Below are 72,089 nucleotides of genomic sequence, written 5' to 3'. Positions count from 1 at the left end.
AGAATTATGTCTTTGATGCACTGCTAGGTGACGGACCTATTGCAGGAGCAGATGCAGACGTTATGAACGTTTAGCTAGCTCAATATGATGACTACTTGATAGTTTAGTGCACCATGCTTAACAGCTTAGAATCGGGATTTCAAAGACGTTTTGAACGTCATGGACCATATGAGATGTTCCAGGAGTTGAAGTTAATATTTCAAGCAAATACCCGAGTTGAGAGATATGAAGTCTCCAACAAGTTCTATAGCTAAAAGATGGAGGAGAATAGCTCAAGCAGTGAGCATGTGCTCAGATTGTCTGGGTACTACAATCACTTGAATCAAGTGGGAGTTAATCTTCCAGATAAGATAGTGATTGACAAAATTCTCTAGTCACAATCACCAAGTTAGTAGAACTTCGCGATGAACTATAGTATGCAAGGGATGACGAAAACGATTCCTGAGCTTTTCATTATGATGAAATCGATGAAGGTAGAAGTCAATAAAGAGCATCAAGTGTTGATGGTAGACAAGACCACTAGTTTCAAGAAAAGGACAAAGGGAAGAAGTGGAACTTCAAGTAGAACGGCAAGCAAGTTGCTTCTCAAGTGAAGAAGCCCAAGTCTGGTCCTAAGCCTGAGACTAAGTGCTTCTACTGCAAAGGGATTGGTCATTGGAAGCGGAACTGCCCCAAGTTTTGGAGGATAAGAAGGATGGCAAAGTGAACAAAGGTATATTTGATATACAGATTATTGATGTGTATTTTACTAGTGTTCGTAGCAACCCCTCGGTATTTGATACTGGTTCAGTTGCTATGAGTAGTAACTCGAAACGGGAGTTGCAGAATGAACAAAGACTAGTTAAGGGTGAAGTGATGATGTGTGTTGGAAGTGTTTCCAAGATTGATATGATCATCATCGCACACTCCCTATACTTTCGGGATTAGTGTTGAACCTAAATAAGTGTTATTTAGTGTTTGCATTGAGCATGAATATGATTTGATCATGTTTATTGCAATACGGTTATTCATTTAAGAGAATAAATTGTTGTTCTGTTTACATATATGGTTACACACCCATATGAAAATGGTTCATTGGATCTCGATCGTAGTGATACACATATTCATAATATTGATGCAAAGTTAATAATGATAGTGCAACTTATTTGTGGCACTGCTGTTTAGGTCATATTGGTGTAAAGCGCATGAAGAAACTCCATGCTGATGGACTTTTGGAATCACTTGATTATGAATCAGTTGATGCTTGCGAACCATGCCTCATGGGCAAGATGACTAAGACTCCATTCTCCGGAACAATGCAGCAAGCAACAGATTTGTTAGAAATCATGCATATTGGTGTATGTGGTCCGATGAATATTGAAGCTCGCGGCAGGTATCATTATTTTATGATCTTCACGGATGATTTGAGCAGATATGAGTATATCTACTTGATGAAACACAAGTCTAAAACATTTGAAAAGTTCAAAGAATTTTAGAGTGAAGTGGAGAATCATCATAACAAAATAAAAGTTTCTACGATATGATCGCAGAAGTAAAATATTTGAGTTACGAGTTTGGCCTTCAGTTAAAACAATGTGAAATAGTTTCACTACTCACGCCACCTGGAACACCACAGTGTAATGGTGTGTCCGAACGTCGTAACCATGCTTTATTAGATATGGTGCGATCTATGACGTCTCTTACTGATTTACCGCTATTGTTTTGGGGTTATGCATTAGAGACAGCTACATTCACGTTAAATAGGGCACCATCTAAATCCGTTGAGACGACACCGTATGAACTATGGTTTGGCAAGAAACATAAGCTGTCGTTTCTTAAAGTTTGAGGTTGCAATGCTTATGTGAAAAAGTTTCAACCTGATAAGCTCAAACCCAAATCGGAGAAGTGCATCTTCATAGGATACCCAAAAAGAAAATGTTTGGTACACCTTCTATCACAGATCCGAAGGCAAGATATTCGTTGCTGAGAATAGATCCTTTCTAGAGAAGGAGTTTCTCTCGAAAGAAGTGAGTGGGAGGAAAGTAGAACTTGATGAGGTAACTGTACCTGCTACCTTATTGGAAAGTAGTTCATCACAGAAATATGTTCCTGTGACTACTACACCAATTAGTGAGGAAGCTAATGATGATGATCATGTAACTTCAGATCAAGTTGCTACCGAACCTCGTAGGTAAACCAGAATGAGATCTGCACCAGAGTGGTACGGTAATCCTGTTCTGGAAGTCATGTTACTTGACCATGACGAACTTACGAACTATGAGGAAGCGATGATGAGCCTAGATTCCGCGAAATGGCTTGAGGACATGAAATCTGAGATGAGATCCATGTATGAGAACAAAGTATGGACTTTGATTGACTTGCCCATTGATTGGTGAGCCATTGAGATTAAATAGATCTTCAAGAGGAAGACGGACGCTGATAGTAGTGTTACTATCTACAAAGCTAGAATTGTCGCAAAAAGGTTTTTGACAAGTTCAAGGTGTTGACTACGATGAGAGTTTCTCACTCGTATCTATGCTTAAGTCTGTCTGAATCATGTTAGCAATTGCCTCATTTTATGAAATCTGGCAAATGGATAAACAAAACTACATTCCTTAATGGATTTATTAAAGAAGAGTTGTATATGATGCAACCAGAAGTTTTTGTCAATCCTAAAGGTACTAACAAAATATGCAAGCTCCAGTGATCCATCTATGGACTGGTGCAAGCATCTCGGAGTTGGAATATATGCTTTGAAAAGTTGATCAAAGCATATAGTTTTATACAGACTTGCGGTGAAGCTTGTATTTACAAGAAAGTGAGTGGGAGCACTACAGCATTTCTGATAAGTATATGTATGACATATTGTTGATCGGAGATGATGTAGAATTATTCTGCAAAGCATAAAGGAATGTTTGAAAGGAGTTTTTTCAAAGAAAGACCTCTGTGAAGCTGCTTACATATTGAGCATCAAGATCTATAGAGATAGATCAAGACGCTTGATAAGTTTTTCAATGAGTACATACCTTGACAAGATTTTGAAGTAGTTCAAAATGGAACAATCAAAGAAGGAGTTCTTGCCTATGTTACAAGGTGTGAAGTTGAGTAAGACTCAAAACCCGACCACGGCAGAAGATAGAGAGAGAATGAAAGTCATTCCCTATGCCTTAGCCATAGGTTCTATAAAGTATGCCATGTTGTGTACCAGACCTATTATATACCCTGCCCTGAGTTTCGCAAAGGAGTACAATAATGATCTAGGAGTAGATCACTGGACATTGGTCAAAATTATCCTTAGTGGAATAAGGATATGTTTCTCGATTATGGAAGTGACAAAAGGTTCGTCGTAAAAGGTTACGTCGATGCAAATTTTGACACTGATCCAGATGACTCTAAATCTCAATATGGATACATATTGAAAGTGGGAGCAATTAGCTAGAGTAGCTCTGTGCAGAGCATTGTTGACATAGAAATTTGCAAAATACTTACGGATCTGAATGTGGAAGACCCGTTGACTAAACTTCTCTCACAAGCAAAACATGATCACGCCTTAGTACTCTTTGGGTGTTAATCACATAGCGATGTGAACTAGATTATTGACTCTAGTAAACCCTTTGGGTGTTGGTCACATGTCGATGTGACCTATGGGTGTTAATCACATGGTGATGTGAACTATTGATGTTAAATCACATGGCGATGTGAACTAGATTATTGACTCTAGTGCAAGTGGGAGACTGAAGGAAATATGCCCTAGAGGCAATAATAAAGTTATTATTTATTTCCTTATATCATGATAAATGTTTATTATTCATGCTAGAATTGTATTAACCAGAAACATAATACATGTGTGAATACATAGACAAACAGTATGTCACTAGTATGCCTCTACTTGACTAGCTCGTTGAATCAAAGATGGTTAAGTTTCCTAGCCATAGACATGAATTGTCATTTGATTAACGGGATCACATCATTAGGAGAATGATGTGATTGACTTGACCCATTCCGTTAGCATAGCACTTGATCGTTTAGTTTGTTGCTATTGCTTTCTTCATTACTTATACATGTTCCTGTGACAATGAGATTATGCAACTCCCGTTTACTAGAGGAACACTTTGTGTGCTACCAAACATCACAACGTAACTGGGTGATTATAAAGGTGCTCTACAGGTGTCTCCGAAGGTACTTGTTGGGTTGGCGTATTTCGAGATTAGGATTTGTCACTCCGATTATCGGAGAGGTATCTCTAGGCCCTCTCGGTAATGCACCTCCCTTAAGCCTTGCAAGCATTGCAACTAATGAGTTAGTTGTGGGATGATGTATTACGGAACGAGTAAAGAGACTTGCCGGTAACGATATTGAACTAGGTATTGAGATACCGACGATTGAATCTCGGGCAAGTAACATACCGATGACAAAGGGAACAACGTATGTTGTTATGCGGTTTGACCGATAAAGATCTTCGTAGAATATGTAGGAGCCAATATGAGCATCCAGGTTCCGCTATTGGTTATTGACCGGAGACGTGTCTCGGTCATGTCTACATAGTTCTCGAACCCGTAGGGTCCGCCCGCTTAAAGTTCGATGACGGTTATATTATGAGTTTATGTGTTTTGATGTACTGAAGGAGTTCGGAGTCCCGGATGAGATCGGGGACATGACGAGGAGTCTTGAAATGGTCGAGACGTAAAAATCGATATATTGGATGACTATATCCGGACATCGTAAAGGTTCCGAGTGATTCGGGTATTTTCGGGAGTACCGGGGAGTTACGGGAATTCGTATTGGGCCTTAATGGGCCATACGGGAAAGGAGAGAAAGGCCTCCAAGGGTGGCCGCACCCCTCCCCATGGGCTGGTCCTAATTGGACTAAGGAGGGGGGGCTCCCCCATCCCTCCTTCCTTCTCTTTTTCCCTTCCCTTTCCTTCCCTCCTACTCCTACTACTTGGAAGGGCTCCTAGTTCTACTATGAAAGGGGGAATCCTACTCCTGGTGGGAGTAGGACTCCCCTAAGGCGCTCCATAGAGAGGGCCAGCCCCTCCCCTCCTCCACTCCTTTATATATGTGGCCAGGGGGCACCCCATAGACAGAAGTTGATCAGTTGATCTCTCCCAGCCGTGTGCGGTGCCCCCCTCCACCATATTCCACCTCGGTCATATCGTAGCGGTGCTTAGGCGAAGCCCTGCATCGGTAGCAACATCATCACCGTCACCACGTCGTCGTGCTGACGGAACTCTCCCATGAAGCTCTGCTGGATCGGAGTTCGCGCGACGTCATCGAGCTGAACGTGTGCTGAACTCGGAGGTGCCGTGCGTTCGGTACTTGGATCGGTCGGATCATGAAGACGTATGACTACATCAACCGCGTTGTGCTAACGCTTCCGCTTTCGGTCTACGAGGGTATGTGGACAACACTCTCCCCTCTCGTTGCTATGCATCAACATGATCTTGCGTGTGCGTAGGAAAATTTTGAAATTACTACGTTCCCCAACAGTCTGTACTCAGATATTGTTGCTTCCGCTGACTCGTTTATGATCGAGCACTTGTATTCGAGCCCTTGAGGCCCCTGGCTTGTGTTATGATGCTTGTATGACTTATTTGTGTTTTTAGAGTTGTATTGTGATATCTTCCTGTGAGTCCCTGATCTTGATCGTACATGTTTGCGTGCATGATTAGTGTACGATTGAATCGGAGGCGTCACAAGTTGGTATCAGAGCCGACTGCCTGTAGGAATCCCCTTCCACACTATACTGCCGAAGTCGAGTCTAGTCATTGCAAAACTTTTACTAACATGGCTGTGTGGCTTACGGGCCCACGTCGCCATTGGGTGGCATTAGGATATTTTATTCCTCGTCTATACTATGGGACTCTGAGCTCTGTTCTATTCGGGTTAAATGATTTTGCTAAAATCTAAACTAACTTTAGGTTCTCGAAAATACTTTCTCCCGGAGAGCCCCTCACTTTAGATGATCGCCTGCTGCACTAGAAGATTCCGAAGTTACTCTATGATGTTCTCTCGAGTCTTTGTGCCATCGCATTTGTGATTTCCTTCCACCGTCAATCTCTATGAAAACTGCATACACTTGCCATTCATACAATCATTCCCCATTGATCTTGTTATTACAAGATGCCCCAAAATACTCTCTGTTGTGCCGAGAATCCTTTGAGCTTACTGCCTTGCATTTCTTTACCACATGAATACCCCTACAGATAATTCCTCACACATATCGAGTATCCGTTCATCAACAGTTGATTCCTATATTTCACAAAAGTCTTTGAAATACCATTCGTTCTTCTAAAAATCCTTGACATCCTAATGCTCTTGAAATTCTTGCTTACTAGCATTATGATTAATCCCATAAGTCTGGTAGCCTTATTGTCATCCTTTGTCATTATCATTTTTAGTCCATTGATTCAATATGTTGCGAATGCTCGCAATCCTCAATCAGATCCTAGAATTCATCCTTCCGGCTCAGACGTCATTTTTAACATGAGCTGGATCTCCACCAATCAAATTGCTGTCATTTGTACCACTAAGCTTACTCAAGTTATCCATCCTTAATCAGAGTGTTTGCTTCTGATCCCTTGATTTGGAAATCATAAATTCCTTTGCGTCTCAACTTTGAATTAGTCGGTTGTTTCTATAATCCAGTGCCTTTGCATTGTTTCTTCCTTTGATTGTGTCGTTACTCACATTAACACCGTTATGGACCGTCAGATACTTTGTTGGATTTTATCTGACAGCGTCCTTCATATTCAATAATCTTCTGAGTCGTCCTTGGATACATAATGCCTTGGGTAAATTGTATCCCCTGTTTTCTCAACCATGTGATGCTTTCGAGCTTGTATGAATTACTCCCGGAGTTGTGGTATATGTTTCTAAGATGCCCCAATGGGTTGAACATATACCTTCCTTAATTTGTGTGAACCCAAAAGTCTTCATGGGTCATAACCTTCTGGTATTCCGCCAGTTAAAAATGTCAAACTCTAAACATTCTTAACTAAGAGCAGTAAAAGAGAAGTTGTGTATTGGAGAAGTGGGAGTCGACCTTGAACCTTGCGTTCATGCCCAATGACACGATGTTGATCTTATCATGGATGCTTCTCTTAAACCCTATTTGGTATAATTTCATCTTATATGTGGGAATTGGTCTTTTGCAACCATGGTTCCGACCATATTTTCTTCTTGATTCCATTTCTCGGACAAGTTAGAGTACTTGCCTTCTGCGGATCAACACGCCTGCCCAACCTCTATTTTGATATGCCTTCTTGCATTACCCCCATGGTATCTCGAGGATATATCTTATGAATTTCTGATGAAGTAGTACCTTCCCTATCATAGTGACTCCACGGGTTCTGGGTTGTCGTCAACCGAGAACATCGATAAGTTAATTGATTCCGTGCTCCGATACAGTAACTCTAAGTAATTTTCATTGCTTATGAGTTTAATAATCCTTCAAGTCATTCCTAGCCTAATTGGCTATATCCTTATCGTGCTAAATTTTAAATGTGCTACCTGGTCCTTCTTCCCAGAGCATAATTTTCGATGATGAGCTAAGCTTATGTCTATCTTCCTCATCATATCATTTCGCCTTGAACCGCAAGCTTGGTCTTGAGTCTGTGTCGTACCCGTGGTTCCAATAACCTTTCGCTTCATCATTTGTTTGACTTGATGTCATCGCCGATCGATTACATCTTCAGGTAATCTCTCAACAAATGTGTCGTGATCATCATCAACATTCTGAGCTCTTCCAGAATATCAATCAAATTCATGATGAGAATTACCATCCTGACCCTCGATGATTTGTGTTATCATCGACCACTTTATTGCCTTCCGTTCAACACAAACTTGTTCGTGTTTGGTGTTATACCTTGAGTACATTGCTATCTAACATTTTTTCTTCTTTACCTTGGAGTATTACCATCTTCTATGTCAAGAATGTCGTGAGAATTTCACCACATCTTAAGAATTCTTGATACAAGCGATACTTCTTGCCATCTTCGTTCATTCCTTGGTCCCCGTGTTGTTTCTAACCGGAAAACCGACAATTGAACTATGATGTGCGAATTCAAAACTTCTAGCAACTCTATTTCTTGTAAGTTAATGAACGATGGTTACATTCTTTGTGTATTGGATATCGAATCACCCTTCTAACATTGATCTTGCTACCTAAGCCCATATTTCGGGTGCACCTTCCAACCAATGTTTAATTGTGTATGTTTTCCTCGAGCATACATCATTATATCAGTTGATCTGACAAGTATTACCTCCTTGTTCACATAATTGTGAAATCCATCTTTTGTTAATCTCAACGAATTGTCGCTGACTCCATCAGCCACATCCTCATTTTCTCCTTGGTTAATGATGAACTTTTGTTTTGGAACTTGCTTCTATAGTTCATTTCCCGAGAATCTTGTAATGTCATCTCGTCGATTTGTGTTGCACCTCTTCTTCTCAGTCATCCTGAGTCGGAGGTATCCTGACACCAATTGGATTTGAATATCAGTCAGATATGATGGTTGGAACATATTTCTAGGAGTTAGAACATCTTTACATGACCCGGTAAGGTGATGTCATGCCTAGCACACCTGGCTGGAGCACCTATTGTTATAGTTTCCTGTTCTGCATGGGTATCCATTCTTCCATGAGGAAATTGTAAGACTTATTCTACAAGTTATTCCTGATAGATCCTTCGCGTATCCAGAGTCTGACCTTTGCTTGAAGACCATGTCAATGCTATCTCGATGCATGCCAATGGTACTCCGATTTTCAATAAAAACATTGGAAGCACAATGCTAAATTTTCCTTATCAATTATCCAAACACCTTTGTATGAGTAATGTCATGAAATTTCTCTCCCCTTACCTAAAGGGTTTTCTACATTATATCCTGCCATGGATATCATGCTCTGCTTGTCCTTGGGAAGAATATGTCCCTGAAATATGGGTTTTAAACACATTTTCCTTTCCATTGTTCTGTTTAATCTGATGATCATATTTTCCTTTCCATTGTTTTGATTAACCTTATTGGCGATCTATATGATCTAAGCAGTAATATTCTCCTGCTTATGTAAACACCATGGTGTACAACTCGGTCAGTAAGACCCTGTTACTATTGTTGATGATATTCCGGTAACCACCGATGGACGAGAACTTTGCCTATTGGTCTACCTCGTTTTGACGAGCAGGAAAATGGTTCTCTTCGTCCCTCGCCCTTGGTACCGATGTTATTGCCGACATAAATGACGGGCTATCCTCTGACATTCCTTGCTTACATGATCACGCAAGATGTCTCTGCCCTTCGTACTTTTAACCCACATGGTGGGCCCATAACCCACAGTTCCACAGGATCAAAACCTGACTCTCCTGTACAACCCTGTTTCTAATGGTTATTCCTCACGCTTGGCTTCATACTTAATTCATGAGGCACCTTCCTAGAGCTCTATTCTGGTATCAGACGCAATACTTACTCTCGCTGCTCTGAACCCCTTTCTCACTCTGGTTCAGACTTCAAGAAACTATCTATCCGCTTGGAACCTCTTATTGTATCTTCGTACCTTACTCTTGATGTATTTTATATGTTCAACTCGAGAGATACTCTTATGCTCATTCATGGGTTAACCCCAGATTGTTTCCCTCATAAGCATTTTGTCGTAGCCGAGCTGCCCTTACCTATTCGTAAGTACGTTGGAGTTCCCGAAGAAAACGACGACTTCACCATGATGACCTGAAACAGAGAAATGAAGACGTCAATGTAATGGATTGACCTCTTCGAGAAGAGCAACCAAGGCCGAGAAGATCAGTTAGAATTTTGTAACTAGACCTTCCCCCCTTCTCTACCTCTTAAATCTCGGGACGAGATTTCTTGTAGTGGGGGAGATTTGTGACGCCCGGATAATTAAGCTACAGTAATCCCATGTTAATGATGCCATGTCACCGCGGTTACTGTTGCTAATCTCGCGTTAGTTCAAAACCGATTCAAATTTGAATTTGAATTATAGTCGAACGGTAAAAGTTTTCAAACATTAAAACTAAAATGTTCAGAAAATGACATGGTTATATATACTAAATTAGGTACGACTTTTGCATTTTGCTAGAACTAAAATATTTTGGGAATAATAGAAAACAGTAAAGGAAAAGTAAAGAAAAAGACAAAAAGGAAACAAACAAAAAAAAGGAAACCCCCTGGCCCCCTGGGCCTCGGCCCACCCTGGCCTGACGGCCCATCCCGCCTCCCGTGTCATCTTCCCCTTCTCTTGTTCAACCGACCCGTTCCCGCGCATTGCCGCCGAGCCCCCTCGTTGGCCACGCCGCTATAGCGCCGCGGGGGAAGATAAGGAGGCCACTTCGCCTCCCCCTAGATATTTCTCCTCTCTCTCTCTCTCTCTTTGTGGCCCACACCTGCTCTTTCTCCCTCTGGTCTCACCCTCTCCTCTAGATCCGCCCGCACCCAAGCGTCGTCGACGCCATGGCTCCGTCCACGCGACAACCGGCTGCCCGCGCCGCCTCTCCATGTCCAGGAACTTCACCCGCCTCTTCTTCATCGACGACAAGGATCAAACGGACCCGGGCGATGCCACAACTCGCGGATCGAGCCTATTCCCTCGTCTACATCACCGGCGTTCTTCGATGACTACATCACCCCCGCTGCTCCAAAGCTTCCACCGGGCCTACGTGTGCCTCCACGGTGAGCACGGCGACAAAAGCCCTCTCGTTTATGCTCGAATCCGAGCTCGCTACTAGTTGTTGCTGTTATCGGAGCTCCATCGTTGTAGCTGTAGTGCATGTCCTGGCCTGCTATGCCAACCAGAGAGATGGAGGCTTCGCGTAGACGCCGTAGGAACTTAGCGCCGCTTGTTAAACATTTTTGAATTAAATTAAATCTGTTATTTTCAGAAATTGGTTAAAACTTTGAAAATTAATATAAAATAATCCGTAACTCGGATGAAAATACTTTGAACATGAAAATTGCTCAGAACGACAAAACGAATCCGAATACACAGCTCGTTTGCCGGCCACACGTCCCTAGCATAGCGAACATGCAGCAATCCACCTCCGTTTCATCTGTCCAAAAACGACAAACTTTGGGAAAACATTCCCGGATGTTTTCCCCCTTCACCTATATCGCCTAGTATTGCGTTAGGTCACCCCTAGCGCTATGTATTGCCATGTCTTGCTTTGTGATACTTTTGATTGCTCTGTTATTTATTGGTTCCCCCTCCGTTACTTCTTTCAAGTAGACCCCGAGACTGCCGGCGACCCCCAGTTCAACTACGGTGTTGACAACCCTTCTTGCCAGAGCAACCAGGCAACCCCCCCCCCCTTGATCACTAGATATCACCTATTCCTTCTCTACTGCTTGCATTAGAGTAGTGTAGCATGTTACTGCTTTCGGTTAATCCTATTCTGCTGCATAGCCAGTCTTTGCTACTACTGTTGTTACCTTTACCTGCAATCCTAAATGCTTAGTATAAGATGCTAGTATTCCATCAGTGGCCCTACATTCATGTCCGTCTGCCATGCTATACTATCAGGTCATGATCACTCGAGACGTGATCACGGGTATATAATTACATACATAATATATGATACATGTGGTGACAAAAGTCGGGTCGGCTTGTAGAGTACCCGCGAGTGATTCACGGATTGGGGGCTAAAAGTACCTTTGTCCCGACGGCCCTCTGGGTGGATCTTTGTGGCGGAGCGACAGGGCAGGTTGAGACCACCTAGGTGAGAGGTGGGCCTAGCGTTCGCGGTTACTTGGAAATTAACACGCTTAATGAGTTCTTGGTATTTGATCTGAGTCTGGCCACTAGCCTATATGCACTAACCAACTATGCGGGAACAGTTATGGGCACTCGACGTCATGGTATCAGCCGAAGCCGTCGTGACGTCAGCAACTGAGCGGCGCGCGCCGGGTTGGACCGCGTAACACAACTTCCTTTGAAATGGAGGTTGCTAGGTCTGCTCACCGGCCGCGTACGCAATGTGCAGGTGTGCAATGGGCGATGGGCCCAGACCCCTGTGCGCATAGGATTTAGACCGGCATGCTGACCTCTCTGTTGTGCCTAGGTGGGGCTGCGACATGTTGATCTTCCGAGGCCGGGCATGACCTAGAAAAGTGTGTCCGGCCACAAGGGATCGAGCGTGTTGCGTAATGTGGTGCACCCCTGCAGGGAAGTTTATCTATTCGAATAGCTGTGATCCTCGGTAACAGGACGACCCGGAGTTGTACATTGACCTTATGACAACTAGAACCGGATACTTAATAAAACACACCCTTCCAAGTGCTTGATATAACCCAATGATCACTCTCACACAGGGCGACGAGGAGAGGATCTCTGGGTAGGATTATGCTATGCGATGATACTTGGTGAACTTACCATCTACTCTCTTCTACATGCTGCAAGATGGAGGCTGCCAGAAGCTAGTCTTCGATAGGACTAGCTATCCCCCTCTTATTCTGGCATTCTGCAGTTCAGTCCACCGATATTGCCCCTTTACACAGATACCCATGCATATGTAGTGTAGATCCTTGCTTGCGAGTACTTTGGATGAGTACTCACAGTTGCTTTTCTCCCTCTTTTCCCCCTTTCCTTTCCTCTCGGTTGTCGCAACCAGATGCTGGAGCCCAGGAGCCAGACGCCACTCTCGACGACGACCCCTACTACACAGTGAAGGAAATATGCCCTTGAAGCAATAATAAAGTTATTATTTATTTCCTTATATCATGATAAATGTTTATTATTCATGCTAGAATTGTATTAACCGGAAACATAATACATGTGTGAATACATAGACAAACAGAGTGTCACTAGTATGCCTCTACTTGACTAGCTCGTTGATCAAAGATGGTTAAGTTTCCTAACCATAGACATGAGTTGTCATTTGATTAACGGGATCACATCATTAGGAGAATGATGTGATTGACTTGACCCATTCCGTTAGCTTAGCACTTGATCGTTTAGTTTGTTGGTATTGCTTTCTTCATGACTTATACATGTTCCTATGACTATGAGATTATGCAACTCCCGTTTACCGGAGGAACACTTTGTGTGCCACCAAAAATCACAACGTAACTGGGTGATTATAAAGGTGCTCTACAGGTGTCTCCAAAGGTACTTGTTGGGTTGGCGTATTTCAAGATTAGGATTTGTCACTCCGATTGTCGGAGAGGTATCTCTGGGCCCACTCGGTAATGCACATCACTATAAGCCTTGCAAGCATTGCAACTAATGAGTTAGTTGCGGGATGATGTATTACGGAACGACTAAAGAGACTTGCCGGTAACGAGATTGAACTAGGTATTGAGATACCGACGATCGAATCTCGGGCAAGTAACATACCGATGACAAAGGGAACAACGTATGTTGTTATGCGGTCTAACCGATAAAGATCTTCATAGAATATGTAGGAGCCAATATGGGCATCCAGGTCCCGCTATTGGTTATTGACCGGAGAGGTGTCTCGGTCATGTCTACATAGTTCTCGAACCCGTAGGGTCCGCACGCTTAACGTTCGTTGACGATATACTACTATGAGTTATGTATGTTGGTGACCGAATGTTGTTTGGAGTCCCGGATGAGATCACGGACATGAAGAGGAGCTCCGGAATGGTTCGGAGGTAAAGATTCATATATTGGAAGATATGGTTTGGCCAAGGGGTCAGGCCCATGGGGCTATAAGTCGGTGCAAAAGGAGTTTTGCAGAGGCCAGGGGCCAAACGCCGGAGACCCTGGCGTCTGGCCCTGGGCCAGACGCCGAGGCCCATGGCGTCTGGGCCAGATGCCAAGGATTGGGGCGTTTGGTCCTGGAGTCCGAGTGGGACTCTTGCCTTTCGGGCAAAACCGACTTTGATGAGGCTTTTGCTCCAAGTTTCGACCACAGGGCTCAACATATAAATAGAGGGGCAGGGCTAGCACCAAAGACACATCAAGAAACACCAAGACGTGTGCCGGCAACCCCGTCCCCTCTAGTTTATCCTCCGTCATAGTTTTTGTAGTGCTTAGGCGAAGCCCTGCGGAGATTGTTCTTCACCAACACCGTCACCACGCCTTCGTGCTGCCGGAACTCATCTACTACTTCGCCCCTCTTGCTGGATCGAGAAGGCGAGGACGTCACTGAGCCGAACGTGTGCAGAACTCAGAGGTGCCGTGCTTTCGGTACTTGGATCGGTCGGATCGTGAAGACATACGACTACATCAACCGCGTTGATATAATGCTTCCGCGAACGGTCTACCAGGGTACGTAGACAACACTCTCCCCTCTCGTTGCTATGCATCACCATGATCTTGCGTGTGCGTAGGAAATTTTTGAAATTACTACGTTCCCCATCAGTGGCATCCGAGCCAGGTTTTATGCGTAGATGTCATATGCACGAGTAGAACACAAGCGAGTTGTGGGCGATATAAGTCATACTGCTTACCAGCATGTCATACTTTGGTTCGGCGGTATTGTTGGATGAAGCGGCCCGGACCGACATTACGCGTACGCTTACGCGAGACTGGTTCTACCGACGTGCTTTACACACAGGTGGCTGGCGGGTGTCAGTTTCTCCAACTTTAGTTGAACCGAGTGTGGCTACGCCCGGTCCTTGCGAAGGTTAAAACAGCACCAACTTGACGAACTATCATTGTGGTTTTGATGCGTAGGTAAGAATGGTTCTTGCTAAGCCCAGTAGCAGCCACGTAAAACTTGCAACAACAAAGTAGAGGACGTCTAACTTGTTTTTGCAGGGCATGTTGTGATGTGATATGGTCAAGACATGATACTAAATTTTATTGTATGAGATGATCGTGTTTTGTAACCGAGTTATCGGCAACTGGCAGGCGCCATATGGTTGTTGCTTTATTGTATGCAATGCAATCGCCCTATAATGCTTTACTTTATCACTAAGCGGTAGTGATAGTCGTAGAAGCATAAGATTGGCGAGACGACAACGACGCTACGATGGAGATCAAGGTGTCGCGCCGGTGACGATGGTAATCATGACGGTGCTTCGGAGATGGAGATCACAAGCACAAGAAGATGATGGCCATATCATATCACTTATATTGATTGCATGTGATGTTTATCTTTTATGCATCTTATCTTGCTTTGATTGACGGTAGCATTATAAGATGATCTCTCACTAAACTATCAAGGTATAAGTGTTCTCCCTGAGTATGCACCGTTGCGAAAGTTTTTCGTGCTGAGACACCACGTGATGATCGGGTGTGATAGGCTCTACGTTCAAATACAACGGGTGCAAAACAGTTGCACACGCGGAATACTCAGGTTAAACTTGACGAGCCTAGCATATAACAGATATGGCCTCGGAACACGGAGACCGAAAGGTCGAGCGTGAATCATATAGTAGATATGATCAACATAGTGATGTTCACCATTGAAACTACTCCATCTCACGTGATGATTGGACATGGTTTAGTTGATTTGGATCACGTGATCACTTAGAGGATTAGAGGGATGTCTATCTAAGTGGGAGTTCTTAAGTAATATGATTAATTGAACTTAAACTTATCATGATCATAGTCCTGGTAGTATTAGCATATCTATGTTGTAGATCAATAGCTCGCGTTTAGCTCCCCTGTTTTATTTTTAATATGTTCCTAGAGTAAACTAAGTTGAAAGATGTTAGTAGCAATGATGCGGATTGGATCCGTGATCTGAGGTTTATCCTCATTGTTGCACAGAAGAATTATATCCTTGATGCACCGCTAGATGACAAACCTATTGCAGGAGCAGATGCAGATGTTATGAATGTTTGGCTAGCTCAATATGATGACTACTTGATAGTTTAGTGCACCATGCTTAAACGGCTTAGAATCGGGACTTCAAAGACGTTTTGAACGTCATGGACCATATGAGATGTTCCAGGAGTTGAAGTTAATATTTCAAGCAAATACCCGAGTTGAGAGATATGAAGTCTCCAACAAGTTCTATAGCTAAAAGATGGAGGAGAATAGCTCAAGCAGTGAGCATGTGCTCAGATTGTCTGGGTACTACAATCGCTTGAATCAAGTGGGAGTTAATTTCCAGATAAAATAGTGATTGACAGAATTCTCTAGTCACCATCACCAAGTTAGTATAACTTCGTGATGAACTATAATATGCTAGGGATAACGGAAATGATTCCCAAGCTCTTCGTGATGCTGAAATCGACGAAGGTAGAAATCAAGAAAAACATCAAGTGTTGATGGTAAACAAAACCACTAGTTTCAAGTAAAGGGACAAAGGGAAGAAAGGGGAACTTCAAGAAAAACGGCAAGCAAGTTGCTCAAGTGAAAAAACCCAAACCTAAGCCTGAAACTGAGTGCTTCTACTACAAAGGAACTGGTCACTGGAAGCGGAACTACCCAAGCAATTGGCGGATAAGAAGGATGGAAAAGTGAACATAGGTATATTTGATATACATGTTATTGATGTGTACTTTACTAGTGTTTATAGCAACCCCTCAGTATTTGATACTAGTTCAGTTGCTAAGAATAGTAACTCGAAACTGGAGTTGCAAAATGGACAGAGACTAGTTAAGGGTGAAGTGACGATGTGTATTGGAAATGGTTCCAAGATTGATATGATCATCATCGCACACTCCCTATACTTTCGAGATTAGTGTTAAACCTAAAATAAATGTTATTTAGTGTTTGCGTTGAGCATGAATATGATTGGATCATGTTTATTGCAATACGGTTATTCATGTAAGTTAGAGAATAATTGTTGTTCTGTTTACATCAATAAAACCTTCTATGGTCATACACCCAACGAAAATGGTTTGTTGGATCTTGATCGTGGTGATACACATTTTCATAATATTGAAGCCAAAAGATGCAAAGTTAATAATGATAGTGCAACTTATTTATGGCACTGCCGTTTAGGTCATATTGGTGTAAAGCGCATGAAGAAAATCCATGCTGATGGGCTTTTGGAATCACTTGATTATGAATCAGTTGATGCTCGCGAACCATGCCTCATGGGCAAGATGACTAAGACTCCGTTCTCTGGAACAATGGAGCGAGCAACAGATTTGTTGGAAATCATACATACTGATGTATGTGGTCCGATGAATATTGAGGCTCACGGCAGGTATCATTATTTTCTGATCTTCATAGATGATTTGAGCAGATATGAGTATATCTACTTGATGAAACACAAGTCTAAAACATTTGAAAAGTTCAAAGAATTTCAGAGTGAGGTGGAGAATCATCGTAACAAAAATAAAATTTTCTACGATATGATCGCAGAAGTAAAATATTTGAGTTACGAGTTTGGCATTCAGTTAAAACAATGTGAAATAGTTTCACTACTCATGCCACCTGGAACACCACAGTGTAATGGTGTGTCCGAACGTCATAACTGTACTTTATTTGATATAGTGTAATATATGATGTCTCTTACCGATTTACCACTATTGATTTGGGGTTATGCATTAGAGACAGCTGCATTCACGTTAAATAGGGCACCATCTAAATCTGTTGAGACGGCACCGTATGAACTATGGTTTGGCAAGAAACCTAAGTTGTCGTTTCTTAAAGTTTGAGGTTGCAATGCTTATGTGAAAAAGTTTCAACCTGATAAGCTCAAACCCAAATCAGAGAAGTGCGTCTTCATAGGATACCCAAAAGAAAAATATTGGGTACACCTTCTATCACAGATCCGAAGGCAAGATATTCATTGCTGAGAATGGATCCTTTCTAGAGAAGGAGTTTCCCTCGAAAGAAGTGAGTGGGAGGAAAGTAGAACTTGATGAGGTAACTATACCTGCTCCCTTATTGGAAAGTAGTCCATCACATAAATCTGTTCCTGTGACTACTACACCAATTAGTGAGGAAGCGAATGATGATGATCATGTAACTTCAGATCAAGTTACTACGGAACCTCGTAGGTAAACCAGAGTGAGATCCACACCAGAGTGGTACGGTAATCCTATTCTGGTGGTCATGTTACTTGACCATGACAAACCTACGAACTATGAGGAAGCGATGATGAGCCCAGATTCCATGAAATGGCTTGAGGCCATGAAATCTGAGATGAGATCCATGTATGAGAACAAAGTATGGAGTTTGATTGACTTGCCCAATGATTGGCGAGCCATTGAGATTAAATGGATCTTCAAGAGGAAGACGGACGCTTATAGTAGTGTTACTGTCTACAAAGCTAGAATTGTCGCAAAAAGGTTTTCGACAAGTTCAAGGTGTTGACTACGATGAGAGTTTCTCACTCGTATCTATACTTAAGTCTGTCCGAATCAAGTTAGCAATTGCCACATTTTATAAAATCTGGCAAATGGATAAACAAAATTACATTCCTTAATGGATTTATTAAAGAAGAGTTGTATATGATGCAACAAGAAAGTTTTGTCAATCCTAAAGGTGCTAACAAAATATGCAAGCTCCAGCGATCCATCTATGGACTGGTGCAAGCGTCTCGGAGTTGGAATATACGCTTTGATAAGTTGATCAAAGCATATAGTTTTATACAGACTTGCGGTGAAGCCTGTATTTACAAGAAAGTGAGTGGGAGCACTACAACATTTCTGATAAGTATATGTGAATGACATATTGTTGATCGGACATAATGTAGAATTATTCTGCAAAGCATAAAGGAGTGTTTGAAAGGAGTTTTTCAAAGAAAGACCTCAGTGAAGCTGCTTACATATTGAGCATCAAGATCTATAGAGATAGATCAAGACGCTTGATAATTTTTTCAATGAGTACATTCCTTGACGAGATTTTGAAGTAGTTCAAAATGGAACAGTCAAAGAAAGAGTTCTTGCCTGTGTTACAAGGTGTGAAACTGAGTAAGACTCAAAGCCCGACCACGGCAGAAGATAGCACTACTAGGGAAAAGGCTAGCAGCAGCGCGGGGTGGTGCGCTACTAATAAGGCGCTACAGCTAACGAATAGCAGTAGCGTGCCTCCACCCACGCTACGGCTAAATCGACTTAGTAGCAGCGAGTTCCAGGAGGAGCGCTGCTGGTAATTAGTAGTAGCGCTTCTCTCTGCCCGCGCTGCTACTATTATTTCGTATTTTGTTTCTTTTTTATTTCGTGTTGTATTCGTACACCTTTACACAAATTTTCATACAACAGGAATTTACAAATTGTTTTTACATCATAATGAGTTATTACATCACGGGGTGAAAGAACCGTGTGGACTAGTTTCAAGTGGACGGACATCCACTTGAAACAAATCCGCGGTTCTTTCACCCAATGATATAATAAATATCATCATCATCATATCATTAACAACTTATCATCATCATCATCATATCATTGGTCACTAGTCGTAATCACAAGTACTCCTCACATCTTCAACTCTAACACATTGTATCACATAATAAACATATTGTACCTCATAGGACCTACTACATTCTCTTAGGACCTACTATATTCTCTAAGGTAAAATAGGAAAAAACAAGATAGCCCCTCGCTCTCCATTATGGAGAATGCAGATTATCCTGTCTCCAATTCTTTCCTTTCGCTTAATGTTGCTTCCAAGAACCTCCTTACGAATGTCCAAACATTTTTTTCACTCTTTGATTAGCATGTGTTCACCGGTTTCAGAAATTCGATATGCACAGGTGAGATCCGTAGGATGACCTGGCTGTAGGTTCAGAACTTCAAGGCGACCATTGTAATACATCAGATGAGGCACACAATCCATCGGGATTTTCTGTTGAAAAACATAGTAATAACTTCGTAGTTAGCAATGATGTACCAGTTTTAGAAGTATGCAAAAGATGCACGGATGTCGTAATAGTAAAATATCTTACCAGGGTATCTCCATAGAAGTTATCGTGGTTCAACACGTGCACTAATGGCACGTATTCACCATAATTTGGAGGAGTTCGATAATAGGTATTGTAATTCTCAAAAAAAAAGTACAATAAGCAATCAGATGATTTTTCTCCTTATAAGTTAATTCAGAGCCATCAGTGTAGTGGGTTTTGTCTACCATCTTCTGCACATTCTTTGAAGATTCAAAATAAGCTGTCAATGGAAATAAGCTGTCAACTATTTTGAAATAAACAATATAAATTAGTTAATAACTATGTTTGAGAAACTCACATTGCGGTAGAATCGGAAGCATATCAACAAGGACCCAAATGTCCATATTGTCTTGCTCGATGTCAGGATCACCAAGATCCATGCTGACAATCATACCCTCATAAAAACCATACATTTTGCAAAGTGCTTCCCAATTTTGGCAACCAAAATGGGTTACGCTCTGAGAATTGTACAGATTTACTTCAAAATCGATATCATGATGGGTCCTTAGGTGTATTTTCTTTGTTTGAAAATTTTCATGGTCTTCAAAACCCATCCTCTCCAAGACATAGCGTCTTGCATGGCATGGGATAAGCTAGTCGAATTGTAGAAGATGAAAATTAGACGTTGAAATAGTTGAAGTCATGCTTAATTACGAAAAAGAAACACTTGTCGTTGTTGCGTACCGTTTCAACATCGAAGGTCTCCTCGAGCTTAATGCTGAAGCGCCGATCTTCATCCAGCTGAACGAACCTGTCGCACATACCTCGATCATCGTGGCACCAACTGCACTCCCCCGTGAGACTATCATCGTCCGAGTACGACATTTCCTACGTTCATAATTCAAAGATTAAACTTGTACATATTCTAGCACAAGTCATGCCAGAATTCACGGAAAAATCCGGCATGACCTTTGCTAAAAAAGGACATATCGAGCGCCTGAAATTTGCCGGAACGGAAATTAATCAACACTCCGGCAAAACATAGGCCACTCGGAGGTGTAACCAAAACATGAAATAATTGCTTAAACTAAAAAATAACACCAAATATGGCATCTTCAACTAGTTCTATTAATTCAACTAGTTCTATTAATTCAACTAGTTCTTACTAAATATAAACTTAGTATAAAAAGAAAAAAACTAGTTCTTTCTAAAAATGAAGTAGTTCAACTAGTTATTAATTTACTTACTATACTAGTTCAACTAAAACTTAACTAGTTCAACTAAAACTAAACTAGTTCTATTAATTCAACTAGTTCTTACTAAATATAAACTTACTATAAATAGAAAGAAACTAGCACATCTACTACTACTAATTAACATCTAACTACTACATCTACTACTAATTAACATGTACTACTGCTAATTATACAACTAGTTTACCATCACTACTAGTAATTAATATCCACTACTTCTAAAAATCATTATCTATGAACCCTAAATTAACATCTACTACTACTAAAATCATCTACTAACTAAGCAAAGAGAGAGGAGGTTGGGGAGGGGTGGGGGGCTTACAGAGGGAGAGACGGTGGCGAGGAGGTGCTCGGCGACGGAGGGGCGGCGAGGGCGGGCTCGGGATCGGGAGGGCGGTGGTCCTGGGCGGCGGGCTTGGCGGGCTCGATCGAGGGCGGCGGCGGTGAGGTCGAGAGCGGCGACAGTGTGGTCGACAGCGGCGGCGGTGAGGTTGAGGGCGGGCGGCGGCGGCGGTGAGGGCGCAGGCGCGCTCGGGCTTGGGCGGCGGCGACAAGGAGTAGGGGAACAGGCCGGTGGGGGGGAAGGGGGAAAGGAGGACTTAGCGAAATTTTGATGCGGGGGGTGGTTAACTCGAACTAGCAGTAGCGCACGTACAGAAGACGCGCTATAGCTAACTTATCTACAGCACGTTTTGGGGAAAACCGCTACTGCTAATGGAAGCAGTTATTTCTTTTGTTTAGTAAAAACATCAAAAATATACATTGGTCATCATTGATCTTTTTGTGTACAATCTAAATAGTCAACATGAATCCTCACTGTACCTGTATAGGTACAGGCGAGGATTCATATTGCAACCACAAATCATACACATATAGTTCAATGAAGACCAAGTGCTCGAGATAGGTTGAGAAGCAACATATTTAAGGTGGTAAACACCTTGTTCGCTTAGCAGTATGGGACTAAACTTAATTAGTTGCGGTCATACTTAGCAGCAGCAAGTTTTGAGCAAAACCGCTGCTACTAAGTTCTTTAGCAATAGCGCGTCCACGGGAAGGGCGCTACTACTATATCTTTCCTGGAGGCAACACCGTGGCAATTATAGTAGTAGCGCTCTTTTCACCTAGAGCGCTACTGCTACTCAGTCATTAGCAGCGCTCTTTTCTAAAGCTCATTGCTGCTAATTAGCAGTAGCGTCTGTTTTTAGACCGCGTTGCTGCTAAGATTCTGTGTATAAGGTTTTCCCTAGTAGTGTAGAAAGAGAATGAAAGTCATTCCCTATGCCTTGGCCATAGGTTCTATAAAATATGCCATCTATGTACCAGACCTATTGTATACCCTGCCCTGAGTTTGTCAAGGGAGTACAATAGTGATCTAGGAGTAGATCACTGGACATTGGTCAAAAATATCCTTAGTGGAATAAGGATATGTTTCTCGATTATGGAGGTGACAAAAGGTTCGTCGGAAAGGGTTACGTCGATGCAAGTTTTGACACTGATCCAGATGACTCAAAGTCTCAATCTACATACATATTGAAAGTGGGAGCAATAAGCTAGAGTAGCTCCGTGCAGAGCATTGTTGACATAGAAATTTGCAAAATACTTACGGATCTGAATGTGGCAGACCCGTTGACTAAACTTATCTCACAAGCAAAACATGAACACACCTTAGTACTCTTTGGGTGTTAATCACATATCGATGTGAACTAGATTTTTTACTCTAGTAAACCCTTTGGGTGTTGGTCACATGACGATGTGAACTATGGGTGTTAATCACATGGTGATGTGAACTATTGATGTTAAATCACATGGCGATGTGAACTAGATTATTGACTCTAGTGCAAGTGGGAGACTGAAGGAAATATGCCCTAGAGGCAATAATAAAGTTATTATTTATTTCCTTATATCATGATAAATGTTTATTATTCATGCTAGAATTGTATTAACCGGAAACATAATACATGTGTGAATACATAGACAAACAGAGTGTCACTAGTATGCCTCTACTTGACTAGCTCGTTGATCAAAGATGGTTAAGTTTCCTAACCATAGACATGAGTTGTCATTTGATTAAGGGGATCACATCATTAGGAGAATGATGTGATTGACTTGACCCATTCTGTTAGCTTAGCAATTGATCGTTTAGTTTGTTGGTATTGCTTTCTTCATGACTTATACATGTTCCTATGACTATGAGATTATGCAACTCCCGTTTACCGGAGGAACACTTTGTGTGCCACCAAACTTCACAACGTAACTGGGTGATTATAAAGGTGCTCTACAGGTGTCTCCAAAGGTACTTGTTGGGTTGGCGTATTTCGAGATTAGGATTTGTCACTCCGATTGTCGGAGAGGTATCTCTGGGCCCACTCGGTAATGCACATCACTATAAGCCTTGCAAGCATTGCAACTAATGAGTTAGTTGCGGGATGATGTATTACGGAACGAGTAAAGAGACTTGCCGGTAACGAGATTGAACTAGGTATTGAGATACCGACGATCGAATCTCGGGCAAGTAACTTACCGATGACAAAGGGAACAACGTATGTTGTTATGCGGTCTGACCGATAAAGATCTTCATAGAATATGTAGGAGCCAATATGGGCATCCAGGTCTCGCTATTGGTTATTGACCGGAGAGGTGTCTCGGTCATGTCTACATAGTTCTCGAACCCGTAGGGTCCGCACGCTTAACGTTCGTTGACGATATAGTACTATGAGTTATGTATGTTGGTGACCGAATATTGTTTGGAGTCCCGGATGAGATCACGGACATGACGAGGAGCTCCGGAATGGTCCGGAGGTAAAGATTCATATATTGGGTGATATGGTTTGGCCAAGGGGTCAGGCCCATGGGGCTATAAGTCGGTGCAAAAGGAGTTTTGCGGAGGCCAGGGGGCCAAATGCCCGAGACCCTGGCGTCTGGCCCTGGGCCAGACGCCGAGGCCCATGGCGTCTGGGCCAGATGCCAAGGATTGTGGCGTTTGGTCCTGGAGTCCGAGTGGGACTCTTGCCTTTCGGGCAAAACCGACTTTGGGGAGGCTTTTGCTCCAAGTTTCGACCCTAGGGCTCAACATATAAATAGAGGGGCAGGGCTAGCACCAAAGACACATCAAGAAACACCAAGACATGTGCCGGCAACCCCGTCCCTTCTAGTTTATCCTCCGTCATAGTTTTCGTAGTGCTTAGGCGAAGCCCTGCGGAGATTGGTCTTCACCAACACCGTCACCACGCCGTCGTGCTGTCGGAACTCATCTACTACTTCGCCCCTCTTGCTGGATCGAGAAGGCGAGGACGTCACCGAGCCGAACGTGTGCAGAACTCGGAGGTGCCGTGCTTTCGGTACTTGGATCGGTCGGATCGTGAAGACGTACGAGTACATCAACCGCGTTGATATAACGCTTCTGCGAACGGTCTACGAGGGTACGTAGACAACACTCTCCCCTCTCGTTGCTATGCATCACCATGATCTTGCGTGTGCGTAGGAAATTTTTGAAATTACTACGTTCCCCATCACACAGAGGGTGCCTACTACTACGTGCAGGCCGCCGATGACGACCAGGAGTAGTTTAGGACGATCCCAGGCAGGAGGCATGCGCCTCTTTCGATCTGTATCCCAATTTGTGCTAGCCATCTTATGGCAACTTGTTTACTTATGTCCGTACTCAGATATTGTTGCTTCCGCTGACTCGTCTATGATCGAGCACTTGTATTCGAGCCCTCGAGGCCCCTGGCTTGTATTATGATGCTTGTATGACTTATTTATGTTTTTAGAGTTGTGTTGTGATATCTTCCAGTGAGTCATTGATCTTGATCATACACGTTTGCGTGCATGATTAGTGTACGATTGAATCGGAGGCGTCACACAATATGAGCATCCAAGTTCCGCTATTGGTTATTGACTGGAGACATGTCTCGGTCATGTCTACATAGTTCTCGAACCCGTAGGGTCCGCACGCTTAACGTTCGGTGATGATCGGTATTATGAGTTTATGTGTTTTGATGTACCGAAGGTAGTTCGGAGTCCCGGATGTGATCATGCACATGACGAGGAGTCTCTAAATGGTCGAGAAATAAAGATTGATATATTGGATGACTATATTCAGACACCAGATGAGTTCCGGGGGTCACCGGATAATTATTGGAGTGTCGGGGGGTTATCGGAACCCCCAGGGGGACTATTGGGCCTACATGGGCCATAGGGAAGAGGGGAGGCAGCCCACAAGGGGCAGCCGCGCCCCCTCCCTATAGGGAGTCCGAATTAGACTAGGGAGGGGGGCGCCCCCCCCCCTTTCCTTCTCCTCTCCTTCCCCTTCCTTCCCCCTTCCTCCTCCTAGTTGGACTAGGATAGGGGGAGTCCTACTCCTGCTAGGAGGAGGACTCCTCCCCCTCCTTGGCGCGCCCCAAGGACGGCCGGCCTCCCCCCTTGCTCCTTTATATACGGGGGCAGGGGCACCCCATAGACAGACAAGTTGATCATTGATCCCTTAGCCGTGTGCGATGCCCCCCTCCACCATAATCCACCTCGGTCATATCGTCGTAGTTCTTAGGCGAAGCCCTGTGCCGGTAGCTTCATCATCACCGTCATCATGACGTCGTGCTGATGAACTCTCCCTCGACACTCTGCTGGATCGTGAGTTCGTGGGACGTCACCGAGCCGAACATGTGCAGATCGCGGAGGTGTCGTACTTTCGGTACTAGGATCGGTCGATCGTGAAGACGTACGACTACATCAACCGCGTTGTCATAACGCTTCCGCTTACGGTCTATGAAGGTACGTGGACTACACTCTCCCCTCTTGTTGCTAGCTTCATCATCACCGTCATCATGACGTCGTGCTGATGAACTCTCCCTCGACACTCTGCTGGATCGTGAGTTCGTGGGACGTCACCGAGCCGAACATGTGCAGATCGCGGAGGTGTCGTACTTTCGGTACTAGAATCGGTCGATCGTGAAGACGTACGACTACATCAACCGCGTTGTCATAACGCTTCCGCTTACGGTCTATGAAGGTACGTGGACTACACTCTCCCCTCTTGTTGCTATGCATCACCATGATCTTGCGTGTGCGTAGGAAATTTTTTTAAATTACTACGTTCCCCAACATAAGCCTGCCTTCCAAACATGCTATTACTACAAGTCACTTAAACATATCACTTGAAAATTATATGGACGTGATTTACTTCCAACAATTACAATGCAGCTGCCAATTAGGCTTATGAACCGAATGTTTTTAGCCTACTCTTCGTTGTCATGCTACATTCAAGATATTTTTCATCTGCAAAACAAGTAAAAGCACTACAATATTAGTTGCTGAATGGTCATTGTTTTTCATTTTTGACCTTTTTGTGACCAAATACAGTTGGTCAAAAGCTGACTGTCTTTAATGAAACTTAACGACCTTCTTTGTGATGTAAAAGGTCGTTGGTTTTACGACCAAATTTTTGGTCACTGGCAGCCTGCCCAGGCTATGTCGGATCTAACGTGGCAAGCTGACGTGGATAAGAATCAGCCTGATCCAATTCGGTGTTTATACGGGCTAAGCCCATTAATTCACCATTTAATGTAATTTTTCCCCTGTGCTTCGATTAGCTACATGGGCCTGGCTCAACAATTTGGCCTTTTATATTCTTAGGATACAGCCTTTTAGCCTCAATTTCTTTCTTTTTTGCAATCCATTTGTAGCCTCAGCCTTTTTACAGTCCAATTCTAGCCCAATTCGTTTTTGGGCCTCAGCCATTTTACAGTACATTTACTTTTGGGGACTTGGCCATTTTCATTAAGTTGGTCCAACTTGCCAACTTTCAACTTCTCACATTTTCACACTACACAAAAGACACATATTTCTAATAGACCAGAACTAAATTCTCGAAATGATAGGCAAAATTAGCCTATTACAGTCTTTTCATAGTATTCATAGAAACAGATATGCCGACTACTACGACAATGTGCATCAGACAAGTAACCACTTTATGCTACATCATCATCATCAGGATTAAAATGACATTGATACTCAGTGCTGGATGAGACCATATACAATACCACTACGACAAAAAAGGCCTCCCCACACCATGGCGCACCATCTTACTCGACCGAGACTCAAGGAACCAGCAGCACTGCTTGCTCCCTTGGCCCAGCTCCTTGTTGTGGAGGATGGCCGAGACTCGGATGCAGAGCTCCCTGCACATGAGATATTGTATCAATGCTTGCAGCAACAAAAGGAACTCACATACCATAGAACTGGCGCAATAGTGTATCAACAAAAGGACGCATTACAAAATTCTCAAAGAATGTTTCCAAAGGGATTAACCTCACAGCAACACATAAACCTAAATAAAAAACCATTGTTACCACTGTACTGGCACCACCACCCATTCAACCAACAAGATATAACAAATACCAAGTCAGGCAGCACACGTAGATAACTATGTTTGTGCAATCAGATCTTCTGCATAGAACAGTACGTCCTATTCAAAAGAATACACAGACCTCAAGCTATGTAACTACTGAAATAAGAGGAAATGAATGCAATTCTATATAGACAAAAACACATGTAGCAATGTTATGCATAGCAAAACTTCAGTATTTGGTGGTACAATGAAAGAGCAGTCCAGTTGAAGAATTTAGCTTGCCATTCTCAGTTTTACTACTTAAATACATAATGTAACAAATACTGGATACTTCACAGCAAGCAAACAGTGCAATAAATTCACTGGTCTATGAATATGATCACAGATTCACATGAGGTGTGCGTGGAATATAGTGCAAATAACAACGGAAATTTAAAGAAGCTTGCTTGTTGACGAAGGCAGGGGCGTTGGACCAGAGGAAGAGGATGCCCATGATGGGGATGAAGTGGTGGTAGAGTAGGGTGAGGAGATGGTACTTCAGGAGCTCAAACAACAACTACATGGTCGTGGTGCCCACGAGCACCCCATTAGAGATCTTCTTCTTCCTCCATGGGAAGAGACCGGCAGCTGCAAAAATAACACATAAGCACAGCACAGCACCAACATAGGAAGATATCGGCCGTTCCATGTACTTGCAGCTAGAGCAAGTATGCAACGGAAGCGACTGCATTACTCCCGATTGCTGTCTCTAAAGACAATGTGCTCCTACTATATACAGTACTTTAATACAACAAAAGGCTAGCACTAGAAATAACATCTTGCTTGCTCTGGCCATGGAATATTATACTCTCGACAAGAAATACACAGCACATTTTCTGGACAGAGAAATAGACTAGCATCTCAGCACAAGTAACTGCAAACTGACAAAAATACTCGGGGACAGAATTATCAAAGTGTTTTATTAACCTATAGGTTAAAATAACAACATTTTTATTGTCACTTGTTAGTCGGTAAATCTAGCTATCTCTCCTGTGTAAACATGTACATGTTGGCATTAATTGAAAAAAATGGATATGAACAAGAAGGCGCTGCTGCACAATAATGAATGAGAACAATCAGGTACTGGCAGGGGTATATGGCTGCACCATCGGTCAATGCAGGACACTGCCAGGAATGTTAATGCAGTAGCAACCTTTCTAACGTTTAGAGCACTCTCACTGTGCTATAATTAACTGCATTTTCATTTTCAGCAAACACTTACGGAGCACTTAGTTCTAAATAGCAGTCATGAAACTAGGAGACCCATCTATCTGAGATCTAGCAAGCAAGGTAGCTAGTTGCACTTGCACCACTAGTTAAAGTTGGTCTTAACTTTCATCAACATACATGCTCACTGTACTCTGGATCAATGGACAAGCATTAGTGAAGCAATGTCAGAGAGTGAGATCAAACAAACAGAGCATATGAGAGCGCATGCAGGATGGAGTCGGCGGTCATGAAGTTGTAGGCGTAGTCATTGGCGCTGATCTCGCCCACCCACGTTCTTTTGGCAGCAGCCCGGCGCGTCGAGGTGCGTATCGAACCATAGGCGTTGTTTTCTGAGAGGAGGGGATCCGGTGGCGGCCATGAGCGGATCCTGTGGTGGAAAGAAGGGGATCTAGTTGCCGACTGTTCAACACACAAACACATCAGATCGGAGACGCACCAAACAAAGCTAGCCGGGAGGAAGGAAGGGAAGGGGATCACCGGGCACTGACCTTTCTCGAGGTTCATGAAGGATTTGGAGGAGAGGGTGATGCGGATGCGGTGCTGCACCTCCTGGGTAGCCTCGAACCCGAGCTTGCTCGACTTCATGGGCGGCGCGTAGGAAGCTCCATCGCCATGGCTGTCAGGGGAGGACGGGAGGAGGCCGTGGCGCTGGGAGCGAGATAGGGCCGAGGAGGCGGCGGCGGCGGCCGGTGACGGGGTCGGAGACTAGCACAAACTCGTTGCTGGAGTTGCAGACGGTGAAGATGGGCGTGCCGGTGAGTGCACACACGACCTCGTCGGGCCCGAGCGCGAGGAACTGGGCGGTGCCATGGGGCCCCGGCGAGTGCACCGCGGCGAGCGCGGGTCAGCGAAGCAAGACGCGAGGTGGGAGAGGTGGTGCGGGAGCAATGAGGAGGCGACGGCGAGGGAGTTGGGAGGCAGGGAGGGGGTGGCGGTGGCGTCGATCTGAATCGGGGGGAGAATGAGAGGGGATCTGATCAGCGGAGAGGGGAGTTAGGGTTTGGGGTAGTTGGGCTGCGGGACGGGGGGGGCAGGACATGCGGCGACGGCGTGGATCTGGATCGGGGGGAGGGGATGAGAGGGGATCGATGGGAGTTAGGGTTTTGGGTAGCTGGGTTGCGGCTGGGGTTTTTTTTTCTCCTTTTTTTCTTTTAGATAAATAAGATGGATGGATGGATGAGTGTCATGTCATCGATCCATGGCACAAACGTTTCAACAAATGAGAACAAAGTTCTTTTTGTTTCTCTTGTATTTTTTACACAAGGGTGCATCTTGAAATGGCATAGTTTGTTCAAATGACATCATATTTTGCACAAGTTTGCATCTTGGAATGGCAAACAATGTTGTCTAACAAGGTTTTCATTTTCTTTGCACGAAAGTTTCATTTTTCATTTTCCGAGTGCCCAAAATGAGTTTTTTTGTAAAGAACCTACCAAATATTTATTGCAAAATTAGACCAAATCATTTTTCTAAAACATTAGGCGATATTTAATGTACAATTGACCAAATGGTTGGGTGCTAAATGCTTTGATCTACCTTTCGTGGAAAAGACAAATTTCCGCCGATTCAGGAGGAAGCGGGTCAAATTTGAACTACAGTTGCCTCATAGTTTGATTTTTATTTTTTTTCAAAAATCATTTTTGGGTACATAAGTATCTATTTAAGCACAGAAACACCAAAAGTTTTCCAAGATTCAACCACTAGGTAGGAACGGTCATGCCCGCCATTTCGACCTCATTTTGAAATGGGCGGGAAAATTTCAAAAAAAATTGGAAAACCTTCACATTGTGTCATTATATGTGACCAAGTTACCAGGAAAATAATAAACTAGAAATACGGCATTTAAAAAAAGTGTTCTTATAAATGAGTTATCATGTGTGAAAATTCATGGCTTTCAAGCCAAATGATCAATCTTATGGCCACATCATGGCACAGTTTGTTCAAATGATCTCAGATTTTGCACAAAGGTGCATCTTCGAATGGCAAACAATGTTGCCTAAGAAAGTTTTCATTTTCTTTGGACGAAAAATTTATTTTCCATTTTCTGAGTGCTCAAAATGAGTTTTTTTTCTGAAGGACCTACCATATATTTATTGCAAAATTGGACCAAATTAATTTTTTAAAATATTAGGCCATATTTAATATACAATTAATCAAATGGTTGGGTGTAAAAAGTTTTTGATCCACCACTCGTGAAAAAGATAATTTTCCGCCGATTCAGTAGGAAGCGGGTCAAATTTGAACTACAGTTGCCTCATAGTTTGCTTTTTATTTTTATCAAAAATCATTTTAAGGTACATAAGTATCTATTTAATCAGATAAATACCAAAAGTCTTCCAAGATTCAACCACAGGGTAGGAATGGCCATGCCTGCCATTTTAAGCGCATTTTGAAATGGGCATTAAAATTTCAAAAAATTCAAAAAATTGGAAAACCTTCGCATTGTGTCATTATATGTGACCAAGTTAACATTAAAAATAATAAACTTGAAATATGACATTTTTTTAAAGGTGTTCTTATAAATGAGCTATCATGTGTGAAGATTCATGGCTTCCAAGCCAAATGATCAATCTTATGACCACATTTATGGCATAGTTTGTTCAGATAATCTCATATTGTGCACAAGGGTGCATTTTCCAATGGCAAACAATGTTTCCTAAGAAAGTTTTTATTGTCTTTCGACGAAAAATTTATTTTCCATTTTTGAGTGCCCAAAATGAGTTTTTTTATGAAGAACCTACCATATATTTATGCAAAATTTGACCATACAATTTTCTAAAATAGTAGGCTATATTTAATATACAATTGAACAAATGGTTGGGTGTAAAAAGTTTTTGATCCACCTCTCGTGAAAAAGATAAATTTCCGCGGATTCATTTTCCATTTTTCGAGTTCCTAAAATGAGTTGTTTTGTGAAGGACTTAATAAATATTTGTTGTAAAAAAGATCTCCATTTTTCAAGAATATTAGACCACATTTATGAACAAATTTTTGTAGACTAGAAACATTTTTTATACATATTAAACGATTTTTATTTACATCATTAACATTTGTAATAAATATTTTGATGTTTAAAATTTTGAACACATGTCTACATTTTTTAGGACATATTGTTTATGATGTTTAACATTTTTCAAATACATGATTAACATCTTTTCATATATTCCCAACAAAAAAAATCTTTGCATACATACGTTTTGATGTCTATATTTGTTTTTACACATTGCACATTTTTTGTATACATATAAAACATTGTTTATATAGGTTAGAAAAAATTAAATACATGATTAACATTTTAAGAAAATCTTGTTTTGTTATCTAATTTTCCATATATACGTACTCATGACTATTTTGTCATACGCATGAAACTTTTTTATACATATCTAATATTATTTATGATTATCATTTTTTATATGCATGAAACTTTTCAAATAAGCACACTTAGTTTTTTAAGCACATAATTGCTAAACCATATAGCAAGATTCACGAAGGAGTTCATTATTTTCCTAATCTTATAATTTTATATTGTTTAATTGGTTTCGGGATTTTTCTATAAGGGAAAACCTTTTTAGAGTTATACAATGAAAAACCTGTTTTTTGGACAATAATGAAAACTTTCTTTTTGCAGATAACTGACCACCGTTACTAAATGGTAATAATGAAAAACTTGTTATTTTCCCATTTTTTCCTTGGGCAGAATATATGTTTTTTTTTGAGAAATATAAGGGCATCCCACATTTGTTCCTGGATGGGCCAATGCCTACATGGCACACGGAAATTTAAACAGAAAAAAGGAGGTGGCCCACCTCGAGGGACACCTTAAGTACCGATGCATCCACGTTCACAACCTCATGACCATTTATATTGATCGTAATCAGGTAGAAATAAGGTCGTTGAGCACTCTTGTCTGCTTTATGACCATTTGGTGTAAGGCAATTTCAGGGTTTGAGCCCTTCCAAGCAAAATGGTCATGGATTTACGACCAATTCAGCCGGGGTCACTGAGAGAAGGTCACAAGTTGACATATTTAGTGAAGATGCTGAGTTGTTCAGATGTTTACAGGGCATCAAATAGTCTGGTATTCTTGAGAAATACAATGAAATAGATATTATCATGCCCTAACAAAGTAGATGAGAAGAGCTTCACCTTTTAGTTTTTTTACCATCCTGTGGCCTCACAAAAGAAAAGAAGCAACGACAATTTGGTAAAGATACATTAAAACCTATTTGTTTAAGTTATATAGGTAAGGTGAACACATTTCTTCATGGCTTCCTATTTGCATGTAAGAGCAAATCGAGCAGAATTATCATAACAACCTAGCCGACATAAGAACCGCTAGCATGGTGATTTTGACCGAAAAGGCCACTCTACCAAAGTCGCCACCCATCCCTCAACCTACATAATTTATGGAGTGCACTCCATATTCAACCAGCAAGCCTCCATATTTGATGGCTTGAGGCGTTGATATGGTGTGGCCCCAACTGATTATTCATCGGGAAGAATACCCATTCGCGGGTATATATATAACCCACATCTTCCCCATCGCCGACGCCACCACACTTGGCCTATCTACCCCCATCACCACTACCCCACCCACTATCTTTCCCTTTCCCAGTCGCCGCCACCCCCATCGACCATGTCGTGGCTGCGCCCTCCTCACGTAATCTTTCCCCGACGAAACCAAAGAGGACCACGGCGACAGAGTTCTTGGAGAGGGCATGGGAGTACTCGAAGTGAGGCGAGGACGATGCTTAAGGCTGAATAAACCATCGGTTGCGTTCTCCTCCCCTCCGCCCTGGAGTAGTTTGGCTGCATTTTGATGGTTGCCGCCATAGAATGGCAGCTGATCTCACACCGGCCTTCAATATTGTGGCATTATCCCGCATCCAAGACACATAGGGAGTTCGCACCCATGGCAGCCATCATTGGTGCCACCACACTCGACCTATGTGCCGCCATGGCCAGTCGCCACCCCACTCCCTATCCCCCCTTCCCAATTGCTACCACCCCCATTGACCATGTCGTTGTTGTGCCCTCCTTGCGGACCTTTCCACAGCAAGACCGAAGTGGCCCGCGCCGAGAGGGAGTTATCGAAGAGGCCATGGGAGTACTCGGAGTGGATCAAGGACGATGCATACCTAAAGGCTGAATCAACCATTAGCCGCATGCACCTCCTTGCCGCCCGGGAGTACTTTGACCGCACTTCAATGGTCGTCGCTGCATAAATGGTCGTCGAGCTCATGCCGGTCTTCAAGACTGTGGCCTTATCCCGCATCCAGGACGCACATGTGTTCATCGACCGCATAGTCGCGGAAGTAGCAACAGCCGAAGCCTCACCCGCATGTGAGGTCACTCCCAAGAGGAGGAAGAGCCCATAGTTTAGCGGAGAATCTTTGTAATCATTCTTGAAATTCACTTTGTAAATCCATGTTGAAATCAACGTTTAATCATGTACTAAATAACTAACATTGTTGAGGGTGGGAATGAAATTGAATTGAAATCTGAATCAAATTGTTCTAAATTTTGGATTTTTTTGGGATTGTAGTCAATGATGAATGACACACACATGTAAGAAAAATATGAAGGCTGCCTTTTTGACCAATCCGTATTTGATCATAGTGGATGTGGCCTCCATACGTATGAAGTGCTCAATATCCCATATGAAGACCAAAGAAATGGCAACTCTGGTAGAGTTGCTCTAGCAGTTGTGGCCTAACACAACATAACCGAACACACGGGTGAATATCTAGTGCTCCCATGGCTTAGATGTTAGTATGAGACTTCAATCTCACAAAAGCCATACTATAAAATTTCAAAAAATTCTGTTTTTTTTGTGTGTGAATGTTCACAAGATAAATGTGTGCAGCCCGTAAAACTTTCAACTCCAAATTCCAGATAAGCATAAAGATGAAGGAAAAAAAAAGAGGACAAACTCAGACATGAATAATACCATTTTTGTTTTTGTCTTCTTGTGACAACATTCATGTTGGAATTGTCTTTTTTTTATCTCCCTGTGAATCTTGAGTCTGGAGTTAAAAGTTGGACCCTGATAACGGATTTTGCCCATAGCAAATCAAATGTTTTTTTATGGCAACTTTGGTCGACGCGATGATGACAAGTCCAATTATCCAGAAAATTGTCATGTGTGTCTACTAATTTTCTCATCCTCGGGTCAACTGAATTTGTCCTAAAAAACATTCGATTTGCCATGAGTAAAATCCAAACGTTCGGGATGTATCTTTACCGTAAAAATTTTAGGGGTTGTACACAATTATCTTGTGAACAACCACAATGTCTTTCGATTTTATTTTTTTGAAACTTCAAAAATTTCAATTTTGTGAGGTTTTGGTAGCACCTAGTCCTAGGCAGGCTGCTGGGTGTGCATGATGGCAGCAGGAGTCCATCATCACGGGACGAGCGAATCCCGCACCGGCTTGGCGTGTGTCAGTGATTCAAAGATATTTGACCCTCTCCCTCCATTTCCTTTTCCTCTTCCGTCGTCCCCTTCCTGCGGTACCTTGCGCTGCCTGCCACTCTCGTTTTTGCTCGTTTGCTCCTCTGGTATGCAAATCCTCTCCCACTTCTCCATTTCTCGGCAGCCATTTTTTGATCCACTCTGTTCCATCCATCCACGCCGCTGCCCCTCGCTCACAAGCGGCATCCCTTTTCCTTTGCAGGGTCGAGCGAAGGGGCCGTGTTCATGTCCCAAGAACCGAAGCGTGCGGCAATGCCGGCCTCGCCCGCTACCGCTCGCGCGCCACGGGTCGGCCCGCCCGCCAAGAGGAAGAAAAAGGGCCTGCCAAGTCGTCTCCGAGCCTCGCCGGTCCTTCCGGCCGCGGGCTGGTCCACCCTCCCGCCCGACCTCGTCCGCCGCGTCGCCGACTGCCTTCTCGCCACCAACGACCTCGACTGCTACATGGACTTCCGCGCCGTCTGCTCCGGCTAGCGCGACGCCACCGACGACCCCAGGAGCGACCCCTCCGACCCCCGCTTCCGCCCGCGCCGCTGGGTCATCCTCCTCGACGAGGGCTTCCAGCTCCAGAGCGACGGCGGCGTTGGTGGCGAGCTGCTGCTCCTGCTGAACGCCGCCACGGGGCGCTTCATCCGCAAGAGGCTCCCGCTGCTCCGCCGCTACTACGTCGTGGCCACCACCCTCGGCGGCCTCTTCGTCCTGGCGAACAGGAACCCTCCCCACGCCGCCCGCGTCTTCAACCCGCTCACCGGCGTCCTAGTCCGGTTCGCGGCGCCCGTGCCCGCCGAGAAGGAGGTGTCCGCCTTCGTTAAAAGTGACAGCTCCGGCTTCTGGCCCCTGCTCGGCTTGCTCTGCGCCTCATCTCGCAGGCCGTGCGTGGCTGGTCCCGACAATGAAAGTTTCTTCTACGGTGGGTACAAGGCCAAGGAGTACCCTAACTACAATTCCGCACGGATGGCGGTCGCAGGTGGTCTCTACACCAACGACGCCACAACGGGATTCATTGCAGAATCAGAAGGCTGGTTCCCCAAGATCTGCGATCTGATTCATGTCAATCCTCATAAAGAAGATGTCTGGCGTTTCCTGGTTGAACTTGGTGGACAGGTGCTGATCGTCGTCAGGCTGCGGGGGCGCGTCAAGGTTTTCAAGTACGACGACGCCGAGCCCGTGCCCGTCGAGAGCATCGGCAGGCATGCCATCTTCGTCGGGCACCACAGGTGCCTCGCCGTGGACGCCGACAGGTTCCCGTCCGTCGAGGCAGACTGCGTCTACTACATTGATCGACGGGGTTTGTCAGCCCACATCTGCGTGTACAGCCTCAGGGACGGGAAAGAGGAGAGGGTCTCTGCTGGGGCCGTCGATTTCGTGAAGCCGCACAAGCTGTTCGTCCTCGTCGCCGACCGCCCTTTCACCGTCATCCAGCTTCTCTGCAGCTACACCATCAACGCCCGGGATTCTCAGCTGCCTTTGAAAGAAGACGCTGGCAACGTTGACAAAAAATGGTTTTAATTTTCTCTCTAGTCTTCGTTCTGTTAATTTTGGCTAAGAACTTCAGAAGAGGCTGACTCTAGGTTAATTAGATCACCCGTGGTGGATGGAAGAAACTACTCCCTCTGATTCATATTAATTGTCGCTGCTTTAGTATGGATCGGAGTGGCTACTATTTTGTGGGCTTAAACTAGGACCTGATATGAACCCAATGCTCCATCTACTTTGCCGGATGCTATCTCTGTTGGTGTGCACTTGTTCTTCCATTGTTCACTTCGCAGTGCGGTCTGGTGCTAGCAAAAGTCGGTTCAGACTTTTTTCCTGTTTCTGAATTTAGCCCTCCAACTGAACCGTAGAATATATGCGGCTCTCTGCAGGATTTGTTTACTTTTCAGTAGCAAATGCAGGCTCTGTTTTTAACTTTTTATGCTCCTTCCTGATTCTGGTTTCACAGTTGATCCGTTGAACATTTGTCGCATAGCTGGTTGTTCTCCAAAGGTTTTGTTTCTTGTTGCATTTCGTAATCGGGATGGCAATGGGCTGGGATATTCATGGCTAACTAATTCTATCTTTCATCCTAGATAGAGAGGTTGCTATCCTAGTATTTGTTTGGCATTTCGGCACATTCTCTGGTCTTGCTAAGAAACCGGTTTGACTCTTGGTTAGATTACCTGTGGTGGCACTACTGTTCGTGGGCTTAATTAAGGCATGATATGAACCCATCTGTTTGGTTTAATTACCTGTGGTGGTTCCATCTGTTTTTCCTGATGCTATCATGTGTATATGTGCACTTGATCTTCTCTTATATCACTTCTAATGTAGTATGGTGCTAGCAAATAAGTCATTGAATGTATGCGGTTCTCGGTAAGATCAGTTTATTTTTTACTAGTTGCAAATGTAGTCTCAGATTTTTTCACCTTTCTGAATTTGGTTGTGGAGTTGAATGGTCGAGCATTTTAGTGCCAAATGTAGGCTTTGTTCCTTGTTGGCCTTTTCATATCCTGATAAACTGATACTCGGCGCTACTGCAGAATGGTTTGCTGTGTATGTCCAAATTTCTGACAGTTTACGATTTCTGCTTCTAGAGGGGTTTTGTAGACTCAGATGTTTTACATTTACATGTTTTTTGCTGGACGATACATGCGCACTGATTGAATCATAGTATGAACTAATGTTGGTTTGATACCAAATTCATCCTAAGTTGCTAGATATGAGTAGATTTCAACTGTTTGCTATCCTAGCATGCGTTGTTTCAGACTATTTGTGTTTTTTATTTTTCCTGCTGGTCATTTCTTGCTTTTATACCCCCAAATGCTCCTAGCATAGGAGCCTATGGTTCCAGTCTTGTTACTGCTGAAGGTACACATACCTTTTCTTGGTGTGGTGGAGCGATCTAGACTCGAATTGGGATTCAGGTATTGCTTGCATATACTCATTTGGCCAAATTGTTCAATTTTGTTTTTCAGAATATGCATAAGCATGTGTATCGTCGCATTAGAGAAATTGCTCCAACTTTAATCATGTAATTTGAACATTGTCACTGTGCGGTTGCAACTTCACTATTACTTGTGCCGTTCATAGGCGATAAATCGCGTGTGGACATGCAGCCACGCGAGGTTGGTATCAACACCGCTCGTTCCCTCGTGATTAGTGCTACTTCAATACATTGAGTCTGTATACAGATTTCAAGCCACCGTACACCAACTGATATAGTTAGCGTATTGCCTCTGACTTCTCCAGTAGATGGCCCACAAGCCAGCCTCGCGCATTGAACAAGAGTGGCTTTGATTACACGCCAGCTCCAACGGCTAGCTGCATGCTCATAAATTCTGTGTCATAGTATTTGTGCTCGTAAATACGAATTAAGAAATACCCCGAACTTACATAGGGATAATTATGCTTGAAACAGATCGGCCGAGGATGCACCGTTTTTGGTGGGCACTTGCAGAAATGGGGCAACAGAGTTTCTATGGAGCAAACAAACTTGATCATAAACAAATAAAACCACAAGTGCCGAAGAGAGTTGCAGAGAGTAGATAAGCAAATTCTCTCTCTCTCTCTCTCTCTCTCTCTCTCTCTCTCTCTCTCTCCTGTTCCATGCATGAAAGGGGAAATCTCCATTCTACGAATGGCTCAGTGTCTCACAGCAGTTCACCGGCTCCTCTAACACACAGATATGGAAGATCTGAATGTAGCTGTATTGTGTTTCTTTAGCAAAATTCATAATCTCGAGCTGCCATGTGTGAGAGTAAACCATTTTGAATGGGAGTAGTACTGACGATTTGGAGATGTTGTTCTGTCCGAGGATCCTAGCTAGGCTAGAGAAGTAATAAAAAAACTCTACTAATCCATTTTAAGTTGTAGTGCACTAATTAAGTTGCTCGTACTAAACATAATATGTTGCATGGAATATACCAGCTACCTTCAGTTTATCTTAATTATTGCCAAATGTAATAGTTCGCACATAATGTATGATGGTTAGCTGCTTCTGTTACTGTTTTGTTTCCTTAAACGTCCATAATGAATCAGCCACACGCTCACGAACACATCAGTACAGTTTACATGTGATGACTACGGGAGAGACTACGGGAGAGAGAGAGAGATGCATGAAACTGAGAGTGGTAGGTGGAAATGTGACAGAGTTGCCTGGGACGCATTTGTTAGCACTAAAGTGTCCTGGCCCACTATACTGTATTCGTTTTGGTATCTATTGTTTATCCATGATGTATATATCTTGTATTTATTAAATGCTATATTAACCATAGATCTCAAAGGCAAAACTAATGGTCTAGATATGATCCTCGCGTGGAACCATGTCCCAAAAATCCGCGTCGCGTTCATAGGGGTATATAATCATTTTTATGTCTAGTGCCCTAGATAGACTCTAACTATGGGCCATCCTGGTGTCGGTGTTGCTTGTTATCTATTGATAGCTGGTTTTTCACTTATAGGCTTATAGCACATATGCCCGTGTGTTGCAACGGGAGAAAAATAGTGTGAATTATATGTGCAAGCAAGACCCGGTATGCACACCGAGAAGGAATACTTAGGTTTTGGGTTTGTTGCGTGTGAAGTAATCCATTCGCTATTTTTCTGTTCATTCATCGAGGGGATTAAAGGGTTTTTTTAGGTCATCGCACGCTAGAGAAGCCCTGCGAATTATTCAACCTATTTTTCCATCATTCAATGAGATTTTAATGTATGGAGTTCCATAATATGGAAGTGAGGCGGGCCTTCTCTTTTTCCATGTACAAGCCACCGATATAGTACAACCGGAGTTAATTCTACTCTGTTATTTTTCTTTGTTCATTGATCGAGGGGATTTAAGGTGTGAAGTTTCATAAAATGGGAGTAAGCTGGGTCATCTCTTTTCCAGGCATCTAGTTCACATAGTCGGGTCTTCTCTTCTCTTTTCCCCGGGTAACAATCCTCAAGAAATTTAGGATCGTTTTGTACCTACTTCACGTAGCAATTCATCCATCTAGCTCATGTAATGGAGTTAATTCTTTTTCTTTAAAGAAATTCATGGTCTTTTTCTAGCTGGCACACGTACCAATCCATCCATTCTTCATCCAGCTTAATTCATCCTTCCTTCATTCAGCTTACTACATTTAGTTTTGCACAGGTATGTAAATTGGTATGACTGTATGTGCAGGAGCAATGTGAGACTATTTAAAATATTTTTTCCTTATTTCCTAGGCAGTTGGGCCGGCCAAGTTGCATGGGCTGTGAAAGGCCTAGGTACCGAATCGACATGTGTTTGTAAGGCGCGAGTAAAATTCCAAAAAAAAACCCGGGTTAAATGATTGAACTCATGACCTCAAAGACCCCGACCAAGTTCCTAAAAAAAGTGTTGCTGGCCACCTGGACAAACATGTCTTAACCAATGGCCATCACAAATATTTAAGTACATATTGCAACATCATATTCGAGACTTTTTATCTTTTAGAAAAATAACGAATTGCCAAATATTCTTGGAAACATGAACAATTTTTGAAAACCCAAACAGTTTTCAAAATTCTGTACATATTTTGGAAAAACACGAACACAATTTGAAACGGACCATTTGTAAAAATTCACAAACATCATTTGAAAACATGACCATTTTCAAAAATTTGTTAACAATTTTTGAAACAGGAACATATTTTCATGATTCAGAACATTTTTAGAAATGTATATTTTTTAAACACGCACATTATTTGAATTGTGGACATTTCACTAAAACAGGAATATTTTTCAAATTTTGAGCACTTTTAAAATGTAATTATCTATCTAAAAATCTTGAACAATTTTGGAAAACACAATTTTTTTTGGTAAGTTTTTTGAAGTTCTGAAGATATTTTTCCAAAACACCAACAATTTTGGAATACTTAACATTTTGCCAAAATTATAAAAATAATTATGAACTATTTTGAATTTACAGAAAAATAAAAATATTAAAATTGAAAAAATAAAAAACAAACGAGAAATAAAAAGTCAAGTGGATAGAGAAAGAAAAATAGAAACAGAACACACGAAGAAACTAAAATGGGCCAGGCCACTATGGGCGCCCTCTGTGAAGCTCCGACTATTTGTGGCTACATGCAGTAAATAGGGTTTTCGTAGTGCGAAGGCAGGAAATTAGGTGGGCTGGCTTCGTTGGGTTACATCGTGCGCAGCTCATGTACGAAATTCTGGACAAAGTAATTTTTCGGGAGCAACTAGTTAACAATCGCGGGAGCCGACTAGTTAACGAGCGCTTCTTCGAAAGCCTCGCAACAACCAGCGCCACTTGGCGCGCTCTCAGCCATTCGCCACGTGTCGCGCTCTAGGCGCTCCCTTTAAATTTTTTTATTTTTCTGCACGCGTTTTCGGCTATTTAAACATTTTTTGGGGGTTTTTTTCGACGTTTTGGTTTTCACTGGTCTTCCTTAGCTTTTCGACCAAAAATTTGAAATTTTTTTGCGTGAAAAAAACGTGTTTTTTCTTTTTCTTTCGCAAGAGTCACGATTTTGCCTCCGCGAGAAGCACGGTTTTACTTTCGCGAGAGTCATGGCCGTGCCTCTCGGAAACGAAAAAAATACGTTTTCTGTTTTTTCCTTTCGCGAGTCACGGTTTTGCTTCCACGAGAGGCACGGTTGTCCTTTCGCGAGAGTCACAGACGTGCCTCTCAGAAACGGGAAAAAACGTGTTTTCTGTTTTTTTTCCTTTCGCGAGAGTCATGGTTTTGCTTCCGCGAGACGCACGGTTGTGATTTCGCGAGAGTCACGGTCATGCCTCTCGGAAACGGAGAGTCACGGTTTTGCTTTCGCGAGAGGCACGAGTGTGCTTTCGCGAGAGTCACGGCCGTGCCTCCTCGGAAATGAAAAAAAAGATGTGTTTTTTTCCATGAGAGTCACGGTTTTGCTTTCACGAGAGGCACGGTTGTAATTTCGTGAGAGGCACGGGCATGCCTCTTTCGGAAAGAGAAAAAACCAGTGCTCCCGGTTCGGTTTTTTCATCTGGTTTTTTTCGTGAAAAAAAGTTCGTCAAGACCTATCAACATGCGAGGAATCCAATGATGAAAGCGGTTTGAGATTTGGACGCACAGTTTGAGAGATAAAGCGTTTTGAATAAATGGATCTACGAAAAAAAGGAAAAACTCCTAGGTTGCGACAAGTGGTGCGCTGCATGTGCACCACATGCCGCAACCCGGGGAGTTGGAGTGATCCTTGCAACGAGTACTCCTCACCTAGTGATTTCGAACAATCGCTCCTTCGGGAGCCTCTGAACAATCACTTGGGCTGGGCGAAGAGCGCGCCACTAGGCGCGTTCCCTGCGGACGCCACGTGTCAGCTTTTGGGCTTTCATTTGGATTTTGTGTTTTTTTTCTCACGTGTTTTCGGTTTTTCAGACGACTTTTGTTTTGATTTTTTAGGCTTTTTGTTTTTTCACTGGTCTTTTTTAGCTTTTGGACATTTTTTTTTCATTTTTTTGCGAGAAAAAAATGCTTGTCTTTCTTGTGCTTCCGGGAGAAGCACGGTTTTGCTTTCGCGAGGGGCACTTCTCGGAAATGGAAAAATGTGTTTTCCTTTTTTTCCGTGAGAGGGACGGTTTTGCTTTCACGAGAGGCACGGCCGTGCCTTTCGGAAAGAAAAAAACGCGATCCTTTTTGCTTCCGCGAGAGGCATAGTTTTTCTTCCGTGAAAGGCACGATTTTGTTTCCGCGAGAGGCACAATCGTGCTTCTCGGATGAAAAATACGTCTTTTTTTATTTTGTGAGATGCGCTGTTTTGCTTCCACAAGAGGCACGATTTTGATTCTGTGAGAGGCATGACCGTGCCTCTCGAAAACGAAAAAAACGCATTTTTTTTCTTTCGCGACAGACACGATTTTTTCGTCCGATTTTCATTCTGTTTTTTCATGAAAAAAGTTCGTCAAAACCTATCAACATGGATTCTAGTTTTGAAGATCTCGACGTGAGGATTTCAAGGGTGAAAACGGTTTAAGATTTGGACGTACGATTTAAGAGATAAACCATTTTGAATGAACGGATCTATAAAGTAAGGGAAAACTCGCAGGTTGTGACAAGTGGCGCACATGCAGCGCGTCACTTGTCGCAATCTGGGAGTGTAAGGTGATCTTTTGGAAGGAGTACTTCTCAATTAGTGATTTTGTAATTTTTCTTTTCTAGCAAACAGATGCATAAAAAATTAGTACCACCTTGATAAAAAAATTCTATGGTGAGCGGATTTAAAAAAAAAATCAAAGGAACGCACCTTACTTTATTAGTAGGTAAATATAGATACATATGTAGTAATGCAAGGATAGAAAAAAAAACATAGCCGCAAAATAGACATCGAAGTCTGGGTGACATTATTCAAGCGGAGCAAGTAAGCATTTTTGACCTTTATGTAAGCAGTTTTGCAGTCTCTGTTTCTAGAACAGTACTGGGAGCGCCATGGCTTATAGTCAAACATGCTGATAAAATGTACAGCGATGCTTCTCTTGGTACTCGTATGAGGTAGTAATAGGAATATTAGCCACTGGATCTTAACAATCTAACGGCTTATATTAGTTGGAAAACCTCCGAGGTCCCAGCCAATCAGCTCGGTTGCCGTATATCAGCACCACACACCGTAGCCCATAGGCTAAGCACACCTATTATGTGTGACAAGTTCGTTGGAGAACTCTCAAGGTTCGCATGAACTGATGGTATACTTGAAGGCAGACAGAAACAGATTGCTCAGGTAATCCACACCTGGTGTACAACACCAACTTTCTTCTGCTAGTAAAAAACCCTCTGTGATGGACTCTCTTACAGTCCTATGCTAATCCTCTCATGTAAAAATGTTCATTTATCTTCACAGTAAAACTAAAAGGAACGTTGATCTGTGATTTTGCTGTGTAATTAACTAACCACAATGTACAGCCCCTCTCTATTCTTGTACCCACTGACCTCAGGTTCAGTTCCGCCCCTCAATGATGTGCCCGTCGCGTGTACTCTACCAAATCGAACAAGACGACAATGGCGAGAAACAGAGCAGAAGTCATATCATGTCATTCATATGCCACTAGACAGCACCGAGCTGCCAACGAATCTTCCACCCCTGTCATTGGCGCCATTTTCCCGGTGCTCCATCTCGACGGCCCTCAGGTCCGGGTGGCCGTACCTGGCGGCGGCGACGGCGTAGCAGCCGAGGGCGTAGGCGAAGACGAGGAAGACGTAGGCGAAGAGCTGGAAGTCGGCGAGCTGCTCCGCGCGCTCCCCGGCGGCGTGCCCGTGGCACTCGATGTCCCCGGCGGCGTCGCGGTGGCACCCCTCGGGGAGCATCGGCCCGTAGAGCGTGAAGGCCGTCTGGTAGAACCACAGGCCCTGCAGGGTGATGAGCAGGCCGCTGGCCAGGTCGGCGGGGAAGCTCGCCGGGAGGAGCGCGCCGAGGACGTTGGAGGCGACACAGAGCCCGACGAGCACCACCAGGAGGTAGTGGTAGTACCCCTCCAGCCCCTGGTGCGTGGTCGAGTGGAAGTAGAAGAGCAGCAGCTCGGCCGTGAAGGCCGTCGCCGCCAGCAGGCTCAGCGCGCCCTCCGTCAGGGGCAGGTACCTGATCGCCGGTGAAAAAAGAGCCCAAGTGAGCTCACTGTTATGTGTACTTTTTGAATGAGATGTACATCTATTTTGTTGTACTAAGTACTAACAAGAGATGGCTGCATGGACAAGGTGAAACACAACGGCAACATGATTGCAGGGCAAAAAGGTTACACAGAAACTCCACCGAGAACGATCAAGGTAGGACCCTCGGGTACCACGGAATGTGAAACAGAGTCAGGTTCCATTATCTGCTCACAAAAATGCCTCTGGCCCCCACCCCCGACTCCTAAGAAATTAGTACAAGTACAGACACGAAACTTCTCTATGGAATATGATTTCTTGATTTTCTTCTTTCTGTCAAGCTAAAGCATGATGAGCTAATTGAGCTGATAGGCTTTAGCTACGTTCATCTGAATGCTAAATTGGACTTTGTCCTGAAAGCAATGGCCACTCACAGGAAGAATCTTCCGTTTGAAATAAAAAAAGAGCACTCACAGCTCACAAGAAGAACCTCCATTTGAATATTCGTGGTAAGCTTCTGCTGACTCACTCCACCGGGGTCATCCATTCTAGAACAGGCGAGTCTAGATTATATATAGAAGTAAAGAGCCTATGAACACCCCTGAATTTTGCAAGCAAAATTTTGCCAAATGAATCTACTAACATACCAGCCGCGCTAGGCAACTTGGAGACTAGCTCGTGACCACATGGGCTAGCCTGGACCAGATTAGCCAATCCTTCTCCCTCTGGTCCGTCCTGTCCTTGGAACATTCAAGGTGCCACACCAAGGAAGTCAAAACACCAACCAACTAGCCCAACAACCATCTCACCTCTTTTCCTTTTCCAGATCCGCAAATTAATAAGAACCGGTCGATCGATCCATCTTTTTTCCGAAAACCAAATTCGAGAATGAATTTTTAAAAAAAAATTGTGATCCTCTGGCTTGAGATGATCGAGTGAAAAAGAGAAGGAGATGAATGAAATTCCGAGGAGAAATGGATGGATGAACTTGGGATCATGTGAACGGGATGATGGATGGATGGGTGGATGGTGAGCTGACCTGGTGTTCTCGGAGAGGAGGGCGAGGGCGCCGACGAGGAAGAACATGAGCAGCATGCCGCCGTGCTCGAGGTCGTTGAGGTGCGCCGGGTTGACCCCGCCGCCGGGCGCGAATATGTGGAGGTGGGTGGAGTAGAGCACCTCCACGCACATGTCCAGGAAGGCGCCCCCGGCGATGACGTAGAGCTCCAGGTGCCGCAGCGCCCCGCCGCCGCTGCCCACGGGGTTCCACACGCGGAGGCGGAACCCGGCCGGGTCCATGGCGAAGCGCGCCACCGCCGCCCAGACGTGCCACGCGCCCACCGCCAGGAACAGCGTCCCCGGCAGCACGTGGCCCTTGAACGACCCCATCGATCACCGCCGCTGTTCGCTTGCCCTGTCTTCGGATCTGCGCGCGGAATCACCGGCGCGCGGCCCGCCGCCGGCGTTGACTTCTATAGCCCGCGCCGGCTCGTGGTCCTAGCTAGCGCGGCGCCCGCCTGAAAGAACGGATCAGCGCCGACTCGGTTATAGCCGCGTCGTCCGCTGGCGACATGCACGGCGCGCCTCGCTGGCCAGAGTGAAAAAACCGAAAGCAAATCTCGACGAGGCCCGCCGGCGGAGGAGAAGACGACCGACGGAACCTCGAGACGTGGAAGGGCGGCACGCACGTACCTGGCGACGACGATGATTGGTGGATGATGGTGTGGGGGGAATCAAAATCCCGCGGAGGAGAAGCGTAAAGCGGCCAGATCCTTTTTTTCTGCTCGGAAAGCGCCTTTTCCTTGCCTTGTTTTTTCCCTCTGCAACGTGCGGCGGCGCGGATGATATCAGCACCGTTCCGTTCGTGTGTAGGAAGAGAAAGAGAGAGGGAGAGAGTGGGGTGGCGTGGAGGGAGGGAGGAGAAGGGGACGCGTTGGGGTTGGTACCTGATGGATGGATCGGTGCTGCGGGCGGCCTGCTCCTCTGTTCTGCTGTGCTCCTCTGTTGTTGTATGCCAAGCGGTGCGGTGCCTCGGGAGGTCGGTCCTGTCCAAAACTTGAGTTTAGAAAAGGTTCCCTTCTGCACATGCAACAGTGATAGGAATGGTTAGAGCATCTACATCCATGGTCCCTCAAACGGCCGCTCCCACACGGACACGTCTTAGATTTAAAGAGTTACATCGGGACATCTCATACTTAATTTTTAAATTTATACGTATACATGCAAACTAAAAAAACTTAAATACTATGTCAATCAACTAGCTACTCATCATTAGGAATCTCCAGGATTTTCGTGTCCGGCTCCAGTAGCATGGGCAGCAGCTACAGTGTCCGGCTCCAGTAGCATGGGCAGCAGCTACAGCTCCGGCCTTCTCTGTCTTTATCTCCGCGTCGAGTTTAGGGAAGAGCGCGTCGGACACCGTCTATTCTTGTCGGAGGAACGTCTGGTTGGCCTTCACATAGGTCTTATCCTGGATGGACTCCAGGATGGCCTGTTGCTCCGCCATCTTCTTCGGTTGGGCGATGACGAACTCCGCCTCCGCCTGTTCCATGTTGAAGCCCGACAGCTCTGGCTCCGGCTACTCCACCTCCTCCGCCTCCATCGGAGCCAGCTCCTCTGCCTTCTCTTCCCCCGGCTGCTCCTTCTCCTCCTCCGGCTCTGGCGAGTCCAGAGGCAGCCCGACAGCGATGCGGGCGGCGCGCGGCCTGTCTCACCCAGATCTCCTACTAGATCTCGTACCGACGCTCCGGCATGAGCACTGTGTAGTAGGTGATCTTCCTCCGGAACCATGGTGGAGCGTCGGAGCGTGGACAAAGCGCCGGAGCGGGAGAGGGAGGAGGTGGATGGGCTCGGACTGACGGCACAAAGAGGAGGGGGGATGGGTTAGGGTTGAGGGACGCCGGCCGGCTTAAATAGCAGGATTTGGTCTCCGGCGGCAAGCCAAAGCGACGCCACGCGGCGTTCACACGGCGGCATCCGTCGGACCGCCGGGTTTCCGGGCATTTTTGCGTGGGACCCCGCCGTCAGACCAACGTGGCAGGCGTGCGCGGGTGCGCCCGTTCGCCCCCATATATGCCTCATATTTGTGCTGGATATGAGGGATGCCGATCAGCCCGGACATTGGAGGTCCGTTTGAGGGACCCGTTTGAATTAAAAAATTGTGATCGGTCAATGAACGGGCAGGTCGCTCTGGCGTTTTAGGTCGGTTTGGGGCGTCCGGCCATAGATGCTCTTTAGGATGTATGAAGGAGCACTTCTTCAAAAAAAAATCAGAATATCAAGTGGGCCCATTTATTTCTCTAGTGAGTCCTCGAGAAAAAATCAACACAATTCAACTGCATCTTCAATACTAACACAAGCAACAAACTTCTATCAAGTGGGCCAACACAGGAAGCAGCGGGCAGCGCGCCGGCCTGCTCCTCCGTTCTCTTGTGCTCCTCGCTATTTTTTTTAAATGATACAAATTTTTTCATTAATTCAAGGAATAATACATGAATTTGATTTTTTTTTCAAAAATAATACAGCGTCGGCTTCCCTGTAGCCGATTGGATTCAATCGGCTTTCCGTAAGCCGATTAGGCCCATTCGGCCAGGCGATGCCCGATAGGCATGCAGTCGGCCGCACCGAAGCCGACGGGTGGTGCATCGACACTGCATGGCACACTGGGCGCCGAAGCCGGTCTGATCTTTTTGAAAGAGATATTCAGGCGAAGCTGTTTTTAAGATAAATGCGTTGATGCTTATCTTTCCATCCGTTGCACACGCATGAGCATCCAAGCAGTCCACAGCACGCCATTGATCAATCGGGTACTGGCCACAAGTGCGTACGTATTTGCCGGTATTTGGATATTCGGGACATACTTACATACTGGCGAGGCGGCACATATTCACGCCATTGATCGATCAGGTAATTGGCCACAAGTGCGTATGTATTTGCCAATATTTTGGTATTCGGGACATACGTATGTACCGGCGAGGTGGACACGTATTCACGCCGTTGATCGATCGGGTAATTGGCCACAAGGGCATACGTATTTGCCGGTATTTGGGTAATCAGGACATACGTATGTACCGGCAAGCCGGACACATATTCATGCAGGGCCGGCCCTGAAGTTTTGGAGGCCCTAGGGCGAACTCAATAAATTGGCCCAGTGGTCGAAGTGTTTTCTTTTTAGATTCCATACATTGATATGAAAAAATATTGTAAAGCCATAATAAACAATGATAAAAAAAATCAGGTGGATGATATCTAGTAACAATGTTGTACTTTTATGTTCTAGATCAAATATCAATAAGTTACAGAGCACAACAGAAAACAAATGCCCTTTAATAATCATGAGAAACGACTCTGTGCATTTTTCTATTCAAAAATCATCAATGGTAGTGTCAAGATTAATGATAGTAATTTATCTGCTCCTTTACTTCTTTCTTCTCAAAGCTAGACAAGTGTTTTCCAGGCAACATGTTTGTCAAAAAAAGGAGCGACACCTGAATGCTGGAGACTGGATTAAATTAGCAGCAACAATCTCCAGCTATATATATATATATATAAAGGCCAACAAGTGTTGCTTTTATACAGGAATAAAAAATACTCCAGATTGAGATTGAGGACTAAAATAATTCACACAAAAAATACCTCGGTTGTTCTATCGTTCCTTGCCCTACTGTGCTAGAAGCCGGCAGCCAGTGCAATGGAGTAACTCGGTGCTGATCTGCTCCATTCTCCAGGAAAAGCAAAGATAAAGTAATCACCATGGGGCCTCGGGGCCTTGATCACACATGCATATAGGTCGCTAGATTGGATCGGAGAAATTGGAGAGGCAATCAAGCAAACCGCGACGGCACTGCGCAATCACGTTTTTTTAAGGATCCGGCGCTGCCGGCCGCGCAATCACGTGAGTTGCGTATTAGGCTTTTGGGCTTCTCCTAGACGTATCATATACGGGCCTCATTGGCCTTTTTGTTTCGCATCAATAATGGGCCTATGTTATATGGCTGTATCCTTTTATATGTGCTGGGTCGGGGCCCCTAGTTTGGCCGGGCCCGGGCCGTCGCCCCTGCTGCCCTGGCCCAAGGCCGGCCCTGTATTCATGTATGTGTATATACATTGGGACACATGTGTATTAGAATTACGTACGACCTGGCCAGTATGTGGGTCCTTTCATGCATGTATTCATGCTAGGGTAATCACCTGATCAATCGGTGCGCGCGTAGGGCACTTGGAACTCCATGTACGTACCCCTTCTCAAACTTGTATGTGCCATGCAGTGCACAATCCGTCGGCTTCGCGCTGGCCGACTGCATGCCTATCGAGCATCGCCTGCCCGAATGGGACTAATCAGCTTATGGAAAGCCGATTGAATCCAATCGGCTATAGGGAAGCCGACGCTGTATTATTTTTGAAAAAATTCAAATCCGTGCATTATTTCTCGAATCAATCGGCTATACCAAGCGATGCAGTCAATGCGGTGCGCCACCTCGGGAGGTCGGTCCTGTCCAAATCTTTGAGTTTACAAAAGCACCTTGCTGCACATGCAACCGTGATAGGATCATAGGAATGATTAGCAAAATTTATTATGTAATAACTAAGGAGCACTTCTTCAAAAAGTTAAAATATCAAGTGGGCCCATTTATTTCTGTACTCAGTCCTGGAGAAAAAGTCAACACAATTCAAGTGCATCTTCAAGATTAACACAAGCAGCCAACAAACTCTTTATCCAGGAATCGAAGCCTACTTGAAGTAAACCAGAAACCAAATTTTTTCGTACCTCTCATATTGTTCAAATCTCGAGTTAAGTGAAACTATAGCTTGATCAACAATATGCAGAAAATTAATACCCATTCCCTCTCGAAACCATGATTCTTCCTCGGCGCTCGCTGTTTCTAAGCACTGTACGTCAAACCTTTTGTAAAACATTCTAATTTTTTTTACCACAACCTATACATGTCATATGAGGTCACCATGCCCAGTTTTCATGCTTTTCGTACTTCATTTGCATGGTTCGGATTTAAAAACCAACAGTTTTTCAAATTCTTTAATGACACAAATAAGATTTTTCAACACAATTTTGCCAACTTTTTAATGCACTTGCAGTTTAAATCTTAATTATGTTCACTAACTACATTTAATGGCTTAAATATAGCAAACAAACACAGAAAGATGCCAATTTCTTACATGGATCATGTAATGGTGTATCATGTGTGTATAATTTTTTTCAAGGCCAACAAATGAACCAACGGTCACATCACCTTTAAAGATGGCCCGTTCCCTCCACAAATCGTGATTCTTCCCGATAGAACGTTTGGTTTCTAAGCCATCTATGTCCCAAATTTTGTGAAACCTTCTCAAATTTTTACCACAACCTCTAATATCATTTGAGGGATCCATTGTCAAGTTTCAGACTTTTCGGACTTTTTTTTTTGCATTTTTTGAATTTATAGAACCAACAGACTCAATGTTTGGAGTCATATCTTGGCACCCTCATGTTTGAAATTACTTTCATTTCCTTGGATAATGCCTAAACATGGACTCAAGAATACACATATGACTTTTCAACACAAAGTTGCAAACTTTTTTATGCACCTGTAGTCCAAATTTGAATTATATCCATTAATGCCTATAAATGCACTTAATTAATAAATATAGCAAACCGACCCCGAAAGAGGCTAATTTTTGATGTGGATCGTGTAATGGTGTATCTTGAGTGTATAAAAAATTTCAAGGTCAATTAGTGAAATAGAGGTCGCATCGCCATTAAACCTGACCCGGTCCCTCTAGAAACCATGATTCTTCCTCAGAGATGGTCCAGTTCTTAGAAGTGTACAACATAACTTTTGGGAAACTTTCTAAAAATTTTACAACAACCTCTAGGTGTCATATCCGAGCAGTGAGAACCATGCCAAGTTTTATAATTTTTGAACTTTGTTTGCATTTTTGAAATTAAAGACCAACAAACTCAATGTTCGGGGTCCTGTTTGAAATTACTTCCATTTTCCTGGAAATGCCTAAACATGGACTCAAGAAGATAAATATGATTTTCCCACATAATTTTCTCAACTTTTTCATGCACTTGCAGTTCAAATTAGAATTATATTCACCAAATGCCTATAAAATGCACTTAATGACTTAAATAGAGCAAATTGACATCTAAAATGACAAATTTTGACATGGATTATTTTATGATGTATCAAGTGTAGAAAAACAATCAAGGCCAACAAATGAAGTAATGATCACATCACCTTCACACATGACTCATTTCCTCTCAAAACCATGATTCTTCCTCGGAGATGATCTGGTTTCTAAGTAGTGTACGCCACAAATTTTGTGAAACCTTCTCAAATTTTTAACACTACTTCCTAGGTGTCATATGTGGGCATGCCAAGCTTCATGCTTTTTGCACTTTGTTTGCATTTTTTGAAATTAAAAAACCAACGAACTTAATATTTGGGTTGTGTCCTGGTACCCTCATGTTTAAAATTCATTTCCATTTCTTGGATAAGGCCTAAACATGGACTCCAGAAACACAAGTATGAATTTTCAACACAATTTTTACATTTTTTTCATGCACTTTCAGTTCAAAATGTTGTTATAATAACTAAATGCTAGAAATGCATTTAACGACTTAAATATAGCAAACCGACCATGAAAGCTGCTAAATTTTGACATAGATCATTCAGTGGTGTATGTTAAGTGTACAAAACATTTCAAAGAGCATTGGAATGAAGTTTGGTCTTGAAAATCCAAATGAATACATGCATCTTATTGATTTTTAATTGTTTGCCGAGGGCCTTATAAAAACACTTGGCAAAGACCTGTTTTGCCGAGTGACTTATGAATGACAATCGGCAAAGACCCTGCTTTTTCCAAGGGTTTTCTGTTTGTCGATTACCCATTTTGTGCCGAGTGTTTTGTGTCTAGGTATTCGACACAGACCTTGTTTGTTGAGTGCCCCGTAAAAAAACACTCGGCAAATAGCCCGACACTGGGCAACATGTGTTTTTTTCGTAGTGAGTCCCATATGTGAGAATAGAGATCTTTTTTATGTTTATGTTTTCAGACATGCAACTAAGTTTTCCTTCAAATCTCATATTCAAGAATCATTGTAATTATACAACAGATATATATATATATATATATATAAATTATGAACATGAAATAAAATAATATTTTTATTATTACATTTAGTGCATATTTTTCCAACACCACGGTCTGTAGGTCATATATAAAATAATGTTCTTTGAAGTAAAGTAATAACTTTATTATTGTCTTTAGAACATTTTTGCAACACCACCGGCAGGTCTCTTATGGAGCCGCTTCGGCTCCTGCACACCCCGGTACACACTCTTGCGTGTATGCACCAGGTAACACAGCAAACGGACCAGGCCATTTCTTCTCGCGTGACATCCCCGGCTGTCAACGATCCGCTCCTCATAGTTGAGCAGCGCCGACCTATGCGTGGATCCTCGCCGAAGAAGGGAGGCCGGCCAAAACGCGAGGAGGCTCGCCGCCCACAGGTCGGAGACAAAATCGACTTGCCAGCGTGTGTCGCATGCCATTTCTTCAACTTTCCAAGCTAGTTGAGTTGGGCGCATTCCGCTTCTATTTTTTGAAAGCAGTACGACCTTATTCCTTAGATAATTGATTGAAATATCGTTTACAAGGTGAGTTGGGCGCATTGCTCTTTGTTCTATCTGAATGACTATCTCGCAAATCGCAATGTTTATGTGGCGCTGCAGCGGCTAGTGAACTTTGGCCCTCGCCTATTGGAAATTCGGGAGAAACAATTTCATAGAACTTTTGTGTTGTTGTTTCTTTTGCTCCTCTGTTTTGCTCATACGTTTTCTCAAGACTTAGACATTTTCATATTCTCTTGCTTTCGTCTGCCCTTTTTTATTATTATTAAAAGGGATTTTCTCCCTTGATTTTATATAAAGAAATCAATGTGAAGCCAAAATGCCCAGGATCTCGGACGAGACTTGCCTGTCCCCTCGGTGTGCGCCCATCCGTGCTCCCGCATACGTGACATGATTTGATTGGAACAAAATAAGGCCCGGCCTCACTCCCTTAAAATCAGGGGATGATTAGATTAGAAAGAAAAAAAAAAGACAGTCATAAAATGAAGTGGAAATACGGATAGGAGCATGAGAGAGAGAGCAGGCAAGCCGGATCCCAGGATCTCACACAGTTCAGTTTGTGTAAGGTTCGAAATATTTATTGTCAAGTGTTAGACTCGAACAGCAACGACGGTGAGCAGCAACCTGGCTATTAAAAACACGCACCAACCATGCCACAGCCTCCAATTCGGTCGTTTACGGTTCCCCTAATTTTGCAACGCCGTGCATGGCCGCGCGCATGCAGTATATATACAACACGGGAATCCTCCCCCCGACTTCTCCCCACCTCAGATCGATCTCCGGCGTTCAGCTCCCTCGCTCCTCGCCGTGTCGCGCCATGGGTTGCGGCACCTCCAAGGAAGCCGTGCTCAGCAGCGACGGCAGCGGCAGGTGCAGCCGCAGGTTCCGGCGGAAGTCCAGCGTCGTCGCCACCGCCGCCCACCAGCCGGTCGCCACCAAGGACAATGGCGACGACGTCAAGCTCCACAAGTCGGCGTCGGCGAAGGAGAAGGCCCCTAAGGAGCGGGGCGGCAAGGCCGGTTTGGCCGCGCTCGTCGTCAAGGACGGCGACGAGGCTGCGTCCACCGTGATCGGCGCCAAGGTCGTCGGGGAGAAGAAAGAGGGGGAGAGCAAGCAGGACGGTAAGAAGGGAGCAGTCGCCGTCCCCGACGACAAGGGGAAGGGGACGGCGACCGAGGAGGCTGCCGGGCCGAAGAAAGACGAGGGCGTCAGGGACAAGGAGGTTGTCGCCGATCGGGACGACGGTGTGGCATCCACCAGCGAGAGCGTCATCGTCGTCGAGGAGATGAGGAATGGCCAGCCTGTCGAGGTGTCGATCGCGCCTACCGTCGAGGCGGGAAGAGACCGTCGGCGGGGCGAGAATGAGGAAGGGTGGTCGGCCGAGGCGATTGAAGACGAGGCGGCAACGTCGAACGAGAAGGACATCGAGGAGATCAACGTGGAGGATGACGGTAGTGTCGCCATCCCGGATGCCCCCGTGGGCGTAGTCACCATGGAGGATGACAGTATCATCTCGGCCGATGCTCCGGCGATAGAGAAGGACGAGATTGGCACGTTTGTGCCTGCTCCGGTGGCCAACGAAGATGCCGGTGCCACCTTCCTGGCTGCCCCGGTGGCCGGTGATGATGGCAGTGCTTCCTTCGTTGCTGCGCCGGCAGCCAAGGAGGACGAACTTGTATCCATCGCGTCTGCTCCGTTGGCGGGGGAGATTGAGGGTATCACCATGTCGGTTGCTCCGGTTGCCGACGAGATTGATGTTGCCACCTTCCCGGCCGCTCCGGTGGCCAAGGAGGAGGAAAGTGAAACTGCCGCCTTGGTGGATGCTCCGGTCACCGAGGAGGTTAACGTCGCCGCCTTCCCATCCGCTCCGGTGGCCAAGGAGCAGGAAACTGAAACTGCCGCCCTCGTTAATGCTCCGGCCGCCGAGGAGGTTGGCGTTGCCTCCTTCCCGGCCGCTTCGGTGACCAAGGAGCAAGGAAGTGAAACTGCCGCCCTCGTGGATGCTCCGGTCGCCGAGGAGGTTGGCGTTGCCGCCCTCCCGGCCGCTCCGGTGGCCAAGGAGCAGGAAAGTGAAACTGCCGCCCTGGTGGATCCTCCGGTCGCCGAGCAGGTTGACGTTGCCTCCTTCCCGGCCGCTCCGGTGACCAAGGAGCAGCAAAGTGAAACTGCCGCCTTGGTGGATGCGCCGGTCGCCAAGGATGAGCAAACTGTAACTGCCGCCTTGGTGGACGCCCCGGTGGCCAAGGCAGATGGAAGTGCAGCCACCGCCGAGGCTGCGCCGGTGGTCACGCGGGAGCAAGAAGAAGATGCCGTCACCGTAGACGCCCCTGCCCCGACGACGGCCAACGAGGACGAAATTGCCACCGGGGCGGCTGCTCCTGCAACCAACGTGGACGAAAGCCCCGCATTCCCCACCAAGCCGGTGCCGGAGGTGGAGGTGCCAGAGGCCGCAGAGCAACCCACGCCTTCCTTGAACAACGACGATCTGATAAGCGAGCCAGAGCTGCCGGAGCCTACTGTCGTCAAAGAGGCCGCAGTCGAAGCCAATGATGAGACCGAGCAAACTAAGGAGGCAACGGCGACGGAGGAGGTGGTCACCGTCGAGGAGGTCGACGTCGTGCCGCAAGAGGTCGAGAGCGTCTCCCGGGAGCCGGAACAGGAGGAGACATCCGCGGCCACTTTGAGAGACGATGATGGTACGTAGGTTCAATTTCTTCATTTGCTATCCATGTCATTGCACATTTGCATCTTCAAGATTTCTTTGTTTCTTCTCACAGTTTATAACGTTTCGATTTGATCTGTGGTTACCGTTTGCAGGGGAATCGGACGGAAAAAAAGGCACTGATGTGAAGGAGGCCGCAATAAGGACAGAGGAAAAGGGAGGGGAGGATAAGCTGACCGTCGAGGAAGAGAAGAAGGACGGCGAAGAACAAGAACCAGCCGTCGCTCCGGTCGAGTCATCGTCTAGTTGAAATTGAGATGTGAGATCGTGCATGCCAACTCGGATGTATTGGTGCGTGTATGAACCACTGAATGTACAGTTTGCTCTCTTCCTTTTTCTTTTTCAGCCAAAAGGATCCTTCCCCAATGTAAAAAGCTTTGCGCACCGACGCATTCGTAGAAACAAATTATGTACACGCGGGAATGGTTGGCTAGATCTACATCCAACAACAGTTAAGCTAGGTACCATCACATGCTTTTGGGTATGTGTTTCCCTGTATGGTGGGGCGACCAGTGTTTCCACTGCACCGCCGCCACCCCCAACCCCCTATTTGTTGTCGCCACCAGAGGCAGCCGCCGAGCAACCTTACCCATCCATCGAGGAGGGTGCCGGTGAGGCCTCAGATGCTTCGTCATTCGAGCAGAGGGCCTCTGGTGTGCCAGCACGGTGGCCTTGGGTGGTGGGGTACCAAGGGCGGCCGCGGTTGCTGGCCAAAGTTCTCGGCCACGTGGGCAGTGAGGCATCGATGCAAGAGGTTCATTCCCGGGGGTTACAATGTTTGGCCCCGGTTGCTTGGATCTGAAGCTCGGCGCCCTCCCTCCGCCTCTAGTCCCTTCCCCACCGAATCCACATTAGTAGAAAAAGGGGCTAACGTTCAGCTCATTAGTCCAGGTTTGTAAATGAACCGGCACTAATGTGACCATTAGTGCCGGTTGCAACGGCTAGGCGGGCGGCGCTCATTAGTCCCGGTTCGTGGCGAACCTCTATTGCCGGTTCGTGCCACATACCGGGACTAAAGAAGTGGTGGCAGGCTGGTGGCAGGCTGGGGCCCCACCAACACCTTTAGTCCCGGTTCGTATAACCAACCATGACTAAAGATCATCCTATATATACCCTTCGTCGAGCCCGAGCTCTTTGTTCTTCCCTTTTCCTCTCCTCTCTGTTTTGTTCCTCTCCTCTCGAGCTCATCCTCCATTTTTGCCAAAATTTGTCAAGATTTGAAGGCACCCCATCCATCTAAGTGATCACAAAGGTTAGCAACTTTGTCCTTTCATCTTTCATTGCTAGGTTAGCTATTGCAATGCTCTATAAGTATAGTGATTTGTGAGTTTTAGTTTGGGAGGAATCATATGTGGTAGTTTATTTGATTTATATGCAATTTGAGCTCAAAATAACTCTTAGTTTGCATATGTAGGTGTGGTTTACTTAGTGCCTTCCCGTCTCCGTCCTAACCACTGTCGATCGCCCGCACCGTCCCGTTGCCGACACCACCTTGTGGTTAGCCTCTTGTTCTTATCCTTCTTATGTAAAAAAAATCATGTTTGTGTGATTTAGATATATAGTTACTTGTATAATTTTCTTACCCGTACGTTGTATGTTATACACAGTGCGATGGTTTTGATATCCGTCCCCATCGGTCCTCGTCCGGTTTATGATTCGGATGTGGTATATTCTCTTTTATAACTATTTGTTGCATTTCTTGTTTATGACAAATCATGCCCATCAAGTTGACATAGATATTTTTATCTAGGAAGTATGTGAACCGGAAATTCCAACCGACCCTCTTGTCGAGAGGTTAAATTTAGTTGAAAAAGAAAACGATTACTTGAAGAAAAAATTGAAAATAATTGAGGAGGAGAAGATGAAATTGGAGTTGCATGTTGCCGATGTCGTCGATGATCACAAGATCAAGATGAAGAAAATGCGCTTGAAGATTAGAAAGATTAGAAAATATGCCATTGATAGTGAGGCTTGGTATCATTATGCTGTTGGATCAATTGTTACCTTAGTTGCGATCTTGATCGCATTTATTGTTGCATTTAAATGCTTTAGCTAGAGAGTTTGTATGTTGTTTTATGAGAATAAGTGTGTATGAACTTTATGTATGAACTTGATGTATGAACTTGTATTAATTTGGTCTTTTCGGTGATGTGTAATGAAGATGAGCCGGCAATGAATGTACGATGACCGATGCTCTCCTCAGTTCATTAATGGCGTGCGTACTATTATGCTTGCGGCTGAGGCAAACAAGCGAGCGGATGGTTTTATATCTTGTCCATGTGCTGGCTGTAAGAATGATCACAATTAGTCTAACTCAAGAACCGTTCACTGGCACCTATTTGAGTCCGGTTTCATGTCCCACTATAATGTTTGGACCAAGCATGGAGAAAGAGGGTTATGATGGAAGACAATGAAGAAGAAGAGGATGACGACAACTATCCTGGCCATGGGTTCCCTGAATACGATGGTACAACAGTGGGGGAAGAAGTTGAGCTGACAATGCGGGAAGAAGCTGAAGAAGAGGCATCAGATGAGCCCATTGATGATCTAGGTCGGGCCATTGTCGATGCAAAGAGAAACTGCACAAGTGAAAAGGAGAGGCTGAAGTTGCAGCGCATGTTAGAGGATCACAAGAAATTATTGTACCCAAATTGCGAAGCTGACAAGAAAAAGCTGGGCACCACACTGGAATTGCTGCAATGGAAGGCAGAGAATGGTGTATCTGACAAGGGATTTGGAAACTTGCTGATAATATTAAAGAAGATGCTTCCAAAGGACAACGAATTGTCCGAGAGTACGTACGAAGCAAAGAAGGCTGCCTGCCCTCTAGGATTAGAGGTGCAGAAGATACATGCATGCCCTAATGACTTCATCCTCTACAGCGGTGAGTATGAGGATTTGAACGCGTGCCCGGTATGCGGTGCATTGCGCTATAAGATCAGCCGCGATGGCCCTATTGATGTCGAGGGTGAGCGCTCCAGGAAGAAGATTCCTGCCAAGGTGATGTGGTATGCTCCTATAATACCACAGTTGAAACGTTTGTTCCAAAACAAAGAACATGCCAAATTGATGCAATGGCACAAAGAAGACCGTAAGAAAGACAAGAAGTTGAGAGTACACGCTGACGGGTCACAGTGGAGAAAAATTGAGAGGAAATGGGGGGACTTTGCAGGTGGCGCAAGGAACATATGGTTTGGTATAAGCGTGGATGGCATTAATCCTTTTGGGGAGCAGAGGAACAATCATAGCACCTGGCCTGTGACTCTATGTATGTATAACTTTCCTCCTTGGTTGTGCATGAAGTGGAAGTTCATTATGATGCCAGTGCTCATCCAAGGCCCTAAGCAACCTGGCAACGACATTGATGTGTACCTAAGACCATTAGTTGAAGAACTCTTACAGCTGTGGAATGAAAAAGGTGTACGTGCGTGGGATCAGCTCGATCAAGAAAATTTTGACCTACATGCGTTGTTGTTTGTGACCATTAATGATTGGCCCGCTCTTAGTAACCTTTCAAGATAGACAAACAAGGGATACCGCGCATGCACGCATTGTTTGGATGATACCGACAATATATATTTGGATAATTGTAAGAAGAATGTGTACCTAGGACATCGTCGATTTCTTCCGAGCAGGCATCCCGTAAGAAAGAAAGGCAAGCATTTCAAAGGTGAGGCAGATCACCAGACGAAGCCTCGCCACCGTACTGGTGATGATGTACATGATATGATCAAGGATTTGAAGGTAATTTTTGGAAAGGATCCTAGCGGACAATCTGTTTCGAATGAAGCCGACGGACGCGCACCCATGTGGAAGAAGACGCGCACCCTGCTCAGTATGAAGGTCCCGTCTGGCTTCTTGTCGAATATAAAGGGAATAATAAATATATCAGAGAAAAAGTTCTAGAACCTAAAGTCTCATGACTGCCACGTGATTATGACGCAACTACTTCCGGTTGCATTGAGGTGGCTTCTACCGGAAATCGTTCGATTAGCCATTGTGAAGCTATGTGCATTCCTCAATGTAATCTCTCAGAAGGTAATCGATCCAGAAATCATACCAAGGTTAGAGAATAATTTGGTGCAATGTCTTATCAGTTTTGAGTTGGTGTTCCCACCATCCTTCTTCAGCATCAGGACACACATCCTAGTTCATCTATGTGAAGAGATTAAAGTTTTGGGTCCTGTATTTCTACACAATATGTTCCCCTTTGAGAGGTTCATGGGAGTATTAAAGAAATATGTTCATAACCGTGCTAGGACATAAGGAAGCATCTCTAAGGGTCATGAAAATGAGGAGGTCATTGAGTTTTGTATTGAATTTATTCCTGACCTTAAGCCAATTGGTGTTCCTGAATCGCGGCATAAGGACAGACTGGGTGGAAACGACATGCTAGGACCGAAACAAATAATATGTATGGATGGGCATTCTCCCACTCAAGCACACTACACAGTTCTATAAAATTCTACCTTGGTGGCTCCGTATATGGAGGAACACAAGAATATTCTACGCTCCAAACACCCGGAGCGGTCTGACGACTGGATTACACATGAACAAACGAGGACTTTTGCCGGTTGGTTGCAGACACTTGCCATGCATGACGATGCTGTTGAAGATGACCTGTAATTGTTGTCCTAGTTACCATCTTTGAATATAATGACTTTCAAAGGGTATGAGATAAATAGGAATACATTTTACATGATCACCCAAGATAAGAAGAGCACCGACCAAAACAGTGGTGTCCGCTTTGATGCAGCAACCAAGAGGGGAAAGGAAATTTATTATGGTTACATAGAGGAGATATGGGAACTTGACTCTGGACGTGGTTTGAAGGTCCCTTTGTTTCGGTGCAAATGGGTCAATCTGACACGAGGCGGGGTAACAGAAGACCCGCAGTACGGAATGACAACAGTGGATCTCAACAATCTTGCGTACGTAGACAAACCATTCGTCCTAACCAATGATGTGGGGCAGGTTTTTTATGTGAAGGACATGTCTACCAAGCCGAGAAAAAGAAAATATAAGGAAGCGAATACATCATATGATGAGCCAAAGCGCCACATAGTTCTTTCAGGAAAAAGAAACATCGTGGGAGTGGATGATAAGACAGACATGTCAGAAGATTATGAAAAGTTTCATGAAATTGCTCCCTTCACAGTGAATATTGACCCGAGCATCCAGTTAAATGATGAAGATTGTCCGTGGTTATGACGCAAAGGGACACACGCGAAGAAAAGTTTCACACCCAAAGATCCCAATCTGGATGTGACCGGCTTCACTGTCATCACTTTCTTCTCTAGTGAGTTTCCGGACTTATATATATGGAAAGTCCCACTTTGGACAAACCGTAGGGAATCTTTGTAATAGGTAGGGTGATTATGTGTTTCGGCATTTGAAACATGTACTTTTGTGCTTCAGACAAACGTGTACCTTTCTGACTTCATTTGCTATTTTTCAGCTCATTTACCAAATTTTTTGAGCTAAATGACCCTGAAATTGAAAAGCACTACAAAATGAACTCTAAAAAGGTTGAAAGTTGGCATGGTATCACCGTTTCACCCAGATAGCATGTGCTAAAAAGTTGAGAGGATTACGACAAAAACAGGATGCAGTTCGTGTACAAAATGGACAATCTCTTTCGAAGTATCACGGTTTCAGACGAAAACTCATCTGTTACAAAGGCATTTCATTTTTTAAACTTATTTCCAACTTCACACTTTTTGTGCGTTTAGTATGCACCATTCAAAGCCACATCATTAAGTTTTCAACCCTTTCTGACTTCATTTGCTATTTTTCATGCATTTACTGAATTTTTTGAGCTAAATGACCCTAAAATTGAAAAGCACTACAAATGAACTCTGAAAAGGTTGAAAGTTGGCATGGTATCACCATTTCACCCACATAGCATGTGCTAAAAAGTTGAGAGGGTTACAGCAAAAACAGGATGCACTTCATGTACAAAATGGACGATCTCTTTCGAAGTATCAGAGTTTCGGACAAAAACTCATCTGTTACAAAGGCATTGCATTTTTTTAAACTTATTTCAACTCTAGACTTTTTGTGCGTTCAGTATGCATTATTCAAAGCCACGTCATCAATTTTCAACCCTTTCTGACTTCATTTGCTATTTTTCATGCATTTACTGATTTTTTGAACTAAATGACCCTGAAATTGAAAAGTACTACAAATGAACCCTGAAAAGGTTGAAAGTTGGCATGGTATCACCATTTCATCCACATAGCATGTGCTAAAAAGTTGATAGGGTTACGAAAAAATATGATGCACTTCGTGTACAAAATGGACAATCTCTTTCGAAGTATCAAGGTTTCGGACGTAAACTCATCTGTTACAAAGACATTTCATTTTCTAAACTTATTTCAACTCCATACTTTTTGTGCATTCAGTATGCACCATTCAAAGCCACGTCATCAATTTTCAACCCTTTTTGACTTCATTTGCTATTTTTCATATTTACTGATGTTTTGAGCTAAATGACCCTGAAATTGAAAAACACTACAAATGAACTCTGAAAAGGTTGAAAGTTTGCATGGTATCACCATTTCACCCACATAGCATGTGCAAAAAGTTGAGAGGGTTACGGCAAAAACATGATGCACTTCGTGTACAAAATGGACAATCTCTTTCGAAGTATCAGGGTTTCGGACGAAAACACATATGTTACAAAGGAATTTTAATTTTTTAAAATAACCTAAGCATAACCAAATTGGATATAATGATAAAACACACTAATATTAAACAGTGGAAAAAAGAATTACTGAAAAATCTATTTTTGAAGTAAAGTTATTCACAAACTAGTGATTCACACAAAATTCAAATAATTCAAATTTTAACTATCCAAATTTGAAAACTACTCGCACTAACAGAAAGTTTATTATTATTTTTACCTAAACCAAAAATATTCGCAAAGGAACTCTAAATAAAGCAAAAAACAACTCAGAAATAAAAGAAAATAAATAAAGCAGAAAATAAAAAAAAATTATAAAAAGCCCGCCTACAGGGCCGCCTCGGCCTGCATACAACTAGAAACCCAACCTCTACTAGGGCCAGGATGCAGGCCCGTACGACCCAGTAGGCCCCACAGGGCAGAAGAGTTGGAATAGGCCCACAAAGGCCTGCTTAGAGAGGAGCTCGACACGGTAGCCGTGGCGGGGCTTATAAACCGGTGCGAGCTCCTTTCAACTAGCGAGGTGGGACTAAACATTGGATATAGGAAGCGCGGGCCTTTAGTCGCGGTTGGTGGCTCCAACCGTGACTAGGGGGGGGGTGGGTCTTTAGTCCCGGTTGAAGCCACCAACCACAACTAAAGGCCTGCACTTCCCGCCGCTTGGCCTGGCCAAAACAGACCTTTAGTCCCAGTTGGTGGCTCCAACCAGGACTAAAGGTCCCTCCTATATATACTAGCACTTCAAAAATTTGCAGTTTCTTCTCTTCTTCCTCTGCTTCGACCTTTGCTTCGACGACATCGCCGCTGCCCCCCGTCGCCACCCCCGTCGCACGCTGTCGCCATCCCCGTCCCCGTCCCCGTCGCCACCACGACCCATCCCCGTCGCCGCCCCCGTCACCTCGCCTCGCCGGCCGTTGCCCCGCTGTGAGACCCCCTGCCGCCATGGCCGCCCTCATCCAATCGATCCCGCACACACATAGTACACACACACACATTTTCTTAGTTATTTTCTGTTTTTCTGTTCTTTAGTTTTTAATACTTTTAGTTATAGAAATGTTAGATGAATTAGATATATATAAATGTTAGATTAATGCCAAACTTTTATATGAATTTGATTAATATCAAATTTTAGATGAATTAGCTAGATATATTAATGTTAGATGAATTAGTTTTTTATACTTTTAGTTAGATGAATTAGATATATTAATGTTAGATGAATTAGTTTTTTATACTTTTAGTTATATGAATTAGATATATTAATGTTAGATGAATTAGTTTTTATACTTTTGTCAAATGTTAGATGAATTAGCTAGATATATTAATGTTAGATGAATTAGCTAGATATCATATGTCAAAGTTTAATCATATGTCAAAGTTTGAATTTTGACATATGCAACATTTGATCATATGTCCAAGTTTGAATTTTGACATATGCAACATTTGATCATATGTCAAAGTTTGAATTTTGACATATGCAACATTTGATCATATGTCAAAGTTTGAATTTTGACATATGCAACATTTGATCATATGTCAAAGTTTAAATTTTGACATATGCAACATTTAATAAGGGATTTATCAAGAATGCCCCCATCAATAAGAGATTTATGAAGAATGCCCCATTATGGATGTGCATAATTAAATTGATCCATATTTTTCCTGATACCATCTATGCTTCTATATGTGCACGTTCTCTTGTGTCAAAGTATTGAAGAAATCCATGGTTTCATCATTACCCAGAAGTAACAGGCGCATGATGGTACGAAGGTCTCCAAAGTTATTTTGGAACGGAGTCCTGATAGCATAATTCTCTTTTTGGTACGAAGTTCAGCAAAGGCCTTCCAAATAACGATATTCGGAAGGCTCTTGCTGAACTTCGTACCAAAAAGCGAATTATCCTATCAGGGACTCCGTTCCAAAACAACTTTGGAGAGCTTCGTACCATCATGCGCCTGTTACTTCTGGCTAATGATGAAGCCATGGTTTTCTTGAATCCTTTGACACTAGACAACGTGACATATAGAAGGGTAGATGAGATCAGGAAAAATATGGACCATTTTCTTCACATCCAGAATGGCGCCATTTTGTTAAATCCCTTAAAAGCTAAGAGAATCCCTTATGATTCTGAATTTTGTTCCTATAGCCAGGGACTAAAGGTTTTCCTCGTATATAAGAAATCACAATCCAATCATTTAAAAATGTTACATTTTCATATAGAATTTGTTCTCGACGTCAATGATGCCCGGCCTGCATCCTCGATGTCGACCCGTTCGCGACAACATCCTGCTTCAGAGGAGCCATGTTCGGGACTGCGCTCCGCCGGGCTGGCACTAGGAGGTGCTACCTTCAGGGGTGCGCTGCTTGGTGAGGAACACGGCCCCGGGTCCCGTCGTCGACCCGGAGCTCCTTTGGTGGCGTTCGCGTGGGCCACTTTCGGTGTGGAGGAAGCCGGCCCCGCTGGAGGTGGTACGTTGCCGTGTCAGGGAGGAGGACGAGCACGTCCATCGCTACATGGCTGCGTTGGACGTCAGGTTCTCTAATACCTGGTAGGTTCTTCGGGGATCTCACCCGAGCTATGATCCTTTGATGGTTTCTTCTCTTTGGGTGTCCAACGCCCGCACGTCAGGAACCGCGAGTGAACTAGATTATTCGATAGTATTCGATCTGTATTAGCTAGCTAGTGATGTCTTTGATAATATTCGAGACGATGTATTTGATATTATATTATTTGATAATATTCGAGAGGATGTATTCTAGATTATATTGGATAGTGCGTATTAATTATCTGGATTATTCGAGATGCATATTATGTACTATGATTCAAATTTTCCTTATTGATTGCATGCATGCATTCTAATTTGAATACTTGATTTTTTATAATTCTGCTAGATTAGTTAAATAAAAGCTATGGACAATACCGACAGAGAAGGAGAGGAGGCCCTGTTCAACATCATACGCTCATCCCCTCGCCCAGATGAGTTTGAAGATGACGGCTCGCAATATCTGAACCCTACCGGTGAGGATATGATATTTGATGAAGACGAACGAATAGATGAAGTCGAGAACTATGATGACAAAGAAAATGTTGTTCTTGAAATAACAAATATCGGCGAGGTACATTTATATAAGCAGGCATCTGGTGATCATCACATGTTTTAATTGATTTTTATATATATTAACGAATCAATCTTTCTTCTTTCAGCCCTCCGGATCAAGCAAATCTTCTATAGGAAGCAGGACAGTGCGAGGCCCGGCCAAAAAGTTGAAGGATGGCGTAAAGTGCAACATCGATTCCATCAAAACTAATGGCGAACCATGCGAGCCAAAGAAGAATGCGGGCAAGTTCATTTGTCTGTGCGGAGTTCTTGTGAAGGACCAAATGCTGGTCTCCATTCAAGAATGGAAAAAGCCATCAAAGGAACGTCCACATCTTACTTTTGTCGACCAAAGAGCAAAAGATCAGCTTTGGGAATCTCTCATGTCACATTTCACCCTACCATCTCATTTCACAGATGCAGATGTGGAGAAAGTCAAGAATGGTTCTCTTAAGTAGATGGCGATAGCTGATACGTCCATTTTGCATCATGCTTTTATATCGATATTTATTGAATTATGGGCTGTTATTACACCGTATGTCACAATACTTATGCCTTTTCTCTCTTATTTTACATGGTTTATATGAAGAGGGAGAATGCCGGCAGCTGGAATTCTGGGATGGAAAAGGAGCAAATATTAGAGACCTATTCTGCACAACCACAAAAGTCCTGAAACTCCACGAAAGTGAGTTTTGGAATATATAAAACATATTGGGTGAAGGAAGCACCAGAGGGGGGGCCACCCACTATCCACGAGGTTGGAGGGCGCGCCCCCTGCCTCGTGGGCCACCTGGAAGCCCCCTGATGCCCATCTTCTAGTATAAGGTGTCTTTTGCCCTGGAAAAAAATATCAAAAGGAAGCTTTCGGGACGAAGCGCCGCCGTCTCGAGGCGTGATATGTCCATTTTGCATCATGCTTTTATATCGATATTTATTGCATTATGGGCTGTTATTTCACATTATGTCACAATACTTATGGCTATTCTCTCTTATTTTACAAGGTTTACATAAGGAGGGAGAATGCTGGCAGCTGGAATTCTGGGCTCGAAAAGGAGCAAATATTAGAGACCTATTCTGCACAACTCCAAAAGTCCTGAAACTCCACGGAACACCTTATAATAAATAATGAAAAATCCTCGCCAAAGATGAAGACCAGGGGGCCCACACCCTGCTCACGAGGGTGGGGGGCGCCCCCCTAGGGCGCGCCCCCTACCTCATGGGCCCCCTGGTGGCTCTCCGATGACCATCTTCTCCTATATGAAGTCTTTCGTCAAGAAAAAATAAGAAGCAACCTTTCGGGACGAAACTCCACCGCCACGAGGCGGAACCTTGGTGGATCCAATCTAGAGCTCCGGCAGAGCTGTTCTGCCGGGGAAACTTCCCTCCCGGAGGGGGAAATCATCGCCATCATCATCACCAACACTCCTCTCATCGGGAGAGGGCAATCTCCATCAACATCTTCATCATCACCATCTCATCTCAAAACCCTAGTTCATCTCTTGTATCCAATTCTTGTCTCCAAGTCCGGGATTGGTGCTAGTAGGTTGCTAGTAGTGTTAATTACTCCTTGAAGTTGATGCTAGTTGGTTTAATTGGTGGAAGATCATATGTTTAGATCATTTATGCATATTAATATCCCTCTGATTACGAGCATGTTTATGCTTTGTGAGTAGTTACGTTTGTTCCTGAGGACAAGGGAGAAGTCTTTCTATTAGTAGTCATGTGAATTTGGTATTCGCTCGATATTTTGATGAGATGTATGTTGTCTAGCCTCTAGTGGTGTTATGTGAATGTCGACTACATAACACTTCACCATTATTTGGGCCTAGAGGAAGGCATTGGGAAGTAATAAGTAGATGATGGGTTGCTAGAGTGATAGAAGCTTAAACCCTAGTTTATGCGTTGCTTCGTAAGGGGCTGATTTGGATCCATATGTTTCATGCTATGGTTAGGTTTACCTTAATACTTTTGTTGTAGTTGCGGATGCTTGCAATAGAGTTTAATCATAAGTGGGATGCTTGTTCAAGTAAGAACAGCACCCAAGCACCGGTCCACCCACATGTCGAATTATCAACGTACCGAACGTGAATCATATGAGCGTGATGAAAACTAGCTTGACGATATTCCCATGTGTCCTCGGGAGCGCTTTTCCTTATATAAGAGTTTGTCCAGGCTTGTCCTTTGCTACAAAAAGGATTGGGCCACCTTGCTGCACTTTATTTACTTTTGTTACTTGTTTCTCGTTACAAATTATCTCATCACAAAACTATCTGTTACCACTTATTTCAGTACTTGCAGAGAATACCTTGCTGAAAACCATTTATCATTTCCTTCTGCTCCTCATTGGGTTCGACACTCTTACTTATTGAAAGGACTACGATAGATCCCCTATACTTGTGGGTCATCAAGACTCTTTTCTGGCGCCGTTGCCGAGGAGTGAAGCACGTTTGGTAGGTGGAATTTGGTAAGGAAAAATTTATATAGTGTGCGGAAATTTACTGTCACTTGTTACTATGGAAAGTAACCCTCTGAGGGGCTTGTTCAGGGTATCTTCACCCCGACCAGTAGAGCAAAGAGTTTCTCCTCAACCTACTGAACCTATTGAAAATGAATATGAAAATGAAATTCCTTATGAGTATTCTTCGGGTATGATTGAAAAACTGCTAGCTAATCATTTTATAGGAGATGGAACAAAGCATCATGATGAACACCTAATATATGTGGATGAAGTTTGTGGATTATTTAAGCTTGCAGGTATACCCGATGATGTTGCTAAGAAGAAGGTCTTCCCTTTATCTTTGAAGGGAGACACATTGGTATGGTATAGGCTATGTGATGATACGAGATCATGGAATTATAGAAGATTGAAATTGGAATTTCATCAAAAGTATTACCCTATGCATCTTGTTCATCATGATCGTAATTATATATATAATTTTTGGTCTCGCAAAGGAGAAAGCATCGCTCAAGCTTGGGGGAGGCTTAAATCAATGTTATATTCATGCCCCAACCATGAGCTTCCAAGAGAAACAATTCTTCGAAAAATTTATGCTCGGTTTTCTGATAACAATCGCACCATGCTTGATACTTCTTGTGCTGGCTCTTTTATGATGAAGACTATTGGATTTAAATGGAATTTATTGGATAGAATTAAACGCAACTCTGAAGATTGGGACCTCGACAATGGTAAGGAGTCAGGTATGACACCTAAGTTTGATTGTGTTAAATCTTTTATGGATACCGATATTTTCCGTAAGTTTAGCACTAAATATGGACTTGATTCTGAGACAGTAGCTTCTTTCTGTGAATCTTTTGCTACTTATGTTGATCTCCCTAAGGAGAAGTGGTTTAAATATCATCCTCCCATAGAAGTAAAAGTAGCTGCACCTATTAAAGTTGAAGAAAAGACTGTCACTTATAATGATCCTATTGTTCCTACTTCTTATGTTGAGAAACCACCTTTCCCTGTTAGAATAAAGGATCATGCTAAAGCTTCAACTGTGGTTCGTAAAAGCAATATTAAAACATATACACCTCCGAAGCAAGTTAAAGTTGAACCTAATATTGCTATTGTTAAAGAGCTCTTGTCTGATAATATTGATGGGCATGTTATTCAGTTCCGTGGTGAAACTGCTAGAATTGCTAAACCTTGTGCTAAAGATAAACATAGACCTGTGGTAGGCGTGCCTGTTATTTCTATTAAAATAGGAGATCATTGTTATCATGGCTTATGTGATATGGGTGCTAGTGCTAGTGTTATACCTTATGACTTGTATAAAGAAATCAAGCATGAAATTGCACCCGCTGAGTTAGAAGATATTGATGTCACAATTAAACTTGCTAATAGAGATACTATTTCAGCAATGGGAATTGTTAGAGATGTTGAAGTCTTGTGCGGGAAAACTAAATATCCTGCTGATTTTCTTGTTCTAAATTCACCACAAGATAGCTTTTGTCCCATTATATTTGGTAGACCCTTCTTAAACACTGTTAATGCTAGGATAGACTGCAAAAAGAATGTTGTTACTATTGGCTTGGATGATATGACTCATGAATTTAATTTCTCTAAATTTAGTAAACAACTCCGTGAAGAAGAATTGCCTAGTAAGGATGAAATTATTGGTCTTTCTTCTATTGCCGTACCTCCTAGTGATCCTTTAGAACAATATTTGCTAGACCATGAGAATGATATGTTTATGAATGAAAGAAGGGAAATATATGAAGTATTCTTTAAACAAGAACCTATGCTGAAACACAATTTGCTTGTTGAAATCCTAGGGGATCCCCCTCCACCTAAGGGTGATCCCGTGTTTGAGCTTAAACCGTTGCCTGATAATCTTAAATATGCTTATCTTGATGAAAAGAAGATATATCCTGTTATTATTAGTGCTAACTTTTCAGAGCATGAAGAAGAAAGATTATTGAAAACTCCGAAGAAGCACCGTGCTGCTATTGGGTATACTTTTGATGATCTTAAGGGCATTAGTCCCACTCTATGTCAACATAAAATAAATTTGGAAGCAGATGCCAAACCAGTTCATGATCCTCAATGACATCTGAATCCTAAAATGAAAGAAGTGGTAAGAAAAGAAATACTAAAACTTCTGGAGGCAGGTATAATTTATCTCGTTGCTGATAGTTAGTGGGTAAGTCCTGTTCATTGTGTCCCTAAGAAGGAAGGTATTACTGTTGTTCCTAATGATAAAGATGAATTGATTCCACAAAGAATTATTACAGGTTATAGGATGGTAATTGATTTCCGCAAATTAAATAAGGCTACTAAGAAAGATCATTACCCCTTACCTTTTATCGATCAAATGCTAGAAAGATTATGCAAACATACACATTATTTCTTTCTAGATGGTTACTCTGGTTTCTCTCAAATACCTGTGTCGGCTAAAGATCAATCAAAGAATACTTTTACATGCCCTTTTGGTACTTTTGCTTATAGACGTATGCCTTTTGGTTTATGTAATGCACCTGCTACCTTTCAGAGATGCATGAGTGGCTATATTCTCTAACTTTTGTGAAAAGATTTGTGAGGTTTTCATGGATGACTTTTCCGTCTATGGATCTTCTTTTGATGATTGCTTGAGCAATCTTGATCGAGTTTTGCAGAGATGTGAAGAAACTAATCTTGTCTTGAATTGGGAAAAGTGCCACTTTATGGTTAATGAGGGTATTGTCTTGGGGCATAAAGTTTCTGAAAGAGGTATTAAAGTTGATAAAGCCAAGGTTGATGCTATTGAAAAGATGCCATGTCCCAAGGACATCAATGGTATAAGAAGTTTCCTTGGTCACGCCGGATTTTATAGGAGGTTCATTAAGGACTTCTCAAAAATATCTCGGCCTCTGACTAATTTATTACTAAAAGATATACCATTTGTCTTTGATGATGATTGTGTAGAAGCATTTGAAATACTTAAGAAAGCATTAGTCTCTGCACCTATTGTTCAGCCACCTGATTGGAATTTACCCTTTGAAATTATGTGTGATGCTAGCGATTATGCCGTAGGTACTGTTCTAGGGCAAAGAATTGATAAGAAACTAAATGTTATCCATTAGGCTAGTAAGACTCTAGACAATGCTCAAAGAAATTATGCTACTACTGAAAAAGAACTTTAGCAGTTGTATTTGCTTGTGATAAGTTCAGACCTTATATTGTTGATTCTAAAGTAACTATCCACATTGATCATGCTGCTATTAAATATCTTATGGAGAAGAAAGATGCTAAACCTAGACTTATTAGATGGGTTCTCTTGTTACAAGAATTTGATTTGCATATTTTTGATAGAAAAGGAGCTAAGAACCCCGTTGTAGACAACTTATCTAGGTTAGAGAATGTTCTTGATGACCCACTACCTATTGATGATAGCTTTCCTGATGAACAATTAAATGTCATAAGTACTTCTCGTAGTACCCCTTAGTATGCTGAGTATGCTAATTACATAGTTGCTAAATTTATACCACCTAGCTTCACATACCAACAAAAGAAAAAGTTCTTCTATGATTTGAGACATTACTTTTGGGATGACCCACATCTTTATAAAGAAGGAGCAGATGGTGTTATTAGACGTTGTGTACCTGAGCATGAACAGGAACAGATCCTACGCAAGTGCCACTCCGAAACTTATGGAGGACACCACGCGGGAGATAGAACTGCACATAAGGTATTGCAATCCGGTTTTTATTGGCCTACTCTCTTCAAGGATGCCTGTAAGTTTGTCCTATCTTGTGATGAATGTCAAAGAATTGGTAATATTAGTAGACGTCAAGAAATGCCTATGAATTATTCACTTGTTATTGAACCATTTGATGTTTGGGGCTTTGATTATATGGGACCTTTTCCTGCCTCTAATGGATATACACATATT

The 72,089-nt window shown here is 43.6% G+C and overlaps 3 protein-coding genes, 1 long non-coding RNA gene and 1 pseudogene across 6 annotated transcripts; 3 read left to right on the top strand and 2 right to left on the bottom strand.

Moving 5' to 3' along the window:
* Window positions 1–26,773: 26,773 nt before the first annotated feature.
* On the bottom strand, window positions 26,774–29,610 carry LOC147981454 (uncharacterized). The gene is made up of 2 exons (XR_015598931.1): window positions 29,038–29,610; window positions 26,774–28,948 (listed from the first exon to the last, which is right to left on the bottom strand). It is a non-coding gene; the product is annotated as an uncharacterized LOC147981454 (long non-coding RNA).
* A 5,368-nt stretch (window positions 29,611–34,978) lies between these two features.
* Window positions 34,979–36,736, top strand: LOC125549150 (uncharacterized; annotated as a pseudogene). Its single transcript, XR_015599910.1, has 2 exons — window positions 34,979–35,110; window positions 35,227–36,736. The product of XR_015599910.1 is annotated as an uncharacterized LOC125549150 (transcript).
* Window positions 36,737–43,666: 6,930 nt separating this feature from the next.
* Window positions 43,667–46,560, bottom strand: LOC125545923 (uncharacterized). Of its 2 annotated transcripts, XM_087513974.1 has the most exons (3): window positions 46,273–46,560; window positions 45,620–46,097; window positions 43,667–44,572 (listed from the first exon to the last, which is right to left on the bottom strand). In XM_087513974.1, the coding sequence occupies exons 2-3, from the start codon at window positions 45,967–45,969 to the stop codon at window positions 44,032–44,034; spliced, it is 891 nt and encodes a 296-aa protein (XP_087370100.1). In that variant the 5' UTR covers window positions 45,970–46,097; window positions 46,273–46,560; the 3' UTR covers window positions 43,667–44,031. The 2 variants fall into 2 exon arrangements, with proteins under 2 accessions (XP_087370100.1, XP_087370101.1); XM_087513975.1 differs by lacking the exon at window positions 46,273–46,560 and having other exon boundaries at window positions 45,620–46,266.
* A 7,470-nt stretch (window positions 46,561–54,030) lies between these two features.
* On the top strand, window positions 54,031–56,358 carry LOC125549143 (uncharacterized). Its single transcript, XM_087513973.1, has 2 exons — window positions 54,031–55,909; window positions 56,031–56,358. The coding sequence occupies exons 1-2, from the start codon at window positions 54,031–54,033 to the stop codon at window positions 56,183–56,185; spliced, it is 2,034 nt and encodes a 677-aa protein (XP_087370099.1). The 3' UTR covers window positions 56,186–56,358.
* Window positions 56,359–57,136: 778 nt separating this feature from the next.
* On the top strand, window positions 57,137–59,457 carry LOC147981453 (uncharacterized). Its single transcript, XM_087515974.1, has one exon. The coding sequence runs from the start codon at window positions 58,333–58,335 to the stop codon at window positions 59,455–59,457; it is 1,125 nt and encodes a 374-aa protein (XP_087372100.1). The 5' UTR covers window positions 57,137–58,332.
* Window positions 59,458–72,089: the final 12,632 nt, after the last annotated feature.

Source organism: Triticum urartu, chromosome 3A (genome assembly GCF_056163025.1).
Source record: "Triticum urartu cultivar PI428250 chromosome 3A, HENAU_Tu73, whole genome shotgun sequence".
In the NCBI taxonomy this organism is placed as follows: Eukaryota; Viridiplantae; Streptophyta; class Magnoliopsida; order Poales; family Poaceae; genus Triticum; species Triticum urartu.
This window is presented reverse-complemented; position numbering and strand designations above follow the sequence as displayed.

Coding starts and splice junctions, on each gene's coding strand:
- LOC125545923 (XM_087513974.1), bottom strand. CDS start 45,969: ATGGGGTCGTTCAAGGGCCACGTGCTGCCGGGGACGCTGTTCCTGGCG. Junction 44,573..45,619: donor CTCCTCTCCGAGAACACCAG/GTCAGCTCACCA, acceptor ACCGGCGATCAG/GTACCTGCCCCTGACGGAGG.
- LOC125549143 (XM_087513973.1), top strand. CDS start 54,031: ATGGGTTGCGGCACCTCCAAGGAAGCCGTGCTCAGCAGCGACGGCAGC. Junction 55,910..56,030: donor CACTTTGAGAGACGATGATG/GTACGTAGGTTC, acceptor TACCGTTTGCAG/GGGAATCGGACGGAAAAAAA.
- LOC147981453 (XM_087515974.1), top strand. CDS start 58,333: ATGATGGAAGACAATGAAGAAGAAGAGGATGACGACAACTATCCTGGC.